This window comes from Podarcis melisellensis (genome assembly GCF_964234715.1).
Source record: "Podarcis melisellensis genome assembly, chromosome: 6".
NCBI classification, from domain to species: domain Eukaryota; kingdom Metazoa; phylum Chordata; class Lepidosauria; order Squamata; family Lacertidae; genus Podarcis; species Podarcis melisellensis.
The window spans coordinates 21,911,531-21,963,557 of NC_138538.1; the positions used below are offsets into that span (position 1 = coordinate 21,911,531).

The window sequence follows — 52,027 nt, forward strand, 5'->3', positions numbered from 1 at the left end:
GATTCAAAGCAAATTCCAAAACCGATGGGATTATTTCAGGCCAATCTAGATGGGAACAAAGGAAGTTGCCTTATACGAAGGCTGGACCAAATATCCCACTCATCTTTCATAGGACCCTTCATTGCCTGGTGAAAGTTAGATGGTATCAGTGATTGGGGAGTGGGCCAGGCAAAAAACAAAACAAAACAAAACTTAAGGCAGGGCTGAGCTTACGTTAAATATGAGGTGGCCTATTTATTTTTAAGAAACAAAAAGCAAAGTTTCACCGTTGCTTCAAGCAGTGGCTTAGCAGCCTGGCATTTTGGTTGGGAGTTTATGCCCCAGGGAAATGATACCACATCATGATATAGCATCTTCCCAGGATCATTCTTTTGGGGTGTGGGGAGAGAAATGGCAGCTCTCATTAGGACCTCAGGCAATGAAGGATCTTCCTCACCACCCACTTTTTCACTGGAAATGCCAGGGCTATCCACCTATGGTTTCTTTCTAAGTAAAAAAGAATCCCCGAGAGTCTGTAGTTGTGGAAGAATGACATGGAAACAGTGTGTGCAGTGCTGTTTAATCCTTTCCTTTCTTCCCTTCCCCAGTTGCTTTCCTATACTCAAACTCACAGCTTTTAATTTCTATTTTTTTAAAAGAAGCAGCTGCAACAGCCAGCTGCTGGGGAAGAGGCATGCAATTGGGTGTCACATCTAATTTGGCCTTGAGAAGCATGAAGAACAGTAGCACAAGTTCTCGTTTCTTCTGTGTTATGTAGCCACGCATTGGCACTCTTAAGCGGATGTCTAGCCCACAGTTCCTTCATGACAGTTAATTTTGCCCATCCAGCTGCCCTAACTGGTTTCATAGCTACTGCAGTCCAGGTGGAATCCAACTGGACATCCCTCCATCCCCTTGTTCCACCAAGTGGCAGTACCTGCCTCTGAGATAAAAGCACAACATTTCTAGTTTTCTTTTTTAATTGAATCACATCTTGCAGACTTGGGCTTGAAATCAACAACGACAGTGACATATGCATATAGTTAAAATGGAATTTATTTCATTAAACCAAAATAAAAATTCTCCTTTGTTCTTCAGGATGTGAACAACATAAGAAAAATTTATAAGGATAACTTTTCATTGACATTATAAAAATAACAAAATAATTCCTATATATATATTCCTGGTTATACATAAGACATTATAGTTTACATTCAGAACTTATTTTTGGAGACAAGCGCTATGCAAGGCTCAGTCTCCTTTTCACATGCGAACCAGTGACGTCAAAGCCATTCATCAGAGGCATATTTTTGGTGTCTGAAGCTTTGTAATACCAGCCTATATAACCACCGAAATATGGCATTGTATGATTTCCTCAACTGTGTTTATGAACTTTTAAAAACATTGTAAACCTAAGCCTATATCACTATTATATAGAAGAATTAGTAGTACAGCATCAGAAATACAGTGATAGACAGGCTCTGGGTCATGCAGACTCAGGTTCGCCTGTACCACTTGTTATCTCTGGTGCTAGATACACCTGATAGGAATAAGCCCTGCTTGCATTGTGATGAAAGCAAAGATGTGCGTCATTCCTATGTCCTATGTCCTACAAAACTAACACTTCACGGCCACACTTAAGACAAAAAAGGACCACTAGTCCCAGCAGTGTTAAGAGCTACTTGGTGATAAGCTCGAACAGACAAAGAGCTCTGTGAAGAGCTTTCCTTTCACAAAGAAACAGTGTTTAAAGCAAGTCCAGCTCCTTGATATAGATTCTTTTCCTTTTTTAAAAAAGCATAAAGATATGTTCGTTTTATAAAGGGCCTCAGTCTCATTTTCAGCTCAGGGTAGAAGCCTACAATAAGCCTCCATTTGTTGTGAACAGTTTGATACACATTCAGATTGTGCGCCAGCCATGTTCACAAGTACGTCAGTCCAGAAATGTAAGATAAGAAATCCTGCTCTGTCGATAGAAAAAAAAAAACGATTGTAGGAATTCACTTTTGTGTGGCTGAAGACATGTGTCTATGGACCAAGCCAGATTTATATTAAGTGCACAGCTGTTACTTAAAATGGTAACTGAGGTTTTAGGCACCATCCTCCTGTCCATGACATCTAGAAGAACTCAACTGCATTCTGATGTCACAACGCCACTTCATGTTGTTGGCTTACTCAAATCAGTAAGTTCTATTAAACATTATGGAAGGGGAGCTAAACATGTGGTTGCAGCAGATGCACTTTTGCTAGAGTATCTGTTTGTGCCCTCAACAACTATTCCTTATGAATGAAGCACAAAGGTAAAATAAATAAAACCTGGGTATTTTAACATATGCTGAGCCACTGCACAAACTATTCATGCTCTACTACTGAAAGCACCTTGAGGCATCTTTAAAGGTTCACAAATGCTGTTCACTTTTCTAGAAATCTGATAAAATTACATAATTTAAAAGATCCACTTTAAATGCTGCTCTGTTCATGTAAGAGGGGAGCAAATCTTGCCAACTCCTTCCTCCATCTGCAGCCCCACAACGTATCTCACAACACATCCAAGGCTCCCCTGTCCCTAGGAGCAGATGTGCAAAGGGAAGGGAGAATTAAGAAATCCTTGTTCTATGAACTTAGTTCTATTCACGGAAAGAATAGAAGTTCAGATCAAAGCACATGTATTTGGGAGTTTCAAGTTCCAGAATGGAAGATTTCTGTGAGTCTAGGAGACAAATTCTGTAGTACATTAGTCTTATCCTTGCAAGTACAAGACTTCCAGGTTCCTTATAATGAAACACAAGGACAAAAGGATCTGCTCAGATACATGGAGACTTTGTGGATATTTTTAAAAGATTCTCCAACAAATGAGTATTTCTAAAAGATGCAAAATAGAACATTATAATCACTAAAAGAAATCCCACAAATGTATGCGAGATGAGGCCTCCTGGCATGGTGCTGATGCAGTATTACTTTGATTTGGATATTATATTTTCTATTTCTGCAAAAGACAACTGACATGTGTTTTTTAAGGTATTTACTTACAGACTGACCATAACTTGGTTAAACCAAAGTATTTGCATAAGTCAAATCAGTCCCATGGATCGGGGGGCGGGGGGAACATGCATCAAAAGACCATGAAGTTCAATTCCAGAAGTTCAGCCTAACTGGTTTGTGTACCAGGCAGTTGAAAATCTACCAGATAACTTAGCACCATTAGCTAAATTTACCATACTGTTGGTAACAGACAAGAAAAAAACATTATGCTATATAAAACAGAGCTTAGTCAAAAATGCTAGTTAGAAAGGGCAGCAGTTCCAATAGTGCAGGCAGCAGACAAAGCAAGTGTACTGGAATAAAGGAGTTTGCTTCTATTGCAAATCAATCCTTTTTAAAGTGTTGTGTTGTTCTTTGAACATACACAGCTTAAGACATCTTGGACAAGTCTGATTTGGGGAAAGGCAAAATGCTGAATCTGGACTACAGTAATTTGCCCCAATTCAGCAGTGATCCCTTGCTATATTGGGACCTATATGCACAGATCAGATGCATGTGACTCAGAAGAGGCATTCAAGGTGATCACCATTGACACTGTCTTCTGGATAGTGATACACGCTCCTAGCATTTTTGAAATATAGGTAGGAACTGTTATCTTCCAGGTGCACTCAACAATCCTTGGATCAGAACCACTATTCTTTAAGTATTAGCTCCAAATAATTTGATGACATTTAAATAAACATTAAGTTGGTATTAAGGCCAAGCAGAATCAAGAAAGGAATAAACCCAGCCTATGACTGTGTTAAACAATCAGACAACCAGGGATAAAGTAAAATACTCATTTCTATCAGAGATTCCCCACTAAAAGATGTTAAGCATCTGAAAAAACTCAGTTGTGATTCTCTCTGTTTCAAGTGTATGGGCATACAGAAGACAAATTATAGAGAAATCTCAGTAAGGCCAGAGATAAGTTATAGCTTTCAAGAGAGAGAGGAAAAGGTTTGAGAGATGCTTTGCTTCCCAGTGTATATACACATTCATTTGTCTCTCTGTTGCTTCTGGTCAACTAGGTTCTTGAAATAATCCAGTCTCTAAAACCTGCTTCCACTTTGGTAAGCAGAAGTAAATTCAGCCATTACAAGAAAACAACCCCTCCTCCAAACTTTCCAGTCTCTGAAAAGATTATTATCTTTAGCCTAAAAAAAACCAAACATGTAAACTCATAGCACCCATCTTATTTATGGGATCTGGGTGCTCTAGGCAAATATAACACAAACATTGTAGGAATACTGTTCTTTATATATACTGTATGCCCCCACTCTGTGGATGGTAATAGTAAACAAGATAGTAACACAGTACTAAGTTTGTGCGTTGTCTTCAAAGAAACAAAATGGAGGTCTCTGACTACCATGAAGTTGTCAGGAAAAGAGGTCACGAGTAGACGGCATCATATGGATCAGAACTCTGTGCTTTGTACCATCCCATAGGCTTCATACAGCTTGTAGAGAAGCTCCTTTTTTTCTTTCTCTGGCAAGAAGCTAGACTTGGCAGCATTTATGTTCTGCGAAAATTGGAACAAACACAGAAGTGAAGCTCAGCAAGTATAATATTCTGCTAGTGTCTTAGTATGCATTACTAGCGAAGTCTAAGTGGAAGTAATGGATGCAGTTTCCAACCCTACCTTTTCAGCTTTTTGTTAAGTGGGGAAATGACAGCCTTTTAAAAACAGTCTCTAGGCTTTGATCACTTAGCTGGGATTAAGTCTCGCTACTCCTGATTAGACATGCAAAGTGGAGCACTTTAAGAAGCACACACAGTCATATTCCAGAGATCTGGTAATCAGTTGATGCAACACTGTGTTAAGCCAAGTGAGAGCAATGATCCATCTATCTATCAGGACTAGTGAGGGCTCTATGGAATCAAAGGTAGCATTTCCCCAGTGCTGCTCCTACCACAGAACTTTTAAGTAGAGATTCCAGGGATTAAAGCTGGGACCTCCAGCATGCAAATTATTATTACCAGATTTTTCTACCACTACTACAAAGCTTCTGTAATCACGATCACACTCAAGGCATGGAGTATTAGAAATCAGAAAAGTTCCTGGTGGGAAAATCAAAGTTTCAATCACTTGGCCCACTTCTCATTCCAGTGGCCCACCATCACTGCCACCAAAAGAGGGCTCCAGCTCCAAGGGAAACCTAAGTGTGCAGAAATCCACATGGTTCTCTCCCTTCAGCTGTCCATGCCTAATATACAGATGTTGGGGCTGCGGCAGGGGAAAGCTGTGCGACAAAGCAGTACAGCCCTGCTCCCTGATGGGATGGGGAAAATGCATTGGCTCATAAATTAAGGACCCATTAAAAATCAAACAAATGTTTTCCTTGCCTGACCAATTTTATGCCTTTGCTGGTCATTCCTATGCCATGGGACATGTCTCAATTGTCAGTGTTAAGGTTCAGAGTTTTTAATACCTTCCTCATTACAGCTACAAAGGTTTATACTTCTCTTTTGTTCTCATATTACTGTCTGTGTCAAAACGACTTCTGGTCTGGGGCATTATGCAGGGATCCTAGACAGGAACAAGTGGACTTCCAACCTGTCCTCATGGGACCCTTAGCGGTAAGGGCTCACATTTCAACCTCTTTAAAGGGCTGGGAGGTACCTGCCACATCTCCTGGTTAGTCTTTGTAGGTGAGAGAAGCAGACTACACTATGAGGTGCCCTATGTTAGTGGCCTTCTTCCCCCAAAACTCCTTACCTGTCAGGCTGGTGTGAACCACTGGCAGCAAACCATGGTGATGCACAAAAGCTGGAGCCTTGTGGGCTTATTGTTCAAAACTAAAATACTGCTCTGAGAGCGCAGCAATGCAAGCAATAGATGGTTCTGTGTTTTGACTTCCAGAAGCAGTTTAACTGCTGATCTCTGGAAGCAAGAAACTATCACCTCATTTTTTGTAAAGTGCTATATATGTTGGTAGTGCTGCTACATAAATAACATGTCATATGCTGGCTTGTTGGCTAAACGGTGTGGTGACTCAGCACTCTCTTTCCTCCTGACATGTAATGTGCCTGCCAAGATGAGTCAACATTTCTCCAGAGAGATTGTAAACGGAGATTGTTTTTCCTGGCTTGTAGTGAAACTGAGCACTTGTCTCCATTTGTATGCCTTGTGTCTTTGTTTTCATAAGTCAAATCCTAATATATTTTCTGCATATCCACATGCTTTCTTCCTACATAGTTCTTCCTTTTTATGGGCATAGTGTTTAAAATAAACAATTATATCCATGCTCTCACATACCAAGTCAACAAGGCTCTTGGGGTGAATGGGCAGATACGTGCCCATTTTTAAAAAAATGACTAAGCAAAGAACTGACAGTTCTGGAGAAGAAGGAAGGGCTGAATGGGTGGGTAAGTAGAAATTCAGCTAAAAATGGTTTCAAGAATGGGTGAGTAAACACTCCAGCTATGAAGTGGGGAGGAGGAGAATGGCTGCAATAAAGGACACTGTGTCCTGTAATAAGCACTTGAATGAGTTTATATATAATTACTCTTCTCAACAACTCCTTAATGAGTTAAGAAGCACTCCACTTCCTGGTTATTTTTTTATCTGAAGGAGCTAAATCTATCAATCAGAGCATGGGTTGAAGAGCATCAGTGCCTTACACAATGACAAAGTTTATGAACATATGCAGATACAGATTGTGAATTAAGGTGTCCATTTACAAAGCAGTAACCTTTCTGCATTGGTCTTATAATTATGTGGGGAGCTGACTATCTACTGCGCCTGTCTATATGGCAGTTAAGAATCTCACCATACCTCTACAATCTAGAGTTGTGATTTGGTGCAGGTGTGGGGTACAATTCACGGAAATGGACAGGCTGCAGATGTGGTTCTATGCCCACTATGATGAGCTCCTATAAGGCCATTTCTGTTTTGGAGAAGTAACTTTGACAAGATTTACTTTGGCTGCAGATCGAAGCACAGCTTACTTGGAAGTAAGCTATTTTTTCAAAGCAAAGATGTTTAGGATCAAGCACAACCAATGCAAAAAACCAAAACCAATTTACCAGCCTCTTGAATTCTTCCTCAGTGAAGCCCATGCAATCACGAGCTATTTTGTAATCCGTGTTAACTGTGGAGTTGAAAATGAGTGGATCATCCGTGTTCAAGGAATAATTTGCTTCATCTTTCATAAACCTGAAAAAAGCAGAATTGAAAGAACATCAGGTTTTTTTTTAAGAGTATAATTTGCATTTTCCTCATGGGGAAAAATATAGTGAAGCCTGTTTTCTATCCCACTTGAATTGAACCTCCTAGACAATTTCCATTAAACTACAGTCCACACACCAAATATACTTTTTATTTATTTTTCACTGTACAGTCATACCTTGGGTTACAAACGCATTGGGTTGCGCGATTTCAGGTTGCGCATCGCACCAAACCCAGAAGTACCGGAACGGGTTACTTCCGGGTTTCGGCGCTTGCGCAGAAGCGCTAAATCGCGACCTGCGCATGCACAGATGTGGTGCTGCGGGTTGTGAATGTTTTATCATACATCAAATCATATTAAGTTTTCTCAGATCTTAAGAATAATATAAGATCCAATGTATATTGTTGAATATTTTCTTGTCATACTGTGTTACTTTTCTTTGTTATAGAAAAGACAAATTAGATAAAGTGCTAACTGAATGCTCTAGAAGGCAGACGGCTTTCTCAGAAGTGGCACCCTCCCTGTGGAACAGCCTTCCTTCAGATGCCAAGGAGATAAAGAACTACACAACTTTTAGAAGACTTCTGAAAGTAGCCCTGTATCAGGAAGTTTTAAATGCTTGATGTTTTATTATGTTGCTATATATGCTGTAAGCCACCCAGAGCAGCTGGGAAAACCCAGCCAGATGGGCAGTGTATAAATAATCAAATTATTATTATTATTAGATGGCAAACTGGGAGGCTTAAACCTCATGGCTCGCCTCAGTATTAGGATTTGAGCTGATAACTGGGTAGTGATTTTGATCCAATAAGTGAGAAGTAATGTCAGAATAATTAAATAATAAAAAAACCCCAACCCAAATCCTTACCTTATTAATGGATGCTTACTGAAGCTGGATTGGCATGCACTAGTGAGGTGACTAGACCAAGGGCAGATCTGTATATTTATATAAAAAACAAAACAGAATCAGTACACATCCCCTTTAAAATACCTATGTTCATAACTCAGAAATGCTGGGCAGTGGCTGTCAGTGAAGGGAGAATATACTAAGCTGGATGGACTAATGGTCTGCCTTGATACAAGGCAGCTTCCTCTGTTAATATCAACTGCAGCTATTATCTGGTTCACGTAACAGAGTTGGAGACTTGAAAGACATTCCATTACCTCGAAATGCATATTTTCTTTCAACAGCCGTTTATATAGACTTTCATCTTCCAAGACATGGTAGCCATGGCCAATTCGCTCTGCCTTTAGGATGTTGACTGCCTATAATGAAAGACAGGGGGTGGTGGGAATGTAGAATCAGCTTTTTGCTAATTAGATTACTCTTGATTGCACAGTTCACGATAACTACAGCCCACAGCATTAAAGTGAGAGCAGCTCTATAAATTGTTTTGAGCTATTACTCCTATTATATAAGGTATACTTATCACAATCTGCTAAAAGCTTATTTAGAAGCACAGCCATACTATGTATGGCACAGGCCTTCTGGAGACCCCCCAAAACCCTTGGATTGTAATATTTTAAAAAGTGGGAGAGTATGGTTTAGTTTGTCATTACATGAACAAGCATTGGGCTCACACATTCCTTCCTCTCGTTATGATCTCCAATGTACTGTCTTTTGCAAATAGCAATAGTTTTCTTACCTGAAAGGTTAAGCTATGTAGCTTGCACTCAAATCACAATCAAATTCGAGAGATGGGTGGAAGACAGAAATTAAACACCTGGTATAACTTTTTTTGTCTTTTTACAGAAGTGGGTGCAGCTCTGTTTGCCTATCCTGAGTGGATTACTCCTGTGAAATTACACCACACAATGGTGGCTTTTTTTTTAAAAGGAAGTTTATAACTGTTTTGATTTTTTTGTAAGAATTAGATGAAACATACATGCATGTTTGCCCCTTGTGAGGAGACGAATCCCACCAAATCTCAGAAGGCTAGCTGCAGAAGTCTTCTTGCAAGGGCAGCTCTTACAGATTGGGGTGTGTGTAACAAAAAAGAGAGGAATCATTTAGTCTCCCTTAGCATCCTGTGGTCTGAAAATTGCAGATATGAGAGGTGGCTCTAGGTAAAAGTATCAAAATTGCACACAAATCGGTCTAGCAATTTTTGAACTAGGCACCTTTAAAGTTGAATGGAAGGGAGAAAGAACTACCGTATTTTTCGCAACATAGGACGCACTTTTCCCCCTCCAAAAATGAAGGGGAAATGTGTGTGCGTCCTATGGTGTGAATGCAGGCTTTCGCTGAAGCCTGGAGAGTGAGAGGGGTCGGTGCGCACCGACCCCTCACGCTCTCCAGGCTTCACATACCTCTCCGCAAGCAGCGGGAGCCCAGCGCTGGGCTCCCGCTGCTTGCGGAGAGTTGCCTGCATGCTGAAGCCTGCGCACGCTGAGCTCAGCGCGCCCAGGCTTCGCGGACCTCTGGCAAGTCTCTGCAAGCAGCGGGAGCGCTCCCGCTCCTTGCGGAGAGTTGCCAGCATGCGGAAGCCTGCGGGCGCTGAGCTCAGCGCGCCCAGGCTTCACGGATCTCTCCGCAAGGAGCGGGAGCGCTCCCGCTGCTTGCGGAGAGTTGCCAGCATGCCGAAGCCTGCGCGCGCTAAGCTCAGCGCGCCCAGGCTTCGCGGACCTCTCCGCAAGCAGTGGGAGCGCTCCCGCACCTTGCGGAGAGTTGCCAGCATGCCGAAGCCTGCGCGCGCTGAGCTCAGTGCGTCCAGGCTTCGTGGACCTCTCCACAAGCAGCGGGAGTGCTCCCACGGCTTGCAGAGAGCTGCCTGTTTGGGGGCTGGGGTCGGGGGAAGCTCGAGCTTCCCCCGCCCCAGCCCCGCACCTGGGGGGGGGAAATAATTTTTTCCCCTTTATTTCCCCCCCAAAAAACTGGGTGCGCCCTATGGTCCGGTGCGCCCTATGGTGCGAAAAATACGGTAAATAGGATTCACTTTCCACCCTCAAGACGCTGGAAATGGAGAGTCTAGGTAAAATTGTTCCCTCTGATTACAAACTTGACCTATCAGTTACAACAGAGCTCTCCTTTCTCCCTCTCCCCCATTGTTCGGATTGTACATTCTACAGTTTGCTGTATATTCAGTGTCAATTGTCAGCTTTTCCAGTGACACAACATCCCTTTTTTGTTGTTGTTCTGCAGTACAACTTCTTACCTCCTTGACAACCTTGGGTGGCCCAACCTCACCAGCATGAACAGTTCGATGAATGCCATATCTTTCAGCTTCCTGAATAAAAGGAAACACAAGGAAGAGAATAAAAACTGACTGGCAAATGCTAGAGATCCATAGAATTTCTCAAGGTAGCATTTGCTACCTTATCTTTCTTTGGCTGTAGTCTAAGCAGAGCTGCTAAAAACTGGAATATGCACAATAGAAAAATCTGCTTAAAATTGGTATTTCTCCCGAAGATGAAAATTTGTTATTTTATTAAAATACATGTAAAACTAAAGATTGTCACTTTTTGCTTCACAACAATCATGATAAAATTTGTAGCAAAATACCACTTAATGCCAAAATAGGCTTCAAAGTGGTTTACAAAATACAAAAAACACAATAAAAAACACAATTACAGCATTGTTAAAATACACAATAAAACCATTCCATTAAAACATAAACATGTGGAATTAAACTATGCAAAAAAGCTCCTTGGAGATTAAAACAAGAGACTTGAAAGTTCTTGGGCACGTCTTCAGATGCTGGTGGAATAACTTTATTGTAACTGAAGGTAAAAATGATACCAAGATTTTTCAATAAGCCTAGCAGCAGTACATTTCCTTCCCTATCTCCTTCCCACTTTTACATGTTATGGCACCATTCCTCCATTCTTTCCAGGCATGGTCTGTGCTTTAAATCTTCGTGTCTGAGCACACGCACACCCTCCGAGTTTTCCCTGCAGAAACACACTCTTTAAATCTTAATGGGAGGAAACGGCAAAACATGGAAAACAGAGGAAGCTGTGCAGGTTGCAGGGCAGTGGGAAATGATCAGACAAAGAGGTTTTAAGTGTTGATCTGTGCCTAGAAAAACTAGGGCAAAAGGTAAGCGTGGACAAGCTTTTAATCTGGAGGAAAATGTATTTCTCGCACCCCCAAGAGTCTTAAGTCTTTCACAGAAGAGCCTAGCATCAGTCGGTGGCACCCAAGAGTCCTTGGCTAAAACTGGTGGAACACCTGTATACCCTCTAACCCTATGTATAACTGTTCACATGGTTGATAAAAAAATCCAGCAAAAGCATATTAATTTATACCTGAGTGAATTTACAGAGAGGAGTAACTACACCAATCTTCTATTTGGAAAGCTTTAGCCAGACATTTCTTATCTCTAGTCTCAGTCTGTGACTGAAGGTTTGCTAGCAGTTGGGATTAGGTTCTCGTACCTGTAGACCAGTCCCGTTTTAATAAAAAGATATAGCAAGTTTTACATGAGTGCATGATAATAAAACCCTGGAATGGGAGTCTTATATGTTGTTCTTCTCAGATTGCATGTAAGGCAGGCACTGAGGGTTTTGAACTACCCAGCTCCCCCCAATCCTGTTCTTTTGGCTCCTTACTCATATCATCTGAACAAACCTCATAAGCCTTCCGATGATCTGGGTAGGTCTCAGCATTTATCAACTCATCGCCAGCTAAGTCTATGGCAACCACTGTATCATTCTTATACTTCTTACACAGTTCCACCACTTCCAGTGACCAGCCTGGAAAGAAAAGCACAACAATCTTGTAAGGATGCAGCTGAGTTTCCACAGCTGCCAATGACATACAAACACACACACACACACACACACACACACCCCATGTATAGGAAAATATTTGTCATACAAAAACATCACTTTGTTTTCTAGAGTTTCCCTCCTTTGACAAGGCCTTCTGAGAAGATCAGGCAATTGTTGGTAAGGTAAAAAGGTAAAGGAGCCCTGGACGGTTAAGTCCAGTCAAAGGTGACTATGGGGTTGCAGCGCTCATCTTGCCAAGGGAGCCGGCATTTGTCCTCAGACAGCTTTCCAGGTCATGTGACCAGCATGACTAAACCGCTTTTGGCACAATGAAACACTGTGATGGAAGCCAGAGCGCATGGAAATGCCCACCTTGCTTTGATAGGGAGCAATTAAAAACACACACACCATGGTTCTATAGAAAGCACATTATGCAGGCCACTAAGCTATCCAGAATCAGAGAAAAATACAAATCCTAAAATGGCCTCCTGCGAAAAAAGTAAACTTCCAACAATAGCTATTTTTACAAAAGCTGTGAAGTCTAGAGGTCAGGAGTTCAGAGAATGCCAAGCATCTTGTTAGGTGTGATTTAACTGGGTCAGCTGCCAGACAAAATAGAAAGCAGATGGGAAGATAAATATAAGCCTCTTCTAAAATACTGAGGACATCTTAATAGTGTGTGTATGAGAGGAAGGGGGAGGAAGATTTGCGGTATAATTGCAAACACTGCTGGAAAGCAGTTTCTGCCAGAACCCTTTCCATTTCTTGGTTTTCAGCAACTCTAGTTATGATTTCATAGAAAACTGTAAGTTTGGCATGCAACCAAACTCAGCAAACACTCTGGATGCACCATGATTTTTTAAAAAATCTAGAATCCCATCAATTATTGCATTACTCTACTCACTCCTTCGTGCACGGACCACTATAATTTATGCATGATTACAAGTCGGAGAAAAATGACACACTGTATTTCATTGATCCAAGCCAAGGTTTCCCAAACTGTGGTCTGTGGACCACCAGTAGTCCAAACTTCATTCAGACGGTCCATGACATGTCTGGATTTGTGGTTGAAGACAGTTGAAGATGGGAGATGGCACACCCATCACATTAAAATTTCACACTGATTTTTAACTCTATATTTATTGTGTCTTTTATTTCTTATATATTGTATTTTCTTGTATTATTCTATGGAATTCAAACTGAAATACAATAAACAGGGTGCACCCAGGGTGTTAGCTGAGTTTGTTTGAATGCAACGCAGACAATTTTTAAGAAATAAAAATATAACTGGTTTCCCTAAAAGCCAATTAATGGGAAGTGTTCTGACAGAAGCTGTTTTCAAGCACTGTTTACAGGTATACAGTACTGCATTCTCTCTCTCATGCACACACCCAACTTCAAAAAGCAACACCAACAAACTTTCTTTCTTTCTTTTTTACAACTGAAGACGTCCAAGTAATTGCTATATTAGTGAATCAAATGTAGTTTTGTTTAAATATTTTGCTTTTTATTGTACTACTTCCTAAGTGCTCTGGGTAGGCAACTGTTCAAGGAAAGCAAATCATCAAAACTAATCAGCTAATTAAAAAAACAGTATACAGTCACTCTAGATCTTTTCCGCCTTTGTTATTTGGTTATTGAATACCAGCTGAAACAAGTAGGTATTGCATCGTTCACGCTTAGACAGACTTTAAGGCAATGGGAGGTTTACAGCCTTTTAACCCAACAAGAACACCTCATTGCATGTTATTTAATGTAGGCATAGAGGACAGTTGGTCTTCTATCTTAAACATCAACTTAAAAGGTCCATATAGCGAAATATGTCTGCTGTTGTCTAATGTAAACAGCTTCCATGCTTTCTTACGCTGAAGCGCTATCCCTGCATTAAGGTCATGTATATCAGAGTGTCTGAAAGAACAAGCACTGTTCTTTCAGGCATCTGAAGAAGTGTTCATGCACACGAAAGCTCATACCAAGAACTGACTTAGTTGGTCTTTAAGGTGCTACTGGAAGGAATTTTTTTTTTTTTGACTATGGCAGACCAACACGGCTACCTATCTGTAACTGAAAGAACAAGGGGCAGGATATCTCATTATCTAATCTGTAATTGCAAAGGCTATTTTCATTATTGCCCTGGGCCAACCGCAAGGAAAATAAAGGAGCAGTGAGTTCAAATATTTTCTTCAGGCAATAGTTGACTTATAATTGAGACTTGACTATTTAGGTTAGACTTTATTGGAGAAGACCTCCTCAAGAAGATATTTTCAGGAGATACTCACAACTGCTTCCTATTTATTTTTTTTTTACATTTGTTAGTCAATTTCCTCTAGACATGCTTGTTACTACATAATTCCATAGCTGGTTTGAAATTTGTATTATTGCTCATTGCTCAACTACAGTTCTGAGTAAGCACAGGGTTAGCACAGAAGTCACAATGGAGTTAATTATGCAAGTGACTATATCTGTACTGCAGATTATCTTGGCCCTGAACTTGAGTCATTCCAACCATAATGCCAATCATAATATCAGAGCTGTCAGATTTCCACACACTAACAGGAAAGTGTGACCCTTTCCTTATAAAGCAGTGGATTAACTCTGTCCTGACAAGTCTCAGTATAAATGCCAATACATTTTCAGAAGCTTAATATGGAAATCACTTAAACAATAACCATAGCAGTCAATTCTGTGACTTCCAGCTGTGAGCTAAGAGGAAGGCACGTTTGGCAAATCCTCAATGTGATCGACTCCCACCTGGAAACCTATGTCCTGACTATGGAAGGATGTGCAGATCCAGAATTGGCCTCAACAGTCACTTGTGGACACACAGTTAAGACCATATTCATGGAAGACAATCCTACTCGGCTGCAAGTGATCACCAAAGAAGAAGCAGCATCTGGTGAAGCAGCCAAAGCATTTCAGGGTTCAATCCTGCCCATACCTGAGGTTCAGATGTGGAAGAGCAGAGGGATGATCACCCTCCAACAGATCCAGCCCTGCCAGTGATCCTGAGGAGGTTGCCTGGGTTTCTGGCTGGCTCTGCCATGTAAAACAATCCTGCTATCAGGAACAGTCAATGCCACAAATATCTCAACAGAACCAACCTTGCAGGTGGTTGGATCAGATGACACTGAGGTCTCTTCCAACTCTACAACTCTATGATCCAGCACTGCCTCACCTGGCCCTTCCTGGTGAACACAGCTCTGCCATCACTGGGGGGGCACAGTTGCCACTCTACATGCCACATGTTCCACTGCTGCTAGCTTGTGAACTATAAACTCTATTTGAAATTAACGCGGGTGGTGCTGTGGGTTAAACCAGAGCCTAGGACTTGCCGATCAGAAGGTCGGCGGTTCGAATCCCCGCGATGGGGTGAGTTCCCGTTGCTCAGTCCCTGCTCCTGCCAACCTAGCAGTTCGAAAGCATATCAAAGTGAAAGATAAATAGATACTGCTCCGGTGGGAAGGTAAATGGCGTTTCCGTGCACTGCTCTGGTTTGCCAGAAGCGGCTTATTCATGCTGGCCACATGACCCGGAAGCTGTACGCCGGCTCCCTCTGCCAATAAAGTGAGATGAGCGCCGCAACCCCAGAGTCGTTCACGACTGGACCTTTACCTTTATTATGAACTCAAAGAACCACATCTGTCTAAAATAGCGCAGAAGCATTTTTGTATTATACGTCCATATGCCCACAATTTAATAGCCCCACGAGTTCTATATGTTTATTCAGAATTTGATTTATTTACAGACTGCACTTACATAAATACATAAAAGTATTTACATTCTGTTTTGCAAAACATCAGGGTGTTGACAACTTTTAAAACCAATACAAAGCAATCATTAAAATGACTGTCTACTCAAATGAACACACAAGCATTAAAGTATGACTGAGACTTCTTGCATGGATAAAATAAATATTAAAAAGAGGGGGGGGGCTTGCATCTTATTTGCCTTAAGGATATTGTTAAGAATTAGATCAGCACATTGTTCTCAGTGGCTGAGATGATGCCAGCAGGCAGGACCTGAGGGCAATAGCACTCTCCGTTCCTACTGTTCCAAGCAACTAGTATTCAGAAACAGACTGCTTCTGACCATGGAGGCAGAGCATAGCCATTGTGGCTAGTAGCCACTGATAGCCTTACCCTTCATGAATTTGTCTAATCCTCTTTTTAAAGCCATCCAAGTTGGAGGTCATCACCGCTTCCCATAGGAGTGCATTCCATAGCTGAATTATGCATGCATTTGTATCTTTCTTTTCTACCCAGGAACTCAAGATTGTGTAGGTTTTCCTCCCCTCTCCCCTTTTATTTTTTGCAACAGCGCTGTGAGGTAGGCTAGGTTAAGTTAACATATGTACATAAGCAGTAGGTCTGGGTCAATAGATTGCAGAGAGGTAGCATTTATGTGAAATTAATATCTGAGGAAAAAATAGAATGCCAACGTAGAAAATACTAGGATGTAATAATTTGTTAATTGTGTCATTAGAACCATGCGTAGAAAGTGAATGAATGATGGCAAATAGAGAGAAAAGAACAACTGTGGAAGAAGTCTAAGATTACCAATACCAACCACACAATTGCACTGTTAATTCATACTTGTCCAAAGTTCCCAACTAATTACTACATAATTAGCCCACTCTCTCATGCCTGAATGGTTAGCAACCTGTTCAAGTTTTCTTAGCTATTGTTATATGACGTTATCTTCCTCCTGTCTCTATTTGTTCCTCGGTTTCTATCCCTGGACCTACACTTAAGTGAGAATAGTTAACGAGGTTATGTTGTGATTGAGCATCTAAACATAATGAATTACTTACTGATATATTGCAAAAGGAATTGACCTCAGTGTGTGGGGAAAGGGTGGGGAAGCAGAGAGGTGAGCAAGACAGATTTGATAAAGTAAGAATCAGAGCCACAGATGACCTGTAATACATTACTTGGCATGTGGCGCATGCAGCATAGAATAGACCTGGCTTTGATGTTGAAAGCCTTCTCTCCAGCTTTTAACCCCCGATTAACAAGGCTAACCACTTCATCTGGAGTTAGGTCTCCCCTGTACAAAGAAAAAGACAAAGAGATCAGTTAGGCATCGTTGTTTCCTATTATTAGTGCTCAAGGAAGTGCTCATAATCCTATCACCGAGCTGCCTGCATCTCAGGCTGAATTATAAAGGACTCAGTACAACCAACATCTGGGTACAAATAGCAAACAAGTCTGCCAGATAAAACCTAATTCAGTGGTAGAACAGATGACAGGAATGCAGAAGATCCAGGTTCAGTCCCCAGCATCTCCATTTGAAAGGATCTCAGGGCTCATCCACACTTGCAAAGTACGAGAAGTTTTCTGTTTGAGTCTGAGCAGTTTTCCATTTGCCCTGCCACTTTCCCTGAGAAAACCCGCTTTTTAGCGCTGAATTGGAACAAACATCAATTCACAGAAAACCTGACTGATGTCAGCTCCAATTCAGTGGTAAAGAATGGGTTTTCCCAGGGAGAAAGTGACAGGGCAAGGGGAAGTGTGGATGAGCCCTCAGATAGCAGAGTTGGCAACAGCAGACAATATTGGTCCTCAAGGGATCAGTGGTCCAAATCAGGCTAAGGGTGTCTCCTCTGTTCAGATTCAGCAGTTCCCAAAACATTTTCTAAGCACTATAAACATACCAGAAAAAGTCTAGGTGCTATTCTTGGTATTAAGTCAAACAAATTTTACATCTATATTGGTAATGTCCATGGTAGATCACTGAGTATTTCTATAAGGAAATGGGTTTTTCCAGCTGGAATAGCATCCTCCCTGCTATCTATTAACATGCACAGCTTCAGTCTTCCCTGGCAGGAATTGCAGGCAATAGCAGCAAACTTTCCTCCCTTCTCTATCCTCACTCCCGAAACTCCCTTATACAAATTAGCAATGTATTGTCAAACAAAGCTCTGGTTTCTTCTAAACAAATTAAGAGCTAGAAAGATCACCTGCAGGGTTTCAAACCAGTAGCTGTAACAGTCAAAACTGCAAGGATTTTTTTATTTTTAAATAAGAGCTGGGGAAGAAAAATGCTTGTGTTTGAGCTCTGGTTCTTTTCTTCAGCTAAGAGTAACTTCTGCCAAGAACTCTTACAGCTGCTTCACACAGGCAAGATGGATGAAGTACTCGGGGCAGGAGGTCTCACTAACGTGGCAGCATTCTCAGAGAAAAGGAGGGATGGAGGGAAAAATACGACAGGCTTGATAAATCACCAGCTCTGCTTTCTAAAATGGAAAGCTAAAGGCAGATGGACTTCGTGTGCTCTGTTAAATACAAAAGCTGTGGATTCCATATTCTAAAACTAAGGTTATTTTCTTGTCAAAAAAGTAGAAACACAAAGCAAGCCTCAACAATTCTGTTAATTGTGGGCACATCACAAATACTTATTTTATTTATCCTACACATGTGGTGCCTTTTATTTGCAACCTGTTGTAACATAGTCCTATTGTAACCTATTTTAAATTTGGGTGTGTGGGGGCACGCAAGTCGTGGCAACTACATAAGGGTAGCTAGAGATCTTTGTCTCCTGACTAATTACAGTAACCTAATATTCAACTCTGTTATGTCATATTTGAGGTGCAGGATTTTATTATCTGTTCACTGTCTACCTCAAGCAACGGCTAATTTTCTAAATATCCCTTTTCTGTTTTATAGTTGAAAGTTTAGTTATTTTTCTATTGTGCACAGTAAAGAGTTTTATGTGATCTGAAGAATCTAAATATGCTGCTCCATTAAGAGAGTGAGTGCTTGTGTGGATGATCCAAAAACATGGAAGTATTTTAACTAGGGAATGAAATTTCGGAGTATGACTGATTTCTAAGGGAAAGTTAAACAGTTCCTAATCCCTGTCTATGACACCAATTGGACTTTAATGCTGCAAGCTTATGCATGCTTACGTGGAACTAATCCACACTGAGTTCAACAGGTTTTACTCCCAGGAAAGTGAGCATAGCCTAAAATATTAACTTTAGAAACAGTGCACTTTCATACTTTTCTCTCATTCTCTGGGGAAAATATAACAATAGTATATGCAAAGAAAGTCAATTAGATATCCATTGTTGAACCATATGTATCAGAAATGCATGGGAAGCATCCTTTAAACAAAGAGACCGGTACGTTTTATTATTTAGACTCTAGAATACTGGTTGGGCATACTGCACTGATCCCTGGTGCAGGGTGGAGTGCAATGAGGCATGTGAAGGAATTTCACATTGCCCTTGAAGATGTACTTATTTTCAACATATTTTCTTTAACTGCATGCTGCCCGTTAGTAGTATGCCACCATCCACTCTTAGGAAGGTTACTTTATATTGTGTTATCTTACACCTTTAAGAAGGTACTCACTCTTCTTGGTTCCAGGGGATAGGATGCACTTTACAGTTGGCTAGGAGGTGAGGGCTGTACCGGGCTTCAACATAGATTACACCTTCCTTTGCTTTCATTTCTACAAATTCATAAGCAATTCTTTCCACAGCCTCACGGTCCCCCCTGTGGATGTAGAAAATGTTGATTTCTATAATTGCTGTAGTCAATTAACAATCTAAACTCTACAAAACATGGATATGTGGTGCTGTGGGAGTTAATGCTTCTCAGCAGACCAAAATTCTACACTTCAGCAACACACTGTTCAAATCCTTGTGAATTTGCAAGCCTGATCTGACCACAGATTAATAAAATTTTATTTGGTACATTTATATGCTGTTTCCCCAAACGAATTTAAAATGGCTCACGATAATCAAAATCATATAAAAGGAGCCAATATGGTCTCATCCAATTCTAAAACCCAAAATATTATGAAGCAGCTAAGCTATGTTTGTCCCATTAATGCAGGAAAAACATTTTTCCTATTTCAGCGTGAGCTACATAGGCTAATGGGAAAATTCAGGATACTTAAGTAGCCAATTAGCCGCAGCAAAGAATCTTTTCGATCCTTTTTGCATTCCAAGTGGTAAGGCACTCAGTTTAACTCTCACACAGAGTTGCAGATAAGGAGCTGAAGAAAGTGGTTGTAGTTCTAAGTGTTCAAGACAGATAAAAAGCAAAGTGTACTTTGGATTCACTGGATAAGGGCTGTGTACTTATTCTGTTTTGGAACCAGCACTTTCTCTACTTGCCAATGTCCTCCTACCAGTCATCAAAATGTGACATTTCTGTTATTCATGAGTGCCTAAATTTTAAGGTAGTGTCCATAAGTTATGAGTCAGTTCTAACTCACGATCTGAAAAAACAACAATATGAGCCAACACTTCCATTTCCTAAGCAGCCAAATTTCAAGGGTGCCAAAGAAGCCTGTAGGTTCCAAAAGAAACATCCCAGTTCTTCCCAGTTTTTAGACATTGTGGCTTGCCTAGTCAGTTACTAGCATTCACACACCATGCTAGGTCAGATGTAATACAAACCAGTGTTTGAGGTTGCATGAGATTCAAACTCACACACTATCTCTCTGTCTCCTCTTGATTTCTTAATTGCCACTATTGGCAAACCACAGTTTGCCTTTTCATCCAAAATGTGTATCTTATGGCACATATCAGTGGCAAACTTTAAAATTTCAGCAGCACCCTGTGCAACACCAAAATTCAGCGCCTTCCCATTTCTGGCCTTACACTGTTTGTCATTGCTCAGCACTCAGTGTGGGCAAATGGGTTGCGCTTCTCTAAATCTGCCAATGCCATATTAATCAATGATTATTTAAGGATTTAAGAGTGTTGCTACTTTCACAACTGAATGGATGTTAATTTGGATTTCAGGAAGTAGTATGCTCTCTATTTTGAATCATCCCTAAGTGACCCACTAAAAGTTTAAAGGGTTCAAGGAAAAGGAATGTCATGTTTGTTGTCCTCTGTAACCTTGGTCCTGTATTTCCCTCCCCACGACCCTGCAAATTAGGATCCTAGTTGGAAGGGAAGTAAAAGCTCCCCCTTTTGCTATTAGAGTATAGAGCAAATCAAAATCCCCCAAAAGCCATATTTCTCAAGTTAGCAGTAGTTGTGCTTTTCCTAAATATGGCCTGTCAGCAATACAATTAAGCCTGTGTTCGGTTAAGATCTAGATGGTCAATGTGGACCAGAATTTATTCCAAGAATCAGAATGCAAAAAATCTATGTACTGGAAGAGATTTCTCCAATGTGTCAAAATCAGTAAGCTCTGCAACCAGTTCAGTAGTCTGGTGATCATTTTGCTATGCTGAAAGCATATTGTGCTGGTCCCAATCAATCTAATCCTGCTGGCAGCAGTTCTAGAACTCCCCACACAGGGCTTCAAGGACGAAGATAGATTATGAACCTGTTCCACTCATTAACTACTGATAGGGTACAGGGTCACCATGCACCAGCAAGTCATATACACCAGGCTGTTTCTTTCTCAGCGGGAATAACGGCACTGATCTCTAAGCAATCTCACAAATTAAAGGTTTGTACTATTTTGGTCTAATGCTTTAATGGCAAGAAAACATAATCAGGGCAAAACCAAAGCTTGGTGGTCATATACTATGCAACACGCATCAACAGCGACTCAAAGGGATAGAAGGGAGGTTTGACAACAGTAAAGATGGAGCAAGTTACTTTACTCACGCAATTGCTGGCATGTAGACAGAAAATTTTTCTAGGAACTCTGTGAGACTGATAGGTTCGTTGTAGCTAACATATTGCAGAAGGCCTTCTACTGTATCTGCAGGAAGCTGTTTTCCCCTTTTCCTAGATGTTAAACAAAATACATGTATCAACTGCGGTAGGCTTACTTGGGCAAGTTCTGAACTAAATTCTTTTAGTAATTCAGTGAAGAAAATTGATGGTCAGAAAGCCCTAGATATTTTTCATGTAGTCACTGATTAATCTGATGGCACTTTCTGTGTCTATAATTCCTCTCTTATGCTCTGGAAGACTATAAAAATATACATTGTAACATATGTAACAACATACAAAGTGACTCTATGTGATTAATGGAATTATGTCTTTATTTTTAGATTATAAAATTTCTTGTTCTTATGTTGAAGGAGGCAAAGTTGACAGCCTGAGGACAATTCTCTTAAACCAATTGATCAAAGAATGTAAATGAAGCACACATTTGTAGAATCTTGGCTTTCTGATTAAATAAATGTTTGTGTATAATCTCCATCCTCAGCTAAAAGCCAAACTAAACTGAGTGCTGGCTAATGAAATAGCAAATTCCCCTTTTGGAGTACAATTGCTTGTAAGAATTCTTGTACTCCAGATGTTTCATGGCCCTTACTTCTGGTTCTTTTGTCAAATTTCCTTTTTTCATAGAAACTGGTATCTCTGTAAACAAAAGCATCTGACTTCGGCCTTAAGCAGTCCCCTTTGCAAATCTGAATTCCTAACTCAGTAACCTTATATGACCTTCCCATTTTGCTGTAATAGTTAGGTCTGAAGTATATTTATAATAGGTTATTATTTACAAAAATATTTGAACTTTTAAATAGATTTTCACATCTGGAAAAAGTTTTAAAACAACAATACCAATCAGTGATAGTCTTGATTCTGAATAGACTCTTTAGTTCTCTGCAGAGAATCAGGTTCTCTCACACTTCTTAGCTTGCTTGATTCTTTTCGGTCTCTGACTCCCAGATTCCCCCACCTTCCTGACTGGGGATGGATTTCGAAATAATTGCAGAGGGATAGTTGATGAGAAACATGCCACTACTGCAGCTTGCAAACTTTGAAGGGGAAATCCTATGCACCCTTACCTGGGGATAAGCTCTATTGAACACAGTGGGACATACACATGCACAAAACTGTGCTTTTGATGTATTTCCCTTACCAAAGCACACTAGTTGTTCTATAACAATTAGGTGGAATCTTACTCTCTAAAATTGCATTAAACTAACAAAATGCAAGTAATGAAGCCTGATCAAAGGTTTTGATGTTTCATTTGCTTTTATCCTGGAGACATTAATGACCAAGGAACATTTTGCAAACAATTCAGACTAAGCATGAGCTTCTGAAAAAATAAAAAGGAAAAACACCACCCAAAACCATTCACTCACTTGCCAAAGTATAAAATGGTTTCTGGTTTAATGGCTCCATCTAGGTGGACATGAAGTTCTACCTGCAAAACAGTTGAAAGAATGTGAATAGTAATATACTTTAAAGCCCTTGTGACCTAAGAGTGGAAAATGACATTTCTGACAGATATATGCATACAGTTGTAGTTTTTAGTTTAGCACAGCAGCTCTCTCCCCATCCTTCAAAATATAAGCAACTTGAAAGTAGCTAGCATTTAAAACCAGCATAGGGAAATGATAAGCTTTCGTAAAAGAAACTTACTAGCCAAAGCATCTGGTTTATTTTGCAATTACAACAACTTCTCAGTGTCAAAATTTCAGATGTAAAAAGAGAACCAAATATTCTTACTCTCTGATCTCTGCATAATGCCTGCTTACACAACACAATCTAAACAAATAAAATGAGGATAGTAATTTGGCTGATGGTTGCGTAGCAGCTTCTTATGAAGGAAGAAGCCACAAACATATCAGATTCCAAGATTTGCTTCATTTGCCTGCTCCCAATGAAAACGCCTATTATGGACGCTCTTTTGAACCTGTTTGTAAAAAGCAGCATAGCTCATCATGAGTGCACTAGTAATTTCCTTTTGTGGTAAAGAGATGTCTGTGAGTTTTGGGTTTTGCAAGCTAACAGCATTTTGGAGTGCTGGCATTCTCCCTCTGGAGATCTGATGTGAGAGCAGTTGATCTTGGAATGTTTAAGCCCTGCCTTCCCCTACACCCAACCTATATATTTGTAAATACACTCAAAATATTATAGAACACCATACACTTCCAGTGACCCCTTTCCAAAGAAAACTAAACCTAGTATATGCTGAACTTCTCACCACTCAGAGAAGTGGAGAGAACAGAACACTATTCACTATAATATGCCCAATCCAGGCAGCTCAGGGTTGTGAGTTGAAAACAGAATGTATTCAGCTAGTTTAAGAATAGTGGTACACTTCAGCAACAAGTAGCAGACTTTGTTTCCAACGTATTATTTCTGAAATTTCTATCCCACCCTTCCTCCCAAAAGAACCCAGAGTGGCTCCTTATGTACATGACAATAACCCTGTCTGTAAGTCAGTGAGTCTGCAGAAGGCTCATATTAAGATATACTGTACAGTACTCAAAATTCCAATGCCTTCCTCTGACATAGCAAAAGCTGCTAGAGATGGAAGGTATAATCTATCAGGCTGCCTGATCTGGTCTAGATCTGCTAAGTCCACAATGTAATGCTTCAACTGCTGTACACGAAAAAGAAAACTGCTCAAACCTCATACAAACCAAGCTGCACATTGTGAGAGTTCTGACAAATCATTAGGATTGCGCAGTACATAAGATTTCTATGTTACTTTAAGAATTTATTTTTTTATAGTTCCTTGTAAAAATTTGTACAAATTTTAGATGTGTTTTAATTTCATGTTATTAAATTGTTTTATTACTAATCCTAATTATATAAAGCAGGTTAAACCAATTCTTGACTTCTCTAATATGTTTCTGCCCAGTGGGGGACTACTCTGATTCCCTGACATCTATTGTACTGAATTGCCCCTCACTAATAAGTGTATTTTCAGATTAGTAGCAAAGAAAGCCTCTAATTTATGAGACGTAAACATAGTCATTACTCTCATTTCCCTTCCTAACAAAAGAAACTGATACAAGCTGAGGTATGGTATTTATAGGGCATGGATAAAATTGTACTACACTCCCTGGGAAAGGATCAAAGTGATCTCAAGACACTCATGCGACCAAGTGAAATCATAGCAATGTTAGTGTTCAACAAGCTGTTGCAACGCCTCAAGGGTTTTAGTAGATGAATAAGTTCACAGCAAGTCCACAACACTATCATTACTCTAGAATACTTCTTCCCACTCAACCAGTTTCATTAATTACAGCTTGACAAATACATACAGACTTCTTTTCAAACCTTTTATACTGGGAAGAGCAGTGTATTGTAAATGACCTGGTAGAATCTTAAAATTGTATAGTTGGAAGGGACCCTGAGGGTTATCTATTCCAACACCCTGCGATGCAGGAATCCTGCTCACAGCTGTCCCTGTGCGGGCTCAAACCAACTATCTTCTGGTTAACAGCCAGGCTCACTGACGCATTGTACCACATACTTACATTGATACAATGACTGGGTGTCTCAATGGTATAAAGGAGCACTGCAAAGCTTGAAAAAAATGCCCTCCACCCAATGAAATGAAGCCTGTTCAGACATTACTTTCTGGAACCACTATCAACACATCTCAGCAGGGAGAAAATGGCAAATGAACTGCCCTGTCCCAGCTACCACATATCTCTCTGGAATAAAGGGATGGTTCAAAATTGGGAGAGAAATGCGGTACAGCTCAGTTTATTATTTTATCTAATTTATTAATTACATGTTTATTATTTACAATCTAATTTGCTACATTGAATTTTAATAAATTATTCTTATCAGATACTTGGAAACATGCATATGATTTTAGGTTTGATCCCAAAATGTTGTTTCATAACTTTTTCAGACTAAACATATTTAGTGGAATTATTCTAATTACATTGCTTTGCTTTTAAAATTATTTCATTCATAAAATTTGGCTCATTGCACTGCAAATCTATGACACGCTGTATTTTCTAACAATAAAAATGTAAGCATGATAGATGGCTGTCATCCAATTAAAGAAATCTTGCAGTGTAATCCTAACCATGGCAACTCAGAATAAGTCATACAGAATTCTGCTGGTCCTAGGTAAAAAGGTAAAGGGACCCCTGACCATTAGGTCCAGTCGTGACCGACTCTGGGGTTGCGGCGCTCATCTCGCTCTATAGCCCGAGGGAGCCGGCGTACAGCTTCCGGGTCATGTGGCCACCATGACTAAGCTGCTTCTGGCGAACCAGAGCAGCGCACGGAAATGCCGTTTACCTTCCCGCCGGAGCGGTATCTATTTATCTACTTGCACTGGCATGCTTTCGAACTGCTAGGTTGGCAGGAGCAGGGACCGAGCAACGGGAGCTCACCCTGTTGAGGGGATTCGAACCGCCGACCTTCTGATCGGCAAGTCCTAGGCTCTGTGGTTTAACCCACAGCGCCACCCGTGTCCCTCCACTGGTCTTATTTCCAGGTAAATGGGGTTAGAAATGCAGCTGGGTAGTTAATTAATCCACCAATTAAATTTATTTACGGGTAAAAACAATACTCCTGAAGCAAGAATAAACTTTTGCTTGTTTCTAGATGATGCATTCCCGAAATAAAATTTCACAAACTGTGTTCCATTCCCATTGAACGTATCCAATTCTGAATAGGATCAAGAGCAATATTGTTAAGGATCAAGAGGATCAAAAGCAGTATTGTTGAAATTCTCCTAGCTGTAACCAAACAATTGTCTATCTTCAGTACAAGTCTGAAAGCCTCACCATATGATTATTATGCCTCTGTTGTTTATCTTTTCATAAACAAATTCAGAGCCAAAGACCAAGAACTCACTTAGATGTTATATATAAATAAAACAAGGAGCACTGATGCCTGATACTGCAAATTCTTCAGTATGCATACTGAACTTAACTACCAAAACTCTTCCAGCTGATGCCACTTATCAGAAGAAAGCAGATGACTCCTCCTCAGTCTGTGACGTCAATGAGACTACTTAGGGAGGGCAAAGTGCTCTTAAGAAACTAGGGTCAAGATTTTTATTATAATAAACTGCTTAGAGAATACTGTAGTCCCTGCTTCTGGATTTCCCAAAGGCACCTGGCTGGTCACCAATATAAACCAAGATGCTGAACTACAAGGACCTTTGATCTCATACAATAAGGTTTATCTTATGATTTATAACCAGGGCTGACAAACCTATGGCACTGTCCTCTTCCACATATCCTATTGAAATTTGTAATCAATCATGAGTGTCATCATTACTATATTATTTGGAGTCTGAAGCATCAGAGAAAGGCAGTCTAGACAATTGCACCATAGCAGTAAAAGTCAGTTTCCTAAGGGTTGCCAATGTTTCAGCTTATTTCAAAAGTGTTACAAAAGATTACCAGATGTTCATGTGTCTCCTTCACATGAATGCAACACAAAAATGGGCCTTTTCTGTAGTGGCTCCCTGTTTATGGGATGTTCTCCCTAGGGAGGTTCACCTGGCACCTTCATTATATATCTTTAGGCAGGCCTTTGGCTGATTAATATTCTAGTATTTGAAATGTGTTTGTGGGAGGGGGTTATTGTTTTGTAGTTTTTATTTTAACCCTGTATTTCTGTTTTTAACCTGTGTTTTTATCTTGTGAACCGCCCTGAGATCTTGTGATGAAGGGAGATATATAATGTAAATCTAATAAATTAAATTAAATAAATGTTGTTTTTAGGGATGCAGTAATATCGCTGCTACCAATATTTTTTTAAAAGAGATTGTGTTTCACTGAATTTGTGTAAACTTTATTATTTAATGAATTAAGTTGAGCTTGAGCAGTGAAGAAACCCACAAAGGGATGAAATGAGTTGGCACAACACAGAACTACCCCAACTCATTTTAACCATAATATCTGGATCTAAGTTTAACTACTCCCACTGAGTAATGACTAATGGCACTACTTATTTCGTAAATACGTAAAATCTTTTTTTTATCAGATTTCTGCAAAAATGTGAAGATATTGTATCTCAAAACGGCAATGAATCATAAAAGAAAAGCTATTTTTAAACTTACTTCATGTCTTATTCTTGCAATTCAGCATTGCATATTTAACTTCCTCATCATTTGGAACTTCCCTGCTGTTTGGAACTTTACTGACTAGCAAGAATGTGCTGTCACTGAATGTTAAACAAGGCGAGTGTCAGAGATACAACCCATATGATTACTGCATAGATTGAAGTAGTTTCCAGGGTTTTTTGTTTGTTAAACACTCCTACTTCTTTCTGCTGAGCCTTGTTGAAGATAAATAAGCTGGTTCCAGCAAAAAGTTGTAGTGCCATCAGCAATTGATGCAAGTTCATCAGTGCTGAGTGGATTAGATCTATATATTATTAGTCGATAAGACTGTTGGACTACGAGCTCAGAGGCCAGGGTTCAAATCCCTGCTCTGCCATGATGCTCACTGGATGATCTTGGGCTAGTCAGTGCCTCTCAGTCTAACCTACCTCAGAGAGTTGTTGTGGTGATCAAATGAGGAGAGGGAGAACCATGTCTACAACCTTGAGCTTCTTGAAGAAAAAAGGTGGGATATAAATAAAGAATAAAGTGCTGTTTTACTAAACGATTTGTGCAAAGTTATATGCTTAAAGTTGGTGTGTGCAGTTCAGGTTGTAGGAGCTGCTAAAATACACCAAAAAAAGCATACTGCAATTTAGCAAAATTTTCACCCATTGACTTCCCCTTATAAAGTGTGGATGTGTGCATCCATGTGGAGACAGTACTCATGAATGTCTTAACATACATTCAGATCATGTTACTACCCAAAGGGTAGTAAAAGAGACAGAGAGAGAGAGAGAGAGAGAGGGGGGGGGGTAGGTCACACTTGTCTAGCTTGCAATCAGATTCAGACTACATTCCTTGAATTACTGACAAAAGCAGAAGTCGCACCATAAAAACACTTTGATGAACCAGATACTGTTTGATCACTCTCTGTATCAGTACTTAAATCTGAGTGCCTATCCTGACGTGGCCTAAACAGCACTTATCTATGAGCAAGACAGAAGTACAGTATCAGGAAGCTCTGAATGATGAGTAACTCAGCCACAAGTTTCACTGGGTGTTATTGGGCCAGTCACTATCTCTCATTCTAGACTACCCCACAGGGTTGTTGGAATGTTAAAATGAAGAGGGAAGACAACCCTATGCATCCTTGAGCTCCTTGGCGGAAAATAAATGCCGTAACCGATAAGCAAAATCTTGTTTTCTGTGTAACGCTCGGTGATAGAAACTGGGCAGACCTACCAACGGGATGCCCAAAGTGGGGCTAAAGGTCATAGGAGTAGCAACGCTAATGTTATCATTTGATGGATAAGACAAGAGGACACTTAGCCCAGGAACAGGCAAGGTGAGGCAGGAACATGTGCAACGGTAGATAAAATGCAAGAGATAGGAAGCAAGTGGGGGAGAATAGGCAGTTATTTGCTATACTGTATGCATATATATATATATATACACACACACACACACACACACACACACATATATATGTATGTATTAAATTTCTATTCCGTCGTTTTCTCAGGGGAGCCTAGGTATATCAGGCAGGAGCAGTAAGGCAGGTAACATTAAAGGTAATAGGGTGATGGGAGGGAGAGGCAGGAATTGAAAGGGAACTGGGGTTTTGGGAGTGGGGTGCAAATAAAGTGGGGAAAGACGGAATAAAAAGAGGTAGTTATACAGAGGTAAGCGAAGGGGGCAGGTAATAATAATAATAATGATACCCCGCCCATCTGGCTGGGGTTTCCCCAGATAAGGCAGAGCGGGGAAGCCCACCTACCTTTATAAAGCAGCAAATAGTAACGAAACAACAAAATACCACCGGGTTTTTTTTGGGGGGGGGAGTTGGGTCATCTGTTTCAGAGACCCCGTTTCTGGGAACGGGTGTCTGAGGGAGAGGTGAAGCGGGCACCTCCCCGAGGCGTTAAAGAGGCAAGAAAAACAGAAATAACGTTGAGGGGGGAATGAAGGTGGGGAGGAGTTGCTCCGGCAGAGCGAGAAGGGCAGGAGAGGGAAGCACGGGCAGGGATCCTCCCGCCAGGCGCGCTTCCCTGGGAGTAAGTCCCGCTGAGGCACCGTGGGGCTTCCTGCCGAGCCTGGTGAGGCACCGTGGGGCTTCCCGGTGCCTGGGCAAGGCGAGCCCGGCGGCGGGCGGTCGCCCCCTCAGCGGCCCGGGAAAGCCGCCTGAGCTGACGGCGAGCTCTGGGACGCCCAGCTCTCTCACCTTGGGCTTGTCGAAAACCCGCGGGCTGTTCTCCATGCTGCTGCCTCCTGCTGCTCCTCCGCCAGTCCGGGCTTCAGTGGCCGCCGGCCCGGCCTGTTGCTCTCCTGCAGGGCTGGCTCCGCCCAGCGGTCTCTTCTGGGACCGGCCCGCCCGGTGTGTGAGGCAGCGAGAAGGGCGGCTGAGGCGACGGGGAAAAAACAACAACCCTTCCCTGCCAGTAACAGACGCTGCTGGTCGCGGCCAGGGCTGTCAGGACTTCGAGGGTTACGAAGCCGGCTCATCTCTGTCACACATACCTGTACAGAGTTTATCCCCCCGCCCCCTACCCTCACCACCAACACCTCTAGGGTTCAGTGCAGGTTATGAATGCCAGACAGCAGGGCCGGCCCAAGGCATTTTGGCGCCACAAAATGGCGCCCCCATCCTACCAGTCAAAGGGTGAATGATGAACAGCTGCACCAGCGACCAGGAGGGACTAAAGATCTACATCAGGATCTCCTGCCCCTGCGGGTCCTGACGCCTGAGGCGGTCTTCTCACCTTGCCTTTGCAAGGGTGGGCAGGCCCAGCCAGAGAGGCACACAAAATCAGGTTAATACTTCCGACATCCTTGAGCGTGTGCAGAGTTCGGTTAGGAACATGCAAGCCTGCCTTGAGGCCTTAGCTCAGGATTGTCTGCACTGACTGGCAGCAGCAGCTCTCCAGGGTTGGGGACGGGGGTCTCTCCTAGCCTCATCTGGAACAGACTTGACCGATTGGTTGATTGATTGTTATACATATACAGTGGACGCTCGGGTTGTGAACATGATCCTTCGGGATGCACGTTTGCAACCCGCAGCGGCATGTCTGCGCACACACAGGTTGCAATTCGGTGCTTCTGCTCATGCACAACCACCGAAACCCGGAAGTAACGGGAATAGGTTACTTCCGGGTTTCGGTGCGTCCGTAACCTGAAAAAACACAACCTGAAGTGTCTATAACCTGAGGTATGACTGTATTGCTTGATTGCAGGGAAACCCCCCCCCCCCAAAGAAATTTACAACTGTAATTTGCAAAATTGGGATAGCTCAGCTGGTAGAGCAAGAGACTCATAATAATAATAATAATAATAATAATAATATTGTTTATCTCTTTGACATCTGATGGGAAGTACTGCTAGCGAGAAGGCCCTCTGCCTGGTTCTCTGTAACTTCTCGTTTTGCAGTGAGGGAATCGCCAGAAGAATGGCTTCAGTGTCTAGGCTGAACAATGGCGTGGAGACTTTCCTCCACAATGTATACAGGGTGAAGCCATTTAGGGCTTTAAAGGTAAGCACCAGCACTTTGAATTGTGCTCGGAAATTTACTAGGAGTCAATGTAGGTCTTTCAGGACCGGTGTTATGCTGTCCCGGCTGCCACTCCCAGTCACCAGTCTAGCAGCTGCTTTCTGGATTAATTGTAGTTTCCGGGTCACCTTCAAAGGTAGCCCCACATAGAGCGCATTGCAGTAGTCCAAGCGGGCGATAACTAGAGCATGTACCACTATGGTGAGACAGTCTGTGGGCAGGTAGGGTCTCAGCCTGCATACCAGATGGAGCTGGTAAGCAGCCATCCTGGACACAGCCTTGACCTGCACCTCCATGGATAGCTGTGAGTCCAAAATGACCTCCAGGCTGTGCACCTGGCCCTTTAGGGGCACAGTTACCCCATTCAAGACCAGGGAGTCCCCCCCACCTGCCTGCCCTCTTTCCCCAAAACAGTACTTCTGTCTTGTCAGGATTCAACCTCAATCCATTAACTGCCATCCACCCTCCAGTCGCCTCTAAACAATTACATAGGGCATTCATAACCATCAATGGTTCCAATTTAAATGAGCCACATGACCCCTGTCTGAAAAACAGGTGGCATTCCTGTCTGCAATAGGTAAGGAAGCTTAAAACGGAACTCCTATAACTGTTAATACTGTCTTAAATCCAAAACAAGCTTTACATGAGTTCATATAGAAGAAAAGACTAAGATACTGATGGCACTGACAACATTCTGCAAATATCACCTGATACTAGATGAGCAGGTTTGAACTAATCTCTGTACACAAATGTACAATGAGGTATTTGACTTAGGTTTGATGATGCACATTCAACAACACAAAAAGTAGTAGTTACAATTTAAGTGAGTGCTAAAAATGTCAAGCTTGATTAATTCTCGATTTATTTATTTTTTGATGGAACCCCTTATATGGGATTTTGTATATAAATTTTCCCTCGACTCTTCTTGCTGGCCCATGTAGGACCAGCGTGGGTAGTTGGCCCCAGTGAATATTTGACGTTTTCTCCCCTTACGGCTTTGATCTATGGGCTACCACTAAAACGAGACTGCATTTTAAGCTGCATTGTAAACTATATTCTAATTTATATTTTAATCAACTGTTTTGTTTTGTTTTTTGTTTTGTTTTTAATGTTTTTACTGTATTTATATCCGGTGTTAGCCGCCCTGAGCCCGCTCTTGGCTGGGAAGGGCGGGGTATAAATAAATTTATTATTATTATTATTATTATTATTATTATTATTATTACCCACATAGTAGTTTGTTTCTGATGTTTAACATAAGGGATTTGAATAAAACTAAACTTCAGATTAGTTCAAATTATTAAAAGCTTTTTCTGAGTTTTTCTCTGCTAAATGTAAATATCAGTTTTCTAGATTTGTTCCTCATTTTCAAGAATTAAGATGAGATCCCCACCTCCCGCAAATGTCAGGAATACAAATTAAACAAATAATACAAAGACCCTGTTCATACATCACATCCTTGGTCCAGCAAATTATGATCAGGAATGCATCACATGATTCCTTTCCTTTCTTCCCTTGTAAACTCAAATAAACTTCAGACTTTCAGGTTTGTTAAACTACAGTTTAATTACAGTTTCTGAACGATGGAACTGTGGTTTGAGCATACTTTACAAACCAGAATTGCAAAGAGCACTTAGATCTAAGGATGAGTTTCGTGTAATTGGATGGGGTTGCACTCCCCGTGAAGGAGCGGGCTTGCAGTTTGGGGATGCTTCTGAATCCAGCTCTGTCACTGGAGGCTCAGGTAGCCTCAGTGGCTAGAAGGGTCTTTTACCAACTATGACTTGCTCAGCAGCTACAGCCATTCCTGGAGCCTGCATGCACATTCAACTGCCTAACGGCATCTGTGTCACCCAGGGAATCGCAGCTGCAGAGATGAGAAAAGGAAAGTTGTTCCATTGTCTGGGGAGGTCATTTCCTGGTTCACATGGAGAAATGGTTTTCAACAGAATGCAGTGGTAAAAGTGCACAGCTGTATTGAGGCAGCACCGGGTGTTGAAACTTTGCGCCCCTAACAATTTTGCACCCAGGGCAACTGCCCTTGTGTCCCCCCCCCCCCGCTACGCCGCTGACTGTACAGTACCTACATCTGCTTTATTTCGAGGCCCCTTTTCAAAGTGACCCCACTGAGTAAAGGTGTGTCCTTTGGAAATAAAATTGTTTGGGGAAGCCATAGACAACAAGGGGAAAAGCAGGGAGATAGAAAAGAGGGGGAAAGGGTCAAAAGCATATCTGCCCATTAAATCTCTAACATTAAGAATTTATAACAGGATTAGGGGCCACTAGGGGCGCATTGGAAGATGGCCGACAATACCATCTCTCCGACCCACACGGGGTCATTAACAGGCTGTTATGGGAGTAGGCAGCCTCCCTTGTTGCCCCAAGGGAATGGGGAACACTGCCCTTGCCTGCTATGCCCACAAATCACCCCCAAATTCGAAAGAAGGGGGTGAGGGCACTAGGCAGAATGCCCCCATGTGGACCTTGGCTCTCCTGGACGCTGTCTCTGATAGCGCACTAGCTGCAGCAATTGGGAATAATTAATTACAAAAGAAGCAAATGCACATATTTCAAGTGAAGAAGGGGAGTGAAGACTGCTAATTGAAGGGACCTCTGCGAAAGAAGACGACGGGTTGGAGAAACAGGAATATTTTACGATGAAGATACACCAAAGGCTGGGTATGTCGGCAACGGGACTGAATGGGGGGACGGGCCTTTTTTACTTTTCTTCTATGTGATTTACCAAAACCCCTCCTCATTAGACCCGTCGGTTTAACTGACCCAAGCAGGATGATTAAGGTCTGTGTGGAAATAAACTTAAACCAAAAATATGCTTTATGGAGATCGAGAAGGAATAAGAGCTTTTGGAATGGCGCAGCAATTAATTCAGAGTCGCCATCTTGCCAAAGGATTTATAGCCGGGAGGAGGAACGGACTTGTTTTCAGACTGCATTCCTGGTGAATTTCCTCAGAGGTTTGAGAAAGGAGGCAGATTGGTGAAGATTAATGACGCTAAGACTGTTTTGCTGTATGTAAGTGATGTTATATGGAAACCGTCTGGATATAGCTACTGGATAAAAAAAAATATCCACGCAGGATTACAAACTGTTTTAACCAGCTTGTGGAGACTATCAGAGGTCACAGAGTGAAAGGAAAAATATATGAAAATAACAACAAGAGATGTGGAAAAATAATAAGAAAGGACAGGATAGTACTGTGAACATCATATGGTTAGATTTGTGGACATTAAAACAGCAGCAAGAAGCAAGAAGTTGATTGGATCCCCTTCGGAACTTGAAATATGGGTACCCCCAACAAAAATTTAAAATTCAGCTGTGTAATTTGGAATTTATGTAATTTGGTTTGATTTGATGTGTTTGGTCGGTTAATAAAAAAAATCTTAAAAAAAAAGAATTTATAACAGGATTAGCACTGTGAAGATCTGAGATAGGAGGCTGGCTTCAATTGAAGATGGTGGTTTGGTCCTAGGCTTTTTAAAACTCATTACCATTTGAATTGGGCCCAAAAGCAAAGAGGGAGCCAGCCAATGAAACTGATGCAACGTTAGTGTTATGTGATTGCTCTACCAGATTCTAGCCGGCACTTTTGCTGCTGCATTTTGTACCAGCATAAATTTTCCAGTTCTTTCAAAGGCAGCCTTGCACAGAGCTCAGTGTAGACTTGGGCAGGATTTTAACTTGATATTGAGTAGCAGGAAGTAATAGAGCTATAGTTTTAAGATGTTATTTTTGTTTTGCATTTATCTGCTATTGTTTCATATTATAATGCTGACTGGAGTTATTTTAAAATTGAGTTAGTGTATCTAGCCTTGCTTTGAGGGACAGACTAAGCATTTTTTTTAAAAAATTAAATGAATAAAAATTAGCAGCTGCCATTTTAACAAGAAGTTCAAAAATTAAAGAAATTTGGTCACACATTTCTCATCTAGCCTAGTCTGTATTTTGAATTATTCCCTTCGTTAATGGTTTTGGATGGTGTTTCAGGCTCACAAGGATGTCAGCGCTTTAAATACACACATTTATCCAATTTTGTATTGAAAACATTGGCATTTTTGTTTTTGTTGATGTCACAATTGCTGGCGGGGGGGATCTAGAAGGGAAGCCTTATTAGTCTGTTGCAGGGCGTACAAGTTCTGTATTAGGGTTGTCGTCACCCCTGTTTTACAGATGATGTGCCTCTGTTTGAGGAACTGTGAGATAACAGCCCTTTATCTGAAGGCATTCTCTGTTTGAAGGGATGCCTAGTAGTCCATGTCCAATTTAAAGATTAAAGAAACATCAGAAGAGAGAACAGAAGGGACCTTGAAGTTATCTGTCAGCAATTTGTACCTGGACAGCAGACTAAGCAGGCACGAAGATCTTCCACACTATGGCGAGATGCGTTTCCTTTTAAATTCTAAAATGGTGTGCAATTTTTATGCAGGTTTGTGCTTGCTTTCCCCTTTCCCCTTTCCTCTCCCCACCCCCTTTTTTGAGGGGGGGGTGCATAAGTGACAGCTCTACCTGCAGCACCATGAAGATCTACACATCCACTGTGGCATAAGCCTTTGCGGGGCCCAATTTGTCAAGTGAAAGGGGCAGCCATTCTGGAGACTAAATGTGTGCATGGCTGCTTTGTAGCTTTTGTCATCTGACTAAGTTTTTAACCTTGCTGTATGGGGCGCTTGTATCTAATTCTTGTGAATGCTTAAAACAAACTCATGTGAAACCTGTTTACAGTTCACAGATGACTGATGACTGATGGTGCATAGGACAGGCAGGGACAGGCAGGTTCCGGCAAAGCTGGGTAAATAGATGTGGTTTCAGTTCGCCTTTTTGGGGAAACCACAAGTGGGCACTGAAAGGTTGACAAGGAAGTCTCTAGATTAACTCAAAAGAGTTGCTATGCTGGTTTTTTTCCATGCTGCTTCAGCTGCACTGCTTCAGCATGCTGTGCATAGTATTACAAACTGCCAAACCACACTATTTTGTATCTCCTTTATGATTCTACCCCCACAGTAAGGAACACTACATCTGCGTTGTTCATTTTGCCTATTTGGTTCTTGTCATCAAATAGTGAGTAGTGATTCTAGTTGCTAGATGCTTCTCAACCTTGCTGTCTTTTTCAGTGGGGTATAAATGCCTATTGGCCTGCAATTCTATACACACTTTCCAGGGAACAAAGCCCCATCGAACACATGGAACATACTTCTGAATAGGCACATGTGGTATTGTAGTAATAGGGCAGGGATCCCCAGTCATTTTGGACCTGGGAGCACATTTGGAAATCTAAGAAATTGTAATGTGTACCACAAAATAGCCATCTCGCTGAAGAAAAGGTGGCAATGCTCAGTACCTGTCTTCAAACAACAACAACAACAACAACAGGGAACACACCTATGCAGACCCTAAAACAAATAATATACAGATAAGGGGGGAAACAGGCCAACATACCCAAACAACCAAGTGAACAGTAAACCCTCATAGATGGGCACCTAGGAGGGTGTCTGGGAGTGCCATGGCATATCTGCCAAGTGCCTGGAAAAAACAGGACATCCCGTTTTTTCGGGTGAGATCATGGCAGCCATTTGGGTGTTGCGATCTTGCACTGTGCTCTCATCCCGAAAAAGTTCTTTGAGGGGGCACGGGAGAGTGAGGGGCAGGTCACATGACTCACTTGGGAATGCATCCTGAAAGGCGTGCATCCCAGTTTTGGGTCTCCAAAAGTTGGATGGTTTGCCATGGTCCCACCATTGCCACCTTGGGGACCCCAGAACTAGTGAATTAGCTACCCGAGAGTAGAATCAGATTCACTCTTTTGTAGACTAGAAGTCATGTTCTTGAAATAAAAAGATTGCCTTTCCATTATGCTGTGTGTTTGGTTCCAATTGCTCTCTCCCTTCTTCACTGAGTGAGTAATCATTGTCCTGCTGCATTTATTTATTTATGCAGGCCTATGCACATGATTGGAGCATAAGCAAATAATGAACAGGTTCCTACTGACTCTGAGTAATTTACAACCTGCATTTTAACTGTGGTCAGGAAAGAGACAGCAAAAGGAAGGGAAGAAAAAAAGGGCAATAAAGGGTAAATGTAATCAAATGTGCATGCATATACTTAGGTACACATACTTAGATCTGCTAAGTGCTATCACACTTCCTACTTTACTTCCAGGCTTTATTCTGTCCATCTCTTTTTCAAACACAAGCCCAGAAACATGCACTGAGTCTCTTACACACTTCTAGTCATGTACACTTATTTGCTTTTCACCTACCTGAGCACAGAATCCTGCCACCTACTGAAAAACCATACCACTTTATCCCATGGCAGCCACAAATGCTTTCAAGTAGCTCCTATAGGGAAACTATAAACCTATAGGGACCTATAAATATGCTTGCAAATGTGCCTTGTTAATTGCTCACTGTGATTATTTTGTTTGTAAGTAATCGTCACTGCCTTGTTCTTATTGTTCTTATTGCAGAAATGGTGTTGGGAGGTAGAGGGGAGGGTCCTCTGAGGATTGTTACACTTTTACTCCAAGGAAGCAAACTGTTGGAGGTGAAAGTGTGAAGTGTGCCTCTAATTTTAATTTAAAATAGAAACTCGTTTGGGAAGTGCTGGTGTAATGATCTGTGATGCTAACATTACAAAATATATACCACAGTATGACACACCTGGATACAAGACACTCCAGAACAGGGTTGGTCAAGATGTTGGCCTCCAGGGTTGGCCTCCAGATGTTGATGGACTATACAACTCTCACCATCTTTGACCATAGGCTGTGAGGCTGATGGTAGTTGGAGTCCAACAGAACCTGGATGCCACCATATTCACTATTCTTGCTCTAGAACCAGTTCACAACCTGTGGGTCCCCAGATGTTGTTGGACTACAACTCCCATCATTCCTGAGCTCTGGCCTTGCTAGCTAGGGGTGATGGGAGTGTAGTTCAGCAACATCTGGGGACCCACAGGTTGAGAAAGGCTGCTCTAGAAACATTATTCAGGGAGTGGTACGGGCTTCTCCTTGGTTGGTAGATGGCTAACTCTGCAAGGGTTATTGCATATGTCTATGACAGTGCAAAAACAAAAAACTGATATGCCTTTCCCAGTAGCCTAGCAGAGAAGGAAGTTGTATGGACCAATAGGGCTAGTATGGTTTAGTGATTAAGAGTTGTTGGTATAGGACAGGCATAGGCAAACTCGGCCCTGCAGATGTTTTGGGACTACAACTCCCATCATCCCTAGCTAACAGGACCAGTGGTCAGGGATGATGGGAATTGTAGTCCCAAAACATATGGCGGGCCGAGTTTGCCTATGCCTAGCCTAGGAGCTCAGAGGCCAGGGTTCAAATCCTCACTCAGCCATGAAACTTACTGAGTGGCCTTGGGTCAGTCACTGTTTCTCAGCCTCACATATCTCACAGGGTTGTGAGGATAAAGTTGGGAGGGAGAGAACCATGTATCCATGGTCAGGACTTATTGGAGAAAAGGTGTATTTATAGGTAATACGAATTATTAAAACCAATAGATGGCAGCTCTAGAAAGAAGCTGTTATGATCACCAGTTAATGGTTGCTGTGAATGATCAGGTCACTGTTTTCATCCTGTATACATTTGAGCTTTGCATAGAAACATCACATGCAGAACTCTTGTTGTTTTTGCTGCAGCAGTAACCAAGACAACAAAGGGGAATAATCCCTGACCCAACAAAACTATGAAACCATGTAAGAGTCAGGAACAACAATATAATGCAAAAACATTTTGCTGCTTTACTCTCAGTGATATAAAATAAATAATTTTAAAATAAAACTGAGATGATTAAAATGTTAACATGTTATTTATGTTACTGTTGTACAACAAAGAATAATAAACTAATCACCAATATACCTGCTGATCAGAGATTCCAGTTCAAAATTATGAATACATAGTACACCCCCCCAGTCATGATACATAAAATTATTAAGAATGATCCATCTGTATGATGCAAGTGTCAGAAACAAAGTGGAGACTTCTTTCACATGTGGTGGGATTCTAATTTGACCAACGCTTGAGGAAACTCAAAAGCCAAATAAATACTAATGACGGTATGAAATTCCTCTCCATCTGGTATTTTTCTTGCTAAATTATGTGGAAAGATCTGTGAATCTCACATATGTTAGCAGCTGCTAGAATATGATTTGCAAGGAAGCTGAAATTGTTTATGATACCTTCCACCAAATAATGGCAGGGCAAAATATAGGAATTTGCCATTGTGGCTAAAATAACACATTTTCTTGGATTTAGAGAACAACCCCCCCCCCCGTGATCTTTTTAATACGAAGGAATAATTTTATTGAATACTGTAAAAGAAATCATCTGATGCCATATTTAATCTATGGTTTTACAATGTTCTAAGATTGCACTAAATGAGGATACAGTGGTACCTCGGGTTACATACGCTTCAGGTTATAGACTCCTCTGACCCAGAAATAGTGCTTCAGGTTAAGAACTTTGCTTCAGGATGAGAACAGAAATCGTGCTCTGGCGGCGTGGCGGCAGCAGGAGGCCCCATTAGCTAAAGTGGTGCTTCAGGTTAAGAACAGTTTCAGGTTAAGTACGGACCTCCGGAACGAAGTAAGTACTTAACCCGAGGTACCACTGTACTGCAATCCATTTTTTGAGAACAAAAAAGGGCATTCAATTTCGCCTCCTCATTGGTGTTTCCTTTTGTGCATTGTTGAAGCTTTCAAATGCTAATTTTGCAAGATCTTCAGCTGTTATTGTTAATTACAAGATAATAACAATTAAAAACAATCTCTTTAAAAGTAGCACATTATTTACATTATTGCCTCAAGAGAGAATAATAAACGAATTACCAACATAACTGGTAAGTAGAGATTCCAAAGGCCAGAGGTATTGGAACATTGTAGTCTTCTCCCAGTTCTGTCACCTTCCTGGGCTGTGATGGACTTCACATTCCAATCTGTCACCTAACACAGGAGTCACCAACATTGCACCCATAGGTGTTAATGTGCCTGCCAGTAGCTCCAACTGGTGCCTCTAAAAGTTCTCAGTAAATATCCCCTCAAAAATAAAAAATGCACAGTGGTCTGCTTTCTCTTCCTGATCAGCTCCTGTTTGCACTGGCTTTGCCTCTCCTGCGTTCAACATACCCCTTCAGATATGCCCACATTTCATTGGATTCAAGGACTGTGTACCCATCCTCACTTCCATCTGAACAGGGGAGAGGTGTAAAGAGCTTCTCTCTGTGAGTGTGGCTGATGTAGGAGTCTTGTCCACATTGATGGTGGACCTTTTTGTGGTCCTGCCTCTTTTTCTGCTCTTTTAGATGCAGCAGAATGGGCGTAGCCAAGGGAGGGGGCAAGGAGGGGCAGCTCCCCCCCCCCAATCAATAAAAATACATAGCAAATTGAGGCTTGGTCTCCCCTCCTAACAAAAGGCCTATCCACCCCCACAAAAATCCTGGCTACTCCCATGTGCAGCAACCATTTTGTCTGATACCAAACCCCATATCCATCAACTGTCGTGGACCAGGACATCCTGTTTTTCCCTATGAGAGGACAGCGGTCATTTTGGGCACCACCATCTCACCTTGACAAAGTGATTTTTTCAGGGCCGTGATCTTGCCACTTGCAGGAGTGTGGCCTGGAAGATGCTGTCCCAGTTTTTCATCACAGCCTGTTGGAGGATATGACAATTTGGTGTTAAGGTCATGCCACCTATGACAGCCATTTTATGACTGGCACCCACAACACTTTTTCAAAATTTTAAATGTACATAGTGCCCGCCACAATATTGGTGACCCGTGCTCTACCTAGTTTCTGTAAAGAATGCAAAATCCCCATTAGGGTAATTCCTCTATTAGGTCAACCAAGATGTCACAAAAGTGTGTGCAAGCTTTTAAGTTTTCCAGAACAGTTCAATTTAGTAAGCAAGGCAAGGTTCAGAGAGAGCACAAAAATCGGCTGACATTGTACTGTATTAGTCACAGTCTTAAGATGGAATTTGGAAGGAGGTAGCAGACATTCAGATGTGGATTGGATTAGGTGCTATGCAGCTTTCTGATTGCACTGATCTGCTGGAAAGAAGAAAAGTTAAATGGTAAATCTCTCCTTTTTAAAAAAATGCAATCCAGCTTCTATTTCCCTAGTTAGTCATCATATCTCTTCTATGCATACTGAGACTCATTCATTGTGATTAGATAACAGAGTTCTGGGAACTGTTCATCAATGGTTTTCTGGTAAGGTGGACACACACTTCTGCTTTGAATCAAACAGCAAGATGAGGAAACCTTGCTTAGAAAACAACCTGGCCTTCAAAGCCATAGCAACATCTGATTAAGGATAAAAATAGATACCTTGGATCAAGGTCAGGCCAATTAAAATCACCCTGACCCTAACTACAAAGCTTTGCCCAAGAGGATTGTGTGTGCTATAAACAATGGCATCCTTTGGGAATGTAGCACACACTATGCTGGCTCAGCAGAACAAATGCATTTAACGTGCAGCTGCAGTGCTTCTTTCCAATAGCAAAATAATAGCAAAATAATAGCAAAATCAGTTCTCTGAGTCCTGCTCCTTATTGGGAGGAACTAAATCTAAAAGAACCAATGGTCTGACTTGGTAGAAGGCAGCCTCCTATTTTCCTGTGTACCATTAAAATGGCATAATTCACACACAAACGTATCAGTGCTATTAATGGGACTGCAGAAACTCCAAGTTTTGTAGTTGTACCATCCCCACCCAAAAAACAATTCTAAAATAAAACACTTAAACACAGTTTCTTGTTGTTTGTACTATTACACACACACACACACACACACACACACACACACACAAAGTATTAAATATATTTTTAAAGTAAATACTGTCATTCCATGCTGGCTGCAGTTTCCCAAAGAGAAGTTGGGAACAGAACAAAACAAAAGGAATTCCCACCCTGTTCCTGTTCACGTAAACTTGAAAATGTTATAACAACGTTGGCAGAAACAGTCAGACTCTGTTTGGCAGCCTACCTTCTGCATTAGGTTGCCTCCAATTTAATTTATTTTAAGATAAAAAATAAGTATAAAATAGCCTGGCTTAAACCCACACAATTTGTTTCCTGCAACATGCTTGTTAGATGTATGCTTTTCCTGGGGTCAGAAAGTTAACCTGCACCAGGCATATGGAGGCTGAAAACTGATAAAGGGTTCATCCATTGGTAAAGTCTCTTCTTCATGAAACATACACCTCTCAGAGTCAGACAGGCTTTCTTAATCTGTGTGTACTTTCATATGTGAGTCTTAAAAACAAGAATAGAAGGCGGCCCCTGGTGGATTAGCCCAAAGGCCTATTTAATCCAATATCCTGTTTCCCAAAGGCCCACATGTGAAGATCACAAGCAGCACAATAAGGGCCATATTTTTCTCTAGCTTTCGATCACCCAGGAACTGGTAGTATTCAGATGCATGTTGTCTCTGATTCTGGTGGTAGCATATGGCCATCTTGGATGCTTCTAGCCTGGTAGATCCCAGCACTGCTAATCATTTGTTTTTTTGCTATAAGCTAAAGGTGCATTTGCAGTCAGAAAATATTGTGCTTTTCTGGTGTGTGTAGCTCACTATTTGCCACCCACATCTATGGTCATGACATGGCCCTTACTTTTTTTCCACAGCAGAGCGCTCTTGGGCAATCCTCTGCCTACCAAATAAACAAGCTTATCAATTCAGCAATCAGAAAATGCTCTCGGTTAGTGAGGAAAGAGCTTAAAGCCAAGCCTGGGTACAGATGACACACTAAGCAACCGCCTCTGCACACCTGACCTCTTTCTGCGCAGTGCACTGGGTGGATTGGGCCCAATGAATTTTGCAAGTTAAGAAATTTAAAGTTCACTTCTGTTGTTGGTCATAATGAGGGTGGGCAGGTATAAGGACTCATGATAGGATTATGCACTTCTATATTTACCACTACACCTCTGGGGCATCTGCCAGTTAGACCAGGGACCACATTTCCTTGTCGACAGCCTTTTGCAAAGGGCTCATGTGGTGGACATGGCCAAAACAAAAGTGGTTGTGTCCAAAATGGGCATGGTTGTATCTCGTACTGAATGGGACCAGCACATACCACACACAGACACACACACACACACACACACACACACACACACACACACACTGCAGCATATCCCTCACATACACATTCACATAAGAAGAGTCTGCTGGGCCAGGCCAATGGTCTATCTAATCCCCCATTCTGCTTTCACAGTGGCTGGCAGATGCCTTCAAGCAGGACCTGAGCACAACAAATAAGAATAAGAATAATTTATAACCTACCCATCTGGCTGGGTTTCCCCAGCCCTTCTGGGCGGCTCTCAACAGAATATTAAAAACACAATAAAACTTCAAACATTAAAAACTTCCCGAAACAGGGCTGCCTTCAGATGTCTTCTAAAAGTCAGATAGTTGTTGATTTCCTTGACATCTGATGGGAGGGCGTTCCACAGGGCAGGCGCCAGTACAGAGAAGGCCCTTTGCCTGGTTCCCTGTAACCTCACTTCTCGCAGGGAGACCGGGGGCATAGGAAGAGGGAGCGGCTGGGGCAGGTCACCCCGGGTGCCATTCAGGGAGGGGTGACAAGATGGCCCCTATCTCCCCCCAGCTGTAGAGCGGCTGAGGGCATGCGCTGTCCGTACGGGCTGCCGCTTTTGAGCGCCGTCTGTACGGGATGCCGCTTGTGCGGCAGCCAGTACAGTCGTCGTGCAAGCGGCAGCCCATACGGCTGCCATGCATGAGAGCCAGCCCGTACGGGCTGCACATGTGCTGCATTCTGTACGGAGTGCGCACGCAAGGGATGCTGCACATGCGCAGTCCATACTGGCTGCACTGCCCTGGGTGCCAGAGAGGGTTCCTCCACCACTGCAGGGAGGGAACCACCAGAAGGCCCTTGGAGCTGGACCTCAGTGTCCGTGCTGAACAATGGGGGTGGAGATGCTCCTTCACGTATCCCTCATGCGGTGATTTCCAGCAGCTGGTATTCAGAAGCACTACTGCCCGTACCATGGAGGCAGAGTAGTTCCATTGCAGCTAGTAACCATTGATGGCTTTATCCTCCTTGAATTTGTCCCATCTGCTTTTAAAGGCCACCACCGCCTCCTGCAGCAGCAACTTCCAGAGTTTTAACTATGTGCTGCATTTAAAAAAATGCTTTCTTTTATCTGACTTGAATTCTTCGACATTCGGCTTCCCCGGATGTCCACGTGTTTTGGTGTAATGAGAGAGGGAGAAAAGCAATTTCCCTGCCCACTTTCTCTAGGCCATGCATAATTTTGTCAACTTCAGCAGGTTTAACCCTCCCTTATTGGCTACAATAGGAGGCCTTTTTCTAGCCTATTCGCAGTGGTGGGTGGAGGAGAAGCTTTGGGCTGGATGGGGAAGCTCCACCTGGCCCACTGCCCAGTGGTTCTTCTAGGGACCAAAGGTTTGTCTTCTTATAGTGTAACTTCTTGCATTTCTAATGAATTGGTCAGTATCTGTGCCAAGCAGCCATTAGAGGGCACTATGCGCTTGCTGAACTGGCTGCAAATCAGGCATGTTCCACACAGGCCAGTCCCTGTTGCCATCACATAGTCATATTTTATTCTCCACAGGAGGCTCTCTGGCTTTCTTGTTCAAATGAATGTTCCAACCTCTTTTGGGAATTGCATGGGTCTTTAAGGCAAGCTCTGTGTAGCCAAGGTGCCGTATACATTCTGGAATACAGCACAAGAAATTCGGCACATTGCTGACTGTTCTAGGGGCTTGTGGAGGCGCAGCATGGCACAATGCCATGCTGTGGCTGGTTCCATAAGAACTGTGGAGCTGCAAGGAACCTTGGTGGTCATCCAGTCCAACCCCCAGCTATCTTTCCCCACAGATTTCAGCTCAAACAGACTTAAAAGGAATGATAGATGAGAACAGGAGTTTTATTGACTTGTACACTAAGTATGGGATGCGGGTGGCGCTATGGGACGCGGGTGGCGCTGTGGGTTAAAGCCTCAGCGCCTAGGACTTGCCGATCGAAAGGTCGGCGGTTCGAATCCCCGCGGCGGGGTGTGCTCCCGTCGTTCGGTCCCAGCGCCTGCCAACCTAGCAGTTCGAAAGCACCTTCAGGTGCAAGTAGTTAAATAGGGACCGCTTACCAGCGGGAAGGTAAACGGCATTCCGTGTGCTGTGCTGGCTCGCCAGATGCAGCTTGTCATGCTGGCCACGTGACCCGGAAGTGTCTTCGGACAGCGCTGGCCCCTGGCCTCTTAAGTGAGATGGGCGCACAACCCCAGAGTCTGTCAAGACTGGCCCGTACGGGCAGGGGTACCTTTACCTTTACCTTTACACTAAGTATACTAAGGGACGTGGGTGGTGCTGTGGTCTAAACCACTGGGCCTCTTGGGCTTGCCGATCAGAATGTCGGCAGTTCGAATCCCCGCGACGGGGTGAGCTCCCATTGCTTGGTCCCAGTTCCTGTTAACCTAGCAGTTTGAAAGGACACCAAAAGTGCAAGTAGATAAATAGGTACTGCTCCGGCGGGAAGGTAAACGGCGTTTCCGTGTGCTGCTCTGGTTTCGGTGTTCCGTTGTGCCAGAAGTGGCTTAGCCATGCTTGCCACATGATCCAGAAAAACTGTCTGCTGACAAACACCAGCTTCCTCGGCCTGTAAAGCGAGATGAGTGCTGCAACCCCAGAGTCGTCTGCGACTGGACGTAACTGTCAGGAGTCTTTTACCTTTACCTTTTTTTACACTAAATTTATTGCATACTGCCTTGGTATTTTTCATGAGCTTATAAACGTTCTTGTAAATAAATATTCTTATAAATATAACTGTTTTATCTTTGCATGGGCTTACTTCAGTTTTACCTTCTTGCATATTTTGCTACTTTATATTGGCTGCATTATAGGGTTGCCATATTTCAAAAAGTAAAAACCAGGGCAGCCTGAATGTTGTGCTTTTTTCAGGAAGACCTCAGAATTGTTGAGCTTTTCTTTAGGAAACCACCAAAATTGTTGAGCTTTTAGGAAAACCTAAAAACTTTTTTAAAAAAACCCAAAACACAATTTTTTGATTGACTTGTCTAAGATCTAGGACAAAGCGCCATATTTCAGAAATTCCTCTCGAACATCAATTCCACCTTTGAAATCCCAGTAATGTCCATGATTGTGTTGCAAGTGTGGTCTGTGAGATGACATGCATATGTTTGCTTATGTGAGAATGCTTGATTGGCGAATGTGAAAATGTGTTCTCTTCTTGCTGTCATAGACAGAATATTTCACTTGTAAAATAACCCTCCTTGCTTTGCTAGCACAAATATATATAGCACTATGATTCTAGAAAATAAAGTTGGTGCACAGAGTGCGATTGCGGCTATCCCCCCAGTGCTAGTGTGGATGTTGTGTGCTCACCTTTCCACCAATGGAGAGGGGTGTTCCGGAGGGGGGGTGTGTGTGTCACAAAACCTGTGTGTGAGATTTCATCACCCATGTCAGCTGCAGGGGCTACTTCAGGGGAGGTGGTTAACTTGTAAAAATCACAGATGCTTGACTTCTCCTGCTGACTTGAGGTTCCAGTGGAGACAGATTGCTGCCATAATGTTTTCTGTTTTAAAAAGTACAGTGCCATTGTCTTTTCGTTGGACATGATGCATGGACTCACTTTGACTGTGGGCAGAGCAATCCAAACGCAACAGGGCATGGCAGAGTGTCATAGACACTGCTGCATCTTCAATCCTGTTGCTCACACTGCCCAGGGTAGAAGGTGGGGGGAGAGGCAAATTGTTGCATGAGTCTGGATTTGAGACTGCTGTTGCAGGATCCAGTCCATCACAGGCAGGCTTCAACGCTCCCCATCGCCAGAACGCCCCACTTGGGTGGTGCTCTCACCTGTCAGTGAGTTTGGTGGGCAGAATGGGGATCTCTACACCTGCAGGGTGATGCTGGTACCACTCACTGGGATGAAGTCAGCAGGGCAAGGCGCAGGGACATCTCCAGCCAGTCCAACTCCCTTGCAACCCATTGCAAAGGGGGTTTGGATTGTAGTCTTAAAGTGTTCAATACATATGGCTGCCATAGCAATTGCTACACTTGGCAGACTACTACTGAATGCTGCCCAGTATCCACAGCTGCCTGTGACAAGCCAGTTCAGCATCAGAGGAGTGCAGTGGGAAAAAGCATCAATCTCAGAGGACTGCATGTTCAAATCTTTTTTTCAGCTCTTACATGACATATGAAATGTCACAAAACAACCAGACAAAGCACTCAGACAAACCTGTTTCAATGTGCTTTTCATAGTACAAGAACTCTGTAAATTAAGCCAGGATTATCATCCCAACCTAGCAGTTCGAAAGCACGTCAAAGTGCAAGTAGATAAATAGGTACCGCTCCGGCGGGAAGGTAAATGGCGTTTCCATGCGCTGCTCTGGTTCACCAGAAGCGGCTTAGTCATGCTGGCCACATGACCGGGAAGCTGTACGCCGGCTCCCTCGGCCAATAAAGCGAGATGAGCGCCGCAACCCCAGAGTTGGTCACGGCTGGACCTAATGGTCAGGGGTCCCTTTACCTTTATTATCCCTACAACTGCAGAAAATAAGACAATTTTTTTGGTGTGTATTTTGTTTTGCTTTGAAAGGCAATGATACCTATTTCTTGCAGCTGAGATTTTCTCACTCCTTGAATTATTGGCTGTTGCTGTGTCAAAACTCTAAAAGTGTTTGTCTTGTGTGTGGATGTTGGCAAAAGAGTCAATTGTCGAGAATCTGGAAAGAGATCATTAGGGAGTCAGCTACCTCGGTTTGTGGACGACTGGCTGTCTCTCATGAAGTTGGCACTCCTCCTGATCATTCCTCAACCATGATGCAAGTCTAGGCTAAAATAAGTTTTCCCCCAGGGTCCACAAGAAAACTTGGGTTCAGAGAAAAGGTAAGTGACTGGGAATAGTGCTGTTTCAACGCCAATGTTCCTTCATTTTTGGAAATGAATGAATCCACTGGGGTCAAGTTTGCAGCACATCCTGAATGACACATAGTTTATTGGGCGAAAACATTAAGAGTTAAGGAAACCTCAACTTGTGGACACAGAATTTTAAATTTTCATTGATGACCAACCTCTCTGGGGCTGAAAGTGGGTTTTGGCAGCCATTGGCAACATTTTATTAGGATTAGAGTAACTTCCCGTTCCAAACCCATGTGAAGCAGCCGGAGGAACTCAGAGTGTGCATTTGTCACAGAGTGTACATTCCTAAGGATCTAAGGTTACTGTGATCCTCGTGACATTTATATCTGGCTGTACAGATTGCTTTGCATGCAGAAAGTCCCATGTTCAACCCCAGCTTCTCCAGGTATGGCTGGGAATGTCGACTTGCCACATTTATATATGCACACACAACACAGTGCTATGGGTAACTACTCCTGGCTGCAGCTTCCTGTCAGGGAACTGACATCAGAGCGAGAGGCGGAGGCAGGGCTCCAGAGCGATGCCGGAGAGGGGACCAGCAGGGGGGGAAGGAATTCAGCGCAACACCAGTAGAGAAGGGAGGGAGATGGAGGAATTGGAGACTGGTCTCCAAGACCCTGCATCAGAGACTAGTGGAGAGAGCGCTGGCACACCCCTGCCTTCCTCTTACTTGCGCAGGCGAGTTCCGTGCAGGGAAAATAGGAGGAGACTTGGCGTCAAACAGCTCTTATGCTGGAAAAGGTTCAAGAAACGCCCACTGACAGATTCTGCAAGCGACTGACCGGCCACGGAGTGTGGGCTGTCAGCCAAGGCATGGTGAACCAGGCAATCGGACACAACTAGCAGGCAACTTACGCACAAGTAACCCCTTACAACCATTACACTTCCTTTTATTAGGAAGATTGCTGGCTAATTGCTCAGGATGTTTATGCAAAGGGAAAGGCTACGTGAAAGTAACACACTGCCTCAGGAACTGATCCGAGGTTTCTCTGTGTGAAAAACCAGCTTTTTAGACAGCAAGCATGCTCATTGCAAGCTGCAGGGCCAGCCCTACCATTAGGTAGAGTGGGACAATTGTCTCTGATGATAGGTGCTAAGGGATAGCAGCAGCAGCAGCAGCAGCCTGCTAGCTGTTCCTCCTGAGCCCCCAGGCATTCTCCCCTGTGGGAGCATAGAATTGTGTGTGCCGCCCAGTCTTTCCTGAACCCCTGTCACTTGATTGCTTTCCTCAGGTGTGCTGTAGGATAAGGCTACAAGTAAGATTCAACTGGCAGTCTAGTCTGCTTCTCTGCATGGAATGGGAATAGAGTGAGATGTCATCTTGTCTTTTGCCTCAGGCTGCAAAATATCTTGGGCCCGCCATGGGAACCTGTGAGGTCTGGAAGAATCTTGGAGTGCCAGATCCCTCTCTGGAGATCTGAAGTGTGGCACTGGATCTGCTCCCTTCTTGAATTCCTATATTCTGACTTCCACCTGTGCTCTGCTTCCATATTTGTAAATAAATCAAATATAGTTAAAAAGCAATATGTCTCTAGTGATCTCTCCTCCAAGAAGGAGCCATGCCCTGATCGCTGTGCCCTGGAATGTCATACTGCTTGGGGGAAGTGGGGAGCATATAACAATGTTATAGGTATACCTAAAATATGGCTTTAAAATAGGCACGGGGAACCTGTGGCTCACAAGATGTTTTTGGACTCTAGGTCCTATCAACTCCCAGTGTCCCTACCATTAGCCATGCTCGCTGGGACTGATAGGATCTAGAGTACAAAAGCATATCACGAGCCAATGGTCCGCATGCCTATTTCTCCTGTTTCACTGTAAAGGATTAGACTAGATTACCCCCAACTCTATAATTCTATGATTTTCTATAATCACAACCTGTAAGACTAAGCTTTCCCAGTCTGATATTACAGTCTCATAGCTTTGGTGCTCATAGTCATCATTCACAGGGCATTTGAAGCACTGTCAACAACAATCTCTGAAGAGTGGAAAGTCAGCTGGACTCCCAGGTCTCTCTGATGAGCTGCTAACTGCACTTCAGAGCCAACAGGGCTGCAGGATCTCTTCAACTATTTTACGGGGATAGCATTCAGGGCATGCAGAGAGGCCAAAGTGGCAAACCACATAAAGACCTAAACATTTCAGACTGTTGCCACCCAGTGTTTTTACAGGGGTCGGTTTATGAGCCATCGGTCAGCACTTATTGTAACCGCTTTATGACCTCTTTGGTACTTGGTCGTATAAACACACCAGGATTAATAACATCGCATCACACAAGACTGTTATTTTAGGCTCTAGGGTAGGTTGTGGGCAGGCATAACTCTTGCACTGCTAGAGTCTGGTTATGTACTTGAGGTCAGATAAACCATTCATGGGGGTGAAAATGTGCTCCTAAATAACTTGAGTGGTGGTGGTGGGAAGAGCTTGAAGCCGAAAGAAGAACATCTCTCTCCCTTATTTCAGCATGCAACCTGGCTTGGTATGGGCAGCCCAACTATTTCACTGGATCAGGGAGAAGCGTTTGCTGTGTAACCATTAGCATTAGGCAGGGCCAGCCCAAGACATTTTGGTACCTGAGGCAAACCACAAAATGGTGTCCCCTTCCACCCAGGGAAGAAGGGGTGAGTGAAGGTCTACACGGAACAAGTGGGGAAATAAAGATCTACACTGGGAACAAGAGTGGCAGGAGACTAGCAGTGCATCCTATACTATAGAGGTGGCCTTGGGGGAGGCAGCTAAAGAGGCAGAAGATCTGGCCTCCAAGGAACATGCCTCAACTCTTGCTGCCAATCATTCCTTGAAGGCCGGATCTGCTGCCCCTGTGAATCTTGCCGCCTGAGATGGTCGCCTCACCTTACATCATGAGTGGGCCGGCCTGGTATTATTGTAGTCATTATTGGCAAAATGGGTCTTTATAGGAACATGGGTGGCGCTGTGGGTTAAACCACAGAGCCTAGGTCTTGCCGATCAGAAAGTCAGTGGTTCAAATCCCCGCGACGGGGTGAGCTCCCATTGCTCGGTCCCTGCTCCTGCCAACCTAGCTGTTCGAAAGCTCGTCAAAGTGCAAGTAGATAAATAGGTACTACTCCAGCGGGAAGGTAAGCGGCGATTCCGTGCACTGCTCTGGTTCGCCAGAAGCAGCTTAGTCATGCTGGCCACATGACCCGGAAGCTGTACCCCGGCTCCCTCGGCCAATAAAGCAAGATGAGCTCCAGAGTCGGCCACGTCTGGACCTAATGGTCAGGGGTCCCTTTACCTTTATCTTTATAGTGGTCTTTATGAATCACTATGCCTAGTGGGCTTTATAACCTATTGCTAGTCTGCATGGTGCTACCCTAAACATGCATGTTATAGAACTTGAAATTGCACCCCTCAGCTTTTTGGTGGGGAGATGAAAACAGGGCAGGTGTGAAAGGACTAAATTCACCTCTGGATCCCTCTCTGGAACACCTGGTTGGCATTCTGCTGATTTCCTAAAAGGGATCCTGGCAGCTAGATCAGGGCAGGAACCATGTGCATGGTGCTTGGGCCAGAATTTGAGTTACTTTGGCTCCAAAAGTTCCTCAGGCATGCAGCATACTCTGCCCTGAGCACAGGGAGCCATTGGAGCAGCCCCACCCCTTTCAGGTGGCTCAGAATACGATCCAGATCTGGTAGTATTTGCTTTATGTGCCGAAGTTTATTTCTTGTAGCTGCAAGGAGTGCAAAGAGGGGCAAAAAAGGTGGAAGATAGAAGCAAACAGGAACTAGGCAGGTTCCCTTCATGGCTATTTTTAAATGCTTCAAACAGCTCCAGCTGGCCCAAATTTAGAAAGGAAAACAGAGGGCTTCCTCCCTTTCCTTTCAGCTATTTCCCAGCATGTGTTTTTATGGTCCAATGGGAAGAGGGGAGAGAGAGAAGACAGAGGAATGCACTTCATTGGCAAATGAACACCCAGCCGCATCCTTGCCATCCATC

At 42.7% G+C, this 52,027-nt stretch overlaps 1 protein-coding gene across 2 annotated transcripts; it reads right to left on the reverse strand.

Annotated features, from left to right (window-relative positions):
• Positions 1–1,017: 1,017 nt before the first annotated feature.
• ADA (adenosine deaminase) lies at positions 1,018–30,082 on the reverse strand. 2 transcript variants are annotated; one of them, XM_081917197.1, is made up of 12 exons: positions 29,793–30,082; positions 28,014–28,077; positions 22,899–22,956; positions 21,466–21,588; positions 19,241–19,384; positions 16,816–16,931; positions 11,743–11,867; positions 10,328–10,399; positions 8,337–8,438; positions 8,041–8,108; positions 7,030–7,159; positions 1,018–4,522 (listed from the first exon to the last, which is right to left on the reverse strand). In XM_081917197.1, the coding sequence occupies exons 4-12, from the start codon at positions 21,477–21,479 to the stop codon at positions 4,418–4,420; spliced, it is 876 nt and encodes a 291-aa protein (XP_081773323.1). In that variant the 5' UTR covers positions 21,480–21,588; positions 22,899–22,956; positions 28,014–28,077; positions 29,793–30,082; the 3' UTR covers positions 1,018–4,417. The 2 variants fall into 2 exon arrangements, with proteins under 2 accessions (XP_081773323.1, XP_081773322.1); XM_081917196.1 differs by lacking the exon at positions 28,014–28,077 and having other exon boundaries at positions 22,899–22,960.
• Between the last annotated feature and the right edge of the window lie 21,945 nt (positions 30,083–52,027).

Excerpts from the sequence above, each read along its gene's own strand:
- ADA (XM_081917196.1), bottom strand. The coding sequence starts at position 29,828 with ATGGAGAACAGCCCGCGGGTTTTCGACAAGCCCAAG. Across the intron at positions 19,385-21,465 it reads GTCTACATGCCAGCAATTGC|GGGGGACCGTGAGGCTGTGG; the intron begins GTGAGTAAAGTA and ends CTACATCCACAG. Across the intron at positions 16,932-19,240 it reads ATCCCCTGGAACCAAGAAGA|GGGAGACCTAACTCCAGATG; the intron begins GTGAGTACCTTC and ends TTCTTTGTACAG.